This window comes from Anser brachyrhynchus (genome assembly GCF_964034855.1).
Source record: "Anser brachyrhynchus genome assembly, chromosome: 1".
Classification (NCBI taxonomy): domain Eukaryota; kingdom Metazoa; phylum Chordata; class Aves; order Anseriformes; family Anatidae; genus Anser; species Anser brachyrhynchus.
The window spans coordinates 100,205,197-100,266,144 of NC_137694.1; the positions used below are offsets into that span (position 1 = coordinate 100,205,197).

General features: G+C 46.9%; 4 protein-coding genes and 1 long non-coding RNA gene across 12 annotated transcripts in view; 2 read left to right on the forward strand and 3 right to left on the reverse strand.

Moving 5' to 3' along the window:
- CD58 (CD58 molecule) overlaps nt 1-14,269 on the reverse strand; it is a 25,188-nt gene extending 10,919 nt beyond the window's left edge. Inside the window, exons 1-6 of one of the 3 annotated variants that reach the window (XM_080572167.1) lie at nt 13,714-14,269; nt 5,370-5,672; nt 4,466-4,720; nt 2,868-2,969; nt 1,969-2,016; nt 1,724-1,756 (exon numbers count right to left, since the gene is read on the reverse strand). In XM_080572167.1, the coding sequence (XP_080428293.1) occupies nt 1,724-1,756; nt 1,969-2,016; nt 2,868-2,969; nt 4,466-4,720; nt 5,370-5,672; nt 13,714-14,221 (1,249 nt within the window). In that variant the 5' untranslated portion in view covers nt 14,222-14,269. The remainder of the gene's footprint in view (nt 1-1,723; nt 1,757-1,968; nt 2,017-2,867; nt 2,970-4,465; nt 4,721-5,369; nt 5,673-13,713) is intronic. The other 2 variants (XM_080572165.1, XM_080572166.1) reach the window with 2 other exon arrangements.
- Nucleotides 14,270-20,319: 6,050 nt separating this feature from the next.
- PLA1A (phospholipase A1 member A) lies at nt 20,320-37,606 on the forward strand. Of its 3 annotated transcripts, none has more exons than XM_080572290.1 (11): nt 20,320-20,604; nt 22,316-22,517; nt 24,197-24,374; nt 25,609-25,717; nt 29,214-29,315; nt 30,140-30,229; nt 31,071-31,256; nt 32,190-32,279; nt 32,704-32,812; nt 36,339-36,503; nt 37,466-37,606. In XM_080572290.1, exons 1-11 carry the CDS (start codon nt 20,526-20,528, stop codon nt 37,548-37,550), a joined length of 1,395 nt encoding a protein of 464 aa, XP_080428416.1. In that variant the 5' UTR covers nt 20,320-20,525; the 3' UTR covers nt 37,551-37,606. The 3 variants fall into 3 exon arrangements, with proteins under 3 accessions (XP_080428416.1, XP_080428417.1, XP_080428418.1); XM_080572291.1 differs by having other exon boundaries at nt 31,089-31,256; XM_080572292.1 differs by lacking the exon at nt 31,071-31,256.
- Nucleotides 35,695-51,274, reverse strand: POPDC2 (popeye domain cAMP effector 2). Of its 2 annotated transcripts, none has more exons than XM_080572338.1 (4): nt 49,524-51,274; nt 47,175-47,283; nt 44,429-44,810; nt 35,695-40,500 (listed from the first exon to the last, which is right to left on the reverse strand). In XM_080572338.1, exons 1-4 carry the CDS (start codon nt 50,012-50,014, stop codon nt 40,418-40,420), a joined length of 1,065 nt encoding a protein of 354 aa, XP_080428464.1. In that variant the 5' UTR covers nt 50,015-51,274; the 3' UTR covers nt 35,695-40,417. The 2 variants fall into 2 exon arrangements, with proteins under 2 accessions (XP_080428464.1, XP_080428463.1); XM_080572337.1 differs by having other exon boundaries at nt 44,291-44,810; nt 49,524-51,273.
- Nucleotides 51,275-55,924: 4,650 nt separating this feature from the next.
- COX17 (cytochrome c oxidase copper chaperone COX17) lies at nt 55,925-58,624 on the reverse strand. Of its 3 annotated transcripts, none has more exons than XM_080572374.1 (4): nt 58,470-58,623; nt 58,222-58,357; nt 56,633-56,743; nt 55,925-56,141 (listed from the first exon to the last, which is right to left on the reverse strand). In XM_080572374.1, exons 1-3 carry the CDS (start codon nt 58,579-58,581, stop codon nt 56,659-56,661), a joined length of 333 nt encoding a protein of 110 aa, XP_080428500.1. In that variant the 5' UTR covers nt 58,582-58,623; the 3' UTR covers nt 55,925-56,141; nt 56,633-56,658. The 3 variants fall into 3 exon arrangements, with proteins under 3 accessions (XP_080428500.1, XP_080428502.1, XP_080428501.1); XM_080572376.1 differs by having other exon boundaries at nt 56,062-56,429; nt 58,470-58,624; XM_080572375.1 differs by having other exon boundaries at nt 56,062-56,515; nt 58,470-58,624.
- A 140-nt stretch (nt 58,625-58,764) lies between these two features.
- On the forward strand, nt 58,765-59,697 carry LOC308184850. Its single transcript, XR_013942951.1, has 2 exons — nt 58,765-59,441; nt 59,551-59,697. It is a non-coding gene; the product is annotated as an uncharacterized lncRNA (long non-coding RNA).
- The last annotated feature ends 1,251 nt before the right edge of the window (nt 59,698-60,948 follow it).

A 60,948-nucleotide genomic window follows, 5' to 3' on the forward strand; every position in this document is an offset into this window, starting at 1 on the left:
GGTGACACGGTAGTTTACAACCCAAGAAACATCCTGCTTCAGCCTTGTATTAATTTCAGCACCTCATGTAAGATACCAGGCTGAGAATCCCACATGCAACCCCTGTTCATTCTACCCCAGAACACTCCAGAAGGGCACTGAACTCACATCTGATGGCTAGAAATTCCCCACTGAGAAAGATTTGGTCTGGTGGCCTCCGTGACAAAGGGTTTTTTAGTCTTCCCTTGTACACCCCGATCTGCTTGGGTGCTTAGGGGCTGATGATCTAGTCTGGTTCATAGGAACAGACCACAGTGGTCCCGGCACCAAGACACATATTGTGAAAGGAGAACAGACTGAAGGAGTTGTCCCCTTCCTTAGCTGATCACTGTACAGAGTTTCCCAACCCTCAATACACACACCCACAAACCAGGGAACTGAACAGTCTAATTGCTTGCTGTAAATTAAAGAAAAAAAAGGTAGAAAATGAAAAGCAGGATTAGAATGGACAGCAGGCACGTAAGTGAAGATCTGGACAGGAATACAGACAATGCTGAGAATCTGTACTTCCTGCAGAAGAGCATCATGTAAAGAAATCAGGGATGGACAGCAGACTGGTAACTAATGGAAAGATTTGAGAAGCTCCTTCACCTACTTTCTCCTTGCCTCATCTTGGCTGTTACAAGAAGACAGGCATGCAAAAAAATGAGTACAAGCGAATCAAAAGGCGCTGTTAACAGATTTTTTTTTTCTCCTGAAACAACTAGAAGGGATTAGAGAAAGAAAGAGAGACAATTGCAACTTGGCCCACAGGAGATAAGCACGCACCATAGTCTTTCCTTTAGCACAACAAAAGCAAGGATCAGGCAGTTCTGCACAACTGACTAGCAACATATATGTCTTCGCCAGTGCTTAGATAGGTTTTCAAGATATAACCAAGGTAAACTAACAGCAAACTCCAGCCAGTCTGGTGTGATAACACCAGTCATCATTATATTTACAGTCATCATTATAATTCGTGCTAAATGCACAGCAGCAACTTCCACCCCCTGGAAATACCAGCATTCCTAGTCAAATTCCATGCACAGAGAAAAAGGCTGGTGGCCCAAATTCCAAGACAAGCCAGCAAGACATTTCCATAGGGACATCACTTATTCCCAATGTATTACATTCACGCCTAGCCCTAAGCACTTGATATGAATACTGGGTTAAAAAAAAACAACAATCAAATTTCTGAAAGAAAAAGTGTATATAAAAGGGGCAGGCACATAAGATTAAAAGAGAAGAAAAACCATCCTCATTTCAGCACACAAGCCAGTTCTAATCAACCAGTCAAAAAGACTGCTTTATAGCGTGCAAGTTTCCATCCCTAATCCTGAGGCCGGTCCCCAGTCTCTGTTGTCAGAAACAGAATTCACCCCCAGAGAGAGCTGCTGATCAGGCAACGCTCAGGCCGCCTCCTGTCAGTAATTCTGCCAGCCCCACTAACACATGCACTAAGTGCAAAGCGATTATCTGCTACTGGCCCTCAACTGAGACTCTGAGGTTGAGTGTGCTCACACTGAAAATCACCTCAAAAACATACACATGGCAAAAAAGGAAGGAGCAGATCACACTCCTTGTTACAACCAACAGGTGATGTGAAAAAGTAAAAAAAAAAAAAGCAGCACTAAACCACAAAAGTATTTATAGGAAGAAATATTTGTGGACTGTTAATGGCAATGACCTGAAACAGGTTTCTTACCTGCGCTATGGTGTCCAAGTAGATGTTGATCTCCTATAATAAAATACATATATATATATATTGAATGTGTATTGATGACCTGTAAAAAACATCTATACTCTGTAAAACAGCTAAGGCCTATAAGAAAACTTATTTCTTTATCTGTCAAATGAAAGACTATATGCTACCAAAAAAAATGACAAGTTGGGACTAAATTAAAGCAGTAGTCTGATTTCCAAACATTTGTGACAGTCCAGCTCTCTTACCTGGAGTACTCCTCTGATCAGCTCCTCCTGTTCCAGATTTAGCTCTTTCTGTACCAAAAAAAAGGAAAATATCTGGAGATATCACACGGAATTAAAGTTTTGTGCTTTTGGACCACTAGCTGACAGCCTCCATCCCCCAAAACGAGGCACAGCAAGTTGATTTTCTAGAATTGTCAAGAGAAGTGTGGTCAAACCTTTGTTGTTTCAAGGGAAAAACAGTTGAACTGTTTCAAGTCTAACTGATGGCAGGTATGAGCGACATCCCCCATGGGTTGATATCAAGCATAATATTGTTTAACATCAACGACATGGACAAGGGCACAGAAGGCAGCCTAAGCAAATTTGCAGATGACATCAAACTGGGGAGAGCAGGAGATATGCTGGAGGGCAGGGCTGCCACTGAGAGGGATTTCAACAACCTGGAGGAACATGCTGGCCGAAAACACGTGATGTTCAACAAAAAGCAAACGTGTAGTTGTGCATCTGTTGCAATCACCCCATGGAAAAGTACCTCATTAGCTCTACCTGGCTAGAAAACATCTCTGCAGAAAAGAACCCAGACCTGCTGAATAACAGAGCTGAGCATCAGTCAGCAATGTGCATGTGCAACAAAAGTCTACCATAATACTGGTCTACCATATACTCGTCTGAGAAAAATATGCAAGTACAAACTAGTGTTTCCCAGTACACAAAGCCTAGCATCTGAGTGCAGAAAAGTTCAGTATATTAGCTCCCTCAAATTTACTAATCTTTGTCTAAGTTGTACTTGTTTCTACATTGTTTCTACATGTTTCTAATTACAATACATCCCATGGTCAGAAACTTTCATACGTTCTACAGAACTTTTATCAACATAATCTCAAAGCACGTTGAGCTCAACTAAGAAATGCCATACATACTTCTTTTGAACATGTATAATAGTAGCCCAGTTCCAACGAAGGCAGGACAAACAAGAAAAGCAGTAATAAGCCCAGGTCTGCTTCTTTTTTGATATCCGTATCCTTTAAAAAAGCAAAATAAATTACGATTGATTAGTTAAAATGCAACATTTTAAGGTGATACACATCTCAGTAGAAATAATATCCCATGTACATTTTATAGCTATTTAATTTTTAAAAAGTAAGCCCAAGAAATTAATGCTCCAGAGTTAGTTATTAGCAAAACCCTAAGCCAGCTCCAGAAGAGTCACACGGTAACTAACTCAGTTCAGTGAAGGCACATCATCACGTGGAAGGTGATGGCTCTTCCATTTTTTTGCCTATGAACAGCCAAGCCAGATCTCAGACAAATGAAATTTCAGCAAATCTGTCATTTCTAACAGGTTTCTAGCACACAACTCCAGTGAAGGAGGGAGAATTCCCTATTGTAAAACTAGGGAAATTACTTTTGCACAGAAGTGGAAAATTTTGTTGGTCAGGAACTGCCTTACACGCCCCACAAACCAGATGGTGCCAAACGTTCTCATTCCAGGTTAAAAATGGAAGCCTCCAGCTGACCTGCAGCTCAGCTGAGGCTGGCCCAAAGCAATAAGCTAAAGAAGGAAAATTCTCCCGTCTCCTTTCTATATCTGTCTGTGAAGGACAAAAAGAATCATGCTTGCTGACTAATGTGCATGGTAGATGAGAACTGACTTTGTCTAATGGCTGCTTGCTGACTCACTCGAAGCGACCGACTAGTTTCACAGCATGGAAAGCGGTACAAAAAACACCAGAGTCACCAGCGTTAATTACACAAAGCCAGAGTGTTCAGAAGAGAACTTTTAAGAGCACAGAAAACATTTCTCCTCTCGGGTGGTAGTAAGTGGAACAACATTTGGCTTGCAGATGGTCATCAGTGGTGTTCCGCAGGCCTCAGTTCTAGGGCCAGTTCTGTGGAGGCTGAGAGGTGACCCCACGGCTCTCTGCAACTCCCTGAGGAGGGGAAACGCAGAGGAGGTGCAGCCTCTGCTCCTGTCACCGATGATGGGATGCATGGGAAGGGCACAACGCTGCGCCAGGGGAGGGTCAGACTGGACGTCAGGGAAAATTTCTTTCCCATGAGGGTGCTCAAACCCTGGAGCAGGCTTCCTGGAGAGGTGGTTGATGCCCCATGGCTGTCAGTGTTCGAGAGGCATTTGGACAATGCCCTGTGTAATATGTTTTAACTTCTGGTTAGCCGTGAAAGGGTCAGGCAGTTGGACTAGATGATTTTTGTAGGTCCCTTCCAACTGAACTATTCTATTCTATTCTCCAGGCATCTCCCTCTATCACTCATTTCAAGTCCAAGCTGAAGGTTTTATTTTACTGAGATCCCTACAAGAAGTTTCTTTCCGGGAGATCAAACTATCAACATAGTACCTTTCATCAACCTTTAAACACACTTGTAGCAGACAAAAGGCTTCTGATGCTTTTTAGTCTTTCAATTCAGCTTTCTGAGAAGTCAACAGAAATCTTAGTCAAAATCCATGCTATTTTCCAATTCAGCCTCTTAGAATTGCACATACAACCCAACCCATTACCTTGATAAGTTGGAAAACACTGACTCAAAGCGATTTCGGAGCTCTTTTTCATTTCGAAGTATTCAATGAAACATGCAGCTTTTCCCCCAGTATCAACATCCCCTTTATGGATCACAACATCCTGGACAGAGAAAGTGGTTGCTATGCCAGTGATCTTCCAACTATAATTCAGAGGCTTCTGGAAATTTGCTGTACATGTTAGCATGACGTTGTCATCACTCAAGTTGCAACCTATTTGAGGTTCAGAAGGGGGAGCTGAAAGGAGAAAAAACATGCTGTATTACTTCGGTTGTACACTGCCTTGAGTTTTAGCACAGGACAAGGGTTGGAGCAATATTAGCAGAAGAAAAGCACATAGGTAAAAATGCTTTTTTTGGGTGGGGGGGGAAGCACACGTGTGTAAGAGGAACGTATTTCTAAAAGCGGCCCTGTTCCTGGTTCTTCAATGCCTAGGTTTGATACTCCTCATGGTTTGTTGTCAGTAGGTTTGATATACGCACTAGTCAATTATCTTTCCCAAAGACGACTAGTGAAGCTGCGCAGACCTGCACAGTACAATGTCACAAATATTTAAAGATACGACATGCCTGCAGAAGCATCTTTAGTAGAGGTATACTGCTTAGGGTAACTTGGTCAGCTTGCTCAAAGAGCTTGATTTTCTCTCTGAACCTACACAGCGTACCACTCACCCACATTCTGAACACCATGCCAAGGTGAGCAACAATGGGCACAACTTAGATGCCACCTTTGAAAATTTGTTTAAAGTGTCTCAGAGACTTAACAATGGAGACAAACAGTCCCCCACTCTTTGTTTGCTTCTCTGACAAATAAACACTCCCCTTCCTAGCCTTCTTAAAAGGGAATAAAGCGGTGCAAATTCTTTGTGCAATTCTTCCATACTTACCTAACACAGTGAGTCTAAAGGTTAAGAAATCACTTCTTCTATCATTAAAAATAAGTTCTAAAGTGTATGTTCCATTATCACTGTTCTTCAGTTTAAATATGGTCAAGTTCCCACTCTCCTTGTTAAGCAAGCTTCTACCCTGGAGAAAATTAAAATATGTTGGTTCGCCTTGCCCTTCCCATTCAGCCACTTTGTCTTTGTTTTTCGTCCAAATAGCTTCGTTTATTTTTTTGTCTGATTTTACTGGAAAAGTAAAATTTTCTCCTGAAATGCCAAACACTTCCTCTTCACAGTAGATGTGTGCTATAGGGAAAAAAAAAAAGGTTGCTTTAACATTTTTTTAATAAACTATTACTTGACCAATGCTGTATGCACTGTTACATTTCAGTTTATCATATAAATTCAAACGGAGGTTAAAAGCACATCACTGATGTTGCGAAGTATGTGTTAGTTAAGAATTACCCAAACCCAGCCTGTCTTCACAACCATGACAGGCATTAGAAATGGATCCAAATCCCACACCCTGATCTCAGGTATAGTCATTGTCCCAATCTTCTTCCTTATCCTAAGCTCCTGTATGTTTAGTACCTTCCATCTATTCATCTGAATTAAGCCTCCTGCCCACGGTCTGGTGAAACAGATAAAATGAAGATTTTGCTGGCGACAACAATTCTATCTCAGCATCTTGTTGCAGAAAGCTGCAGAAAACTGCAATTTTTCCAACACTTCGTAATTTAGCTGAATATTCACAGAGTAAAAAGCACACTTCTGACACAAAATTGCTGCTCCGTTCAAAGTGCCTGCTCTGAAATCAAGAAGATACTTCGGAATCCCTTTGAAAATGTCACTTAAGCCAGCTCATTTCACAGCCGACACATGCAAAATGGCAACCTGACCTCTGAGAGTCTAGCAGAGCTGCAAGCATAGAACGGGAGCTGTGCCGAGATCTCAGCTGCTGACTACCAGTTTTGAGTCAATCATAATCTGCTGCAAAAGTCTAGACATTCAATAGAAACGAACAAAAAGAAAAAAAAGATATGAGGGATAAGAGATTTTCCCCAACTTTTCTTAAAAAAAAAAAAAGAAAAAGGGTTACCTTTGTGAAAATCATCTACTGATCTAACAGACGAGACCAAATTTTGCGGTGGAAAAGGGATGCTTTAAGATTAGCTGCTAGCTACAACAGGATTAGAGACAGGGGAGGCAGGGAGCCCTCTGCAGGGCCTCTGTGCCCCTGCTTGTCTTCAGCAATCACCTCCTGCTCTCAAGTAGCTCTGAGTGGCTCTTAAAATCGCAAGACTATTGCCATGGCAGTAGCGTATGTCCATATAGATAAAAACAAGTCAACAGTCAGATCAAGCTACGCTTGCATTAAGGACTCAGATTCACGGCATGAATACTTAGTAGTGCTCATAAATCAACGCAGACACTACGGCTTTATTACATCAAAAGAGCAGATCTCTTCCCTTCACTGCGTAGGAGTCCAGAAAGCAAGCTGTGGCCCATCTTGCTCCGCATCTTATCTCATCTAATCTCGTGTCCAAACAAAAACAAACCAGGAGGTCAGCCAGGCCAGTCCTTAAGAAGACTGGGTTTCCAGCTGGTGAAGAGCAATGCTTACCAGTGTGTTATGTGTCCTGCTCCTCTGCCTGGAGCCACACCAGGGAATCAAAGACTTTCTCAGACAAGAGGTGGAAGGCAAGAAATGGGAAAGACATTTCTATGTGCCTGGGTAGAGAACTGCACACACAGGTCTTCTCCGTGCCTTTCTTCTCACGGACCACCCAATTTGTTTGCAATTCACCCATGAACATACTCTTCTCACGCTATTAGTTTATACTGCTTGTTATCTGCACCTGTGCTGTGGCCTTTTCCAAGCATGGGAACTGGAGAACTAGGCAGAGTAAAGAGGGCTCAGGTATCACTTCCACTCCTTTTTAACACAACCCACCTCTCTTTCTTTGTCTTCTGTCCCATTCAGGCCGATATAAACATCTCACTTGCTCCCACTGCTCCAGTATGAGCACTTCTATTCACCCACCTCAATTATCAACCTCCAGAAAAGAGAACCCAAGAGCTCCAACATTTGTGTATGGAGAGCACAAGAAGGTGGGATGTGGAAGCACTGCTGTGATCTGATGAAGCCTGGAGTCTTCTTCAAGACTCTTGTTTTATACAGACGATTTCGGCAATTGCATTTTCCTCAAGAAGTCCTCTCTCACTGCCTAGGGAGAAGAAGAAGTGGAGAAGTCCCTGCTCTAGCCACTGGGAAATTCTGCCTCTCAGTAACAGACACGACCAAGCTGTGGTGGCTCAATATTGCAGCACGCACAAGCCAAGGCACGGTGGCTGCTGCCAAGAGCAAGCTAACACAGCTCTCTTTTGGGAGCAAAGCAGCCGTTTGCTGGGGGCACGGGACGTGAGCAAGGACAGCCAGCACTGCTCAGCCAAACACCCACAGCTTCCTAAGCCCAGGTGCCGATGCAGGGCAGCTCTCCACATCTTTGCTGTCTTTCAGTTAGCTGTAAGAGCCAGGCTGGGGTTAGGAGGGTAAGATGTTTCTTCTTCAAGCCCAGAAATGAAACTGGAGGAATGCAGAGCTGAAAGGAAGACACATTCTCCCTCCACAAAGGCTGGACAGCACAGAGCCAGAGCTCCTGCCCAAGGACACCCAGGGCTCCCAGGAACAAGAGAGGGAAGAGCTTATTCTTACAGGAGAGCCTTCACCTCCTCCTGGCTAAAACCAGGGATCAGCCAACTTTACTTCCCTGCTCTAGCGAAAACATAAATCAACCTACCACTCAATCCTGCCAGCTTCCTTTTTACAAGGAACTCATACCTCACACCAGAGCACTGCGCAACGTCTCCACCACAGCTCTCAGAGCTTCTACAGAAAGCACGAGTCATCGTATGTTTTCTAAATCCCCCTCGTCTCTACTTCATGCAGCATGGGAACGGATGTCCCACTCCACTCCACTTAAGCCCTCGAGCAGGAGCAAGCTGGGAGAAGTAGCAGCCCGTCACTTTCTCGTTCACTCTCTTTTCGGAAGCCTAGAAGCACGAATGGTGTTTCTCTGCTTCCTCTCAACATGTTCTGTTCAGAAGGAATACGGAGAACTTAACATCCCATTTATCCGCAACAAATGCTTCGTTATTGTATTGGTCTACCTGGTTTCATTTTCTTCACTACTTTTCTCGGAACTATGTAAAGCTTAGATATTTCAGAGAACAGCCATAAGCCAATTTCTTTTTTTGTTGTTTAATTATTATTTTAATGCCATCGTTACAATCTTTCTGGTCTCAAGTACCTATCTGAAATGTACGTACGTGTATTTTAGGTCTCTATAAGCAGCAGCTATCAAGACCTCTGCACATGACTCAGAGAAGGACTAGGTGGATCCCAGCAGAGCTCAGGGACAAGCAAGATGGTGAAAAGCCTGGTGGTGCCAAGGACTAGTCAATCCTGGGTATTTCCACCAAAATAACCGGAGGAATGGGGAAGGCAGAGGGCTAAAATACCAGCTCTTCCAGAACAATGGTGCCACCAGCATCAGACACCAGCTCGGTCAGGCTGTTCAGGTTCACAGTTTAAGATTTGTGAATTGAGTGGAAGGTGATAATCTCTGACAACTTTTGTCATTTTATTTCAAAATACATACACATATTTTTATAATAGCAATACTTTTCAGTTCCTCTCCCCTCTTCCACTCGCACCTCGCAGATCCCTCAGCTCCCCCTCAGTTTCCTCCCCGTGCCTCTTCCACTCCCGTTGTCCTCTCATTATTTCTCCAGTCTTACTCCTCCTCCTCCCCATCGTGGTCACTGCTACCATGCACTCGCGTATTAGGTCTGCTTGGCACGGAGAGAACTTTCTTCACGGCAGCCCAAACGGTGCTGTATATTAGGTTTGGGACCAAAAGAGTGTTGATAACACACACCAATGTTTTAACTATTGCAAAGCAGCACTTGCACAACAACAAACCTCTCTTTCTCACTTTCTCTGCATCATTTGGGGTTTCTCTCCCCCCCTTTTATTTTTTCCTTCACTTACTAAATTGCCTTTATCTCATCTCATGCATCTTTCTTGCTTTTGCCCTTCTGGTTCTCTACCCCATACCACAGAGGGGGAGTGAGCAAGCAACTGCGTGGGGACTCCACCACTTTCAGATCCCTACCCATCTCTGACTCATCTCTGGCAAAGCAGCTGAAAACTTCAAGTTTTACCCCTGAATTAAGGACAGGATCCGACTAACCCAAAATCGTGCAGCCCAGGTCTGTTTCTTCAAAGATCTGAAACGGGAGCTCTGAGCCAAGTACTGTGCACATCTCAACAGGGATACTGATGGTGCACCTGTAGGAAGTTTTCCTCAACTTTAAAACTTTGGCTATTGATACAAAAGTAAGGAGATGCTTCTAAAACTTCTTTTTTTTTTTAGAAGTATCCTCGAGGCTACATTTCCAAGCTGGAAAGGCTATTCCTCTCTGTGAAGGTGTGGACTCTCACTTTCGTGGTAACTTTTCTTTTTGCCAAAGCATTACTTTAGCTTATTCCTACAGAAGTCTGTTCATTCCACACTAAACAAACCTATCAATAGAAATACTCCATTTCTACTCAGATGCCTTTAAACGGGCATCTTTAAGCAGACCGTCACCAGGGCCAATACAGCAGGTGTCAGCGAGAGAAAAACATCCACGAGGTCGCCAGCCCTTCAGGCAGTCTGGCATCTTGCAGCCGTGCGGTACAGTGGTTAACGCCGCGGTCAGTGCCTGCGCTCGCACCCCTCTCGCACTCGGTAACGTAACAGGGAGGGGAAAATCCTGGTGTAACGGCCTAGAAACACATGGCATTACTAGCAACCCTCGCCTACTCGCGGTTCTCACCGTCATCCTGGCTCACGCCGAGTTTTCACTTCTGCTAAGTGAAGTAACTCGCCGTGCTGCCTCTGGCTACCAGGCGCACAGGTAGTACCGCAGCCCCGGAGGCGACGATTTAACCAGAGCTTTTAAGCAGGGGTGGGGAAGTTTTGCATCTTTTTGGTCTTTGCAAGAAATTCAGAACTTCCTCTGTTTATTCGGGAGGAAGGTAACCGGAACTACGAGACCAGATGCCTGCTTCGCACAGGTGACTGGAAAATATTTTTCTGTTCCTACTATTGAAAACTGCTTAACATCTGTGCTAGCAATCTTCTGAAGTAAATACTTCCCAGAAACAACTTGAATTTGTCCACCCATTCATCCCAACACCTCGTGACTCCTCTCAGGGAATAGAAAGACGGAGCAAAAAAATACCAAGCAGTTACGGATTTTTTATGATCATAGAGCGTGTATTTGTGTGTGTGGAAAAAGAAAGGGAAGAAATTTTAAAGCTACAATAAGAAAAACTGGTCAAACTCCTTAAGGAGGAAGAAACAAAAAGCCACACTGAAGGTAAGCTTTTTTTTGGGGTCAGTTGCTTTTAGAGGAAGTAAAAAAATAAAATAAAAATTAGCATTGCTAATAAATATCTTTCTGTGAGCCCACGATCAACAGTGTACAAGGTAACTTCTGCTCTCATGCAAACCACACTGTCTCTCCTTAGCCCAATTTGCGTAAAAGAAGTTGGACTGGAAAATGAAGCATTAAAAGGAACCCAGCAAAACAGAGAATTCAAAAACAATCATGCTGCTTAAATAATATTTAATTAAAAATAATATTTAAGTTAATTAAAAATTAAGTTAATTAAAAAATAATATTAAATTAATTAAAATTTTTGAAAAATCAGTAATACTGAATTGATGCTCAGGGCACTGAAAGTTTCCCGGCTTTCAGAAGAGCCTCGGGGCAGGTATAAAATGCTTCTAACTCTTCTAGTTCACTCATCCAGTTCTTCACCATCATATCCTCTGCTTTTGGGGTGAAGTCCTGACCCTGCTAAAGTCAGCAGAGGCTTGGCTGCTGTCTGCAGCTCAGCGCAGCGTCCCCACTAGTGTGAGAGCATTTATCCAGTGTGTGAGCCATTTATCCACCTCACATAGGCAGGGTACAAAGATCTCTCTGTGGTTCCTGCAACAAGGTGCAGGGTTTGGGCCACAGTCACTACTACCACCTTTTTTTTCCTCCTTATACGCCCTCTCTGGGATTCCGCAACTGAACAGAGTTTGGGCTTGAACTTTCAATGACTGATTTTAGACCCATCAAAACCACTCTCCTCCAAAGTCCTTCATGGCCTCAACGTGATCTTTACTCTTGAAGCATCGTATTACACATCTGTGGCTTTATCAGACAAAAGCCCAACCTGGCAGGGACTTGTGAAAAGCAGCAATCCCTACATGTTGAGCAGGGAGTCTGAAGATGCCGAAGCCCAGCTGCATGTCACAGGCTGCCCACGGACAATGGAGGAGCAAGCCTTCAGGAAGGATTATGCTCTGTGCGTCTTCCTCCTTCCCTCTTCCGGATTATCTGGAGACATGAAACTAGAGGCGCAATACTTTGAACCTGGGCGGAGGGATGGAAGGGGTGGGATCCAGGAGACGAGGGTGGACGGGGGAAAAGGCGCCACAAATAGCATACTGGTGTGACGACTGTTTGCAAGACCAGAAACTTGTGTGCCAAGAGAAAGTGTGGCTACACAAAAACTTGCACGCCAAAGACTTAACTGCGTGCACTTGGGCACACTAGTCTGACTTTTGAAGTTTTGATTTTCTTATATGGGTATGGCAGGTTGTTTTACCTTTACAAAATCTGCGTGCAGCAGTAAAAACATTTACACATAGGCAACAACGATAACGTAATCATACAAGCAAAAAGAGGGTGTGAAATCTGGCCAAGTAATTTAGTCTCCACCAGCAGAGAGTTTCTATTTGTACTCCCAATCTCTTATACTAATCAACTAATACAGAATTATAGAGAGGAAAGAAAAACAGCTCGCTATGATTTTTTCCCCTCAAAGAAGCGTATTATTGTATTAGCAGCCACACTTACCCTCTCCTATTGCCTAATTAGCATCATCTCTTCTTTACACCTCCTCTTCTTTTAAACTATACATTGTTTGGGAATTTGGACTCTCATTTGCTCAGTAAGTCTACAGCACCTGGACCCCGATGCCCAGACTACCTGTGGCATGCCAACTTACTTTCTGTAAGATACCAATGCACCTTCACAAAGGAAAAAACAAAAAGATGTACAAATGTACAAGAAGATATTCTATTACTCATGCATTACTGACACTCATTTAGAATTTTATATTCAAAGTAGTTGTAGATCAGATGAATAACTTGGGAAATAGCGTTAAGGCTCAAATCCTGCCATCGCATGCAGAGAAAGTCCTGCAGGTGTACAGCATCTCAGCTTCTCCACTGGTCCCCTGCTCTCTGAAGGTCTTGGCTGCAGAACAGTATCGTGCAGTCGTAATTAAACAACAGAAGCTTCTTGAACTTCTGGAATAGCATGGGAGGAAATCTCAGGCACTTGTTCTGAACACTCAGTAACACAACCTACTGCTTAGACCCCCTTTTCTTAAAAAGGAGATGTAATACATTCTATTTTAGGCACATCCAGGAAACTCCCAGAGCAACAACAACAAAAAGCCACAGACTAGAGGAATGACAAAAAAAAAACAATAGAAATGGAACAGTCCGTGCTGCTTGGCGCAGATAGCATGAGCAGCTACTGTCGCTGATGGAACTTCGTAAATCCACCTTTAATTTCACAAATGGATGAGTTTTGATTGTAAGTTTCATGTTCACAGCTCTAGGCAAGTTCCCTGCTCCCCAGGCACACAGGTGCCATTTGGACTAAGAAGGCTTTCACTTAGTAATTCACCACAAGCGAGTATTAATAATTTACTTCACAAAATGGAATGGATGGAAAGGAATGGAAAGGAACGGACAAAGAAATTGGATGTTTTTTTCCTTGAGAAAGAAGACACACAATACAAAATACGCAGCAGTTTCGTAGGCAGGGATGACGAGAATATATATATATATACATAGCTGTGTGTGTGGATTTTTGTTCTTTAAACAAACGAGCCTATATTTCTGAACTGCTGAGCACCGCAGAACTGGGGACGAGCGCGGCGGCAGAGCCCAGCAGCTCGCCCCGAAACGCCTGCTTCGGAAGAAATTAACTCATCGCCGGCGGCTCTGCCCTCTTGCACCCTTCCCTCACCGTAACCTCCACGTTTACAGCAAGCCCGAGACCCCCAGGCACCCCGACGCCCACAAACGACGGCGTCAGGTGCCTGGCGACGGGGGGGGACCAGGCTTTGCCCACCGCTGTGAGGAAGGGGAGCAGCCAACGGGGCGGCGCCGCGCCTCCCGCCACCCCGGCCCCCCGGAGGGGTCCCGGCCGCCCCCTGACTACTCACCCAAGAGGGAGCAGACGACCAGCAGCTTCTCCAGCCCCCGCAGGGCCACCAGCTTCATCGCTGCTCTACCCCCCAGCAAAGGCGGAGAGCAAACGGAAATGTCTGCCACCACCGCCCGCCCAGGCCGCCCGCCTCCCGGCACGCCCCGGCGGCCCTGCCCTTCACCGCTGGGCCGCTGGGTAGTGGCGGCTCCTGGGGAAACGCCTGCCCCCAGGAAACGGGAGGGGGTGGCCCCTGGCCGGCTGGGGGCTGAGGAGACGGTGTGAACACGGTCTGGGGTGAGTGGGCTCAAGCTGAAGCCCACTGCCCTAAAATCCGAGCCCCGGTGAGGCTCCAGGCTGCGCGCCGTCACCTTAGCACTGCCCCAGGGGGGTGACCAGAGGTGGCCCTTGTTCCTGAGCTGAGGGAAAGCCAAAAAGTAAAAGAGAAACCAGCTTGGACTCCTAGGGGTTTCCTTGGCTGGCAGCTGCTCAAAAGCCCATTCAGAAAACTCAAACAAACTTAACATTCCCCTTCATTCGTGGCTGGCCTTTCACGCTACAACGTGTTAGTAAGGAAGAAAGGGAAAATACCACAACAGTTTGGGAAACCTAAGTAAGCATCGGCACGGAAAATTGTTGCTCCAGCAGCATCCATGCTCCAGCTCTCTTCCCACAGCTGTGAGCTGCTGTCAGAGTGCATATGTTAGCCTCCCTGCTGCTCTCACAGTGAATTACCTTATGATGAGGAAAACCCAGCAGCTGGCTGGTCCAGCCACACCTTTTGCAGCCTCGAGGCATGCTCAGTTTCCAGGAATTTTCTTCTAGGATTTTCTGCGAGCTCCCTTACCTCGTCACTGTGGCTGTAGCATGAGCTAGAGTGACACAGCAGGCTGGGCTGAGCAATGCTGTCTCAGTCCTTACAAAATAACAGAATAACATTGAGCCCCTCTCTGTAGATAGCTTGTACCAACATGCTTATCTGCATGGCACAGAAGTGGCTCCACGCGGAGTCAGACCCACTCCAGAAATTACTTTTGCTCAGGGACAGGAACCCACTGACTGCTCTTTCTGTCCCTCAGTCCTCGCTCCTATTCTCAACCTCTGTCAAGGGTCAAAAAGCAGCTCCCTGCAATGTAAAGGCTCCAAGTTGCAGTGTTTACACCAGAAATCTCATATGGCCATCTTTTTACTGGTCACCAAGCAGCTCCCTGCTGCTGACTACCCTTCCTGTCACGTAAAATGTCCTCCCAAAATGGCAGAGGCTTCGGGTGAAACCTTATTGCCTGGGAGGATGCTGCCTCCCACCTTGCACTACAGCATTCCTATAGGTTTTTGAGATCTTCTGGGCTAGGAGAGAGAAATCTGAAGGGGGAACAGACACTTTTACTTAGATAATTTTAGTCTGGAAGGAACCACAGGAGGTCACCCACACACACTGAAAGCAGGGCTGACTTCTTCCTGCTGAAGCCGCTCCACTTTGTAGAGAGCAATTAGGGCTTCATGGCACAGAGAAAGTGAGAGAGAAACTTCAGCCCAGTGGCTGGGACCCTCCCTTAGGCTCATCCAGTTTGGGGAGACAACAGGGATACGTGGCAAGGATGCAGTCTCCTCCCTTCTTGTGCATGCCTATGTAGTCATGCTAGGTAGAAGGTCTATAAAGCGCTCATTGAAGACTCATTTTTTTTCTCCTTTCCTGAGAATCCAGTCTGACTCATCCATGCTTTCCCTCCGGCACTTGCCAAGTCCATCTTCAACATCTTTCTCCTATTCTGTCATAGTCAGGACACTCTTCTGAAAGTCAGGAGTTTGAATCACTTCTTGCTGGGCTAACTCAACCCGGTTCCTCTGTCGCTCCGGGGAACAGTGCACAGGAGGAGTCTGGGTGCTTTATCCTGGAGCTATGGTGTCTGCCCCAGGGACAAAGGACAGAAAATACAGAAGTTGTGATACCACATATTCCAGCTGTGGAGTGGATCCAGCCGTAGCATACTACCGTGAGCTAAGCCATGCGAGTATTTCATTCCCTCCCTCGAATGCAGAGACTACAGTAACTGGTTTTAAATATTCATCATTTGCTTACATCCCACTTGGTTTCCCCTATGGTCACATTCTACTACCCAGGCTGCATTGTTTCCTTTACCAAGTAATAGCTCTCAAAACGAAGTGAATTTTCCCATGATCAGATTTCCTCTTGGCAGCTGGGGATATCACAGAGCTTGTATGTTGCTGCCAGCTGTTGCTTTGTAGGTGGGGAGTTGACATTTTCCACTTTTAGCATTTGCTTGAATGTGCAGACAGCACAGTTTTCAGATTTTTAATGAAAAGAATTTGTACATAAAATCACATTTGTTTGTTGACTGACTCAAGTGAATCACAACATGCTTCAATCTAGTGCGGACCGAAAGTCTTTCCATCAGTGTAGAAGTCCCCACTGCTATTATAACCACTGTCACTGGGAAGCAAAATAGGAAGTAACAACAGTACCTTTCTAAACTAATATTACTGTAGTTAATAGTAGTTAAGAATAATTAAGTTCACAAAATTAAAAAAATATATTAAAAAAATAAACACTTTATACTAAAATAGCTTTACTGGTAAAAGTATTTTAAGCAGAGAGGAACTGAGTGGTTTTCTATGTTTGCATGAGGGACCACTGCAGTATGCTGACACAATCAAAAGTTTCCTGAAATTACTAAATCTGAGATTACAGAGAAAAAAAAAAAAAAAGAAAAAGAAAAAAAAAGCAGCTGCTAAGGCAATAGAATTTTCAATTCTATGAAGATGTATTTTTTTAGCATACCAGGATGTTGTTTAACAACTCTGCAAATGCACGTAGTAGTGAAAAAAAATCAGATCTGCACATGACTGCAAGGTTTGCTTTACTCGAAGGCTGTAAAACCAATGCCTACTTTATGACACGTGGCTTTTCAAAATTGCCTTAGGGCTTGGCAAAGAGTAACAGTTACATCCTGCCACAAAGAGTAGAGCTTATTAGCCTGATTTTATATTAAAAAATAATAATTAAAAAAAAAAAAAGGAAGAAGTGTTAACAGATTTTCTTTAGGTGCTTCATTTTGGTTCTACTCTAAGGAATGTGTCAATTTCACTCTTATGCTGTTGCTCTGGAAGCTTGTATGGAAACGGCACTGCTTACAGGTATGATTTCACAAGCTTATTTCTTTTTTTCTTCATTAAGAAATGAATCAGATCAGTGGAATTTCTGCGTGTAATAGTAAAGGAGTGGGCCCGTTGCAGTCTAAAGTTAGCTTGTGTTTTACAGCGTGAGAATCTGCCTGACTGCACCAGGGTCAGAAGGACGAAGAGTGGGCTTTGAGTTTCAACACTAAATCTCAGAAATGTGGTTGGGCTGACAACCAATGGACACTAATTCAGTGGTGTATTTGAAGAAGCATTGAGAACCTGCTTCTCTGACAATAAGCCGGCATGATCATGGAGCCCAGCATTTCAGCGTCAGATAGTGTCTGTTAGGCACCTCGGGAAGACGCAGATGGGTCAAGGCTTCAGCAGACCTCAAGGCCAAGCAGCTGAGGCTGCCTAACTTACCTGCAAGAACTGGAGAAATTTCCCTCAGGAGTATCTTGGAAGTAAAAACAGATCTTATGCCTAAAACACCTGCTCTTCCCCACTGCCCTTGGATGGAGCAAACTGGGGTAAGGAAATGGCTTCTATTGCCACTAACTGTAGAAGAATGCCTGATGCTGTTGGAAAGGTGTTTGATTCATCTTTCTGGTCAGACCAAGTCAATTTCTTCATTTTGTAGTTCAAATAAAGCAGCTGTAGAATAAATAGTGCCTGAACAGGGAACCTGACAACCTTCTCTTGCTGCTGCTTGCCATTTAACACAAGGGCAAAGCTGCCTGTTCTGAAAGAAGGCCCAGCTTGCACCAGTGAGACTTGGAAGACACTGTGCCCTCACCTGAACATCTAGCACAGCCAGCAAGGTGGAACTGCCATCTCATCAACATGGAGAGACAGGATCCCTGTTCCACACTGTGTTGTATGCGTATATGTCTCCATCTTTTTATAGCCAAGCAGTGAAGTCTTTTGTTCAAAGATATGCTTGAAATATTTGCATGCTTATGATACTGGTGTGTAACTGAGATTATCCATCTATTTCCTGTAGTATCTGAAATGCAGTCCCTAAAGGAGAAGAGGAAATTGTCCCTGCTCTAAGAAATGTATAGTTTGAGCCTGCCACAGTGGTATGACCATTGGTTACATTTCAGCCTGTCTTTCCCTACACTTTTCAGAAGCAAAACGTTATTTCACCTTCTTCAGCTGTTACTGGAATTTAACCCGGCCATCAGCAAAGCACCGCACAGCCATTCGCTCACCCTCCCTCCTGCAGTGGGATGGGGGAGGGAATTGGAAAAAATAATTAAAAAAAAAAAAAGTAAAAGCTTGTGGGTTGAGATAAAAACAGTTTATTAGGACAGAAAAGGAAGGATAAGAATAAGAATGATACTAATAATAACGATGTGTGCGGAACAAGTGATGCCATTGCACAGCACCTTCTGAGCGATGCCCAGCCCAGCCCCGCAGCCGTTCCCCCCACCCTGGCCAGTGCAGTTGGCACCCAACAAATGTGTTCCTGTTCCTACCTGTTGGGACGCTCTGTTCATGAGCTCAGAAGAAGCAGTCCTTGAATGCTAACCAGCTATCTTGGTCCCCTTTTCCTTCAAGTGCCTTGTCCCGTGGGATTTCCCCTGGTAAATGCTTGAAAAGGCCAAAGTTGGCTCTACTGAAGTCCAGGGTTGCAATTCTGCTCGGTACTCTGTTCCTGCCACATGAGATCCTAAACTCCACCATCTCAGGGTTGCTGCAACCAAGGCTGCCCTCAGCCCTCACCACTTCAAACAGCCCCTCCTTTTTAGTGAGGACTCCTCTCCTAGTTGGCACGTCCACCATTTGCACCAGGAAGTTATCATCGATACACTGAAGGAACCTCCTGGACTGCGGATGGCTGGCTGAGTAGGCCTTCCAGCAAATGTCAGGGTAGTTAAAATCCCCCACAATAACCAGCGCCTGTGTTCACGAGGCTGCTATCAGCTGCCTGTAGAAGGCCTCATCAGCTTCCTCATCCTGATCTGGTGGCCTGTAATAGACACCCACAACAGTATGCCCCATGACAGCCTGCCCCTAAATTCTCACCCACAGACTCTCAACTCGCTCCTCATCCGCCCCTGGACAGTACTCAAAACAATGTAGATGCTGTTTCACGTAAAGAACAACTCCGCCACCTCACCTTGCTGGCCTGTCTTTCCTGAGCAGGACATACCCATCCATGACCACATTCCAGTCATGTGAGCTGTCCCATCATGTCTCTGTAATTGCCACTAGATCATAGTCTCCTGACTGAACACGAATTTCTAACTCCTCCTGCTTATTCCCCATGCTACGTGCATTGGTGTACAGGCACTTCATTGGTTTGTTATCGCAAAGTTTTTAGTTTTTGCAGAGCAGTGCTTACACAGAGCAAAGGACTTTTCTACTTCTCATGCTGCCTTGCCAGCGAGGAGGCTGGGGTGCCTAAGAAGCTGGGAGGGGACGCAGCCAGGACAGCCAACCCAGACTGACCAAAGAGATATTCCATACCATACGTCATCATGCTCAACAATAAAAGCTGGGGTAAAGAAGGAGGAACTGGGGGGGGGAAGCACTGAGTGTTGATGTTTGTCTTCCCAAGAAACCATTATACATGATGAGCCCTGCTTTCCTGGAAGTGGCTGACCACCTGCCAGCCCATGGGAAGTAGTGAATGAATTCCTTGTTTTACTTTGCTTCCATGAATGGCTTTTCCTTTACCTAATAAAATGTCTTTATCTTAGTCCATAAATTCTTACATTTTTACCTCTCTGATTCTGTCCCTCATCCCACCTGGGGTGAGTGAGTGAGCAGCTGTGTAGTGCTCAGCTGCCTGCTGGGGTTTAACTTCAACATCCAGGAGCTTTAGGCCCTTCTGTCCGCTGTCCCCATGCAGGGCTGCACCAGCTCTGATGCCTGTTCCCTCTGTTGCTTCCTCTGTGCTGGAGGAGAGGCTGGGGCAGCCGCCAGGCCCGCCCCAAGGCCAGCCACCCCGTATTAATTGCTCACCATGGCATACTACATTATGGAATATCTCTTTGGCCAGCTGGGGTCAGCTGTCCTGGTTCTGTCCCCTCCCGGCTCCTGCTGCACCCCCAACCTTCTCACTAGCAGGGTGGTGTGAGAAGCTGAAAAGTCTGTGGCTTAGTGTAAGCACTGCTCTGCAGCAATTAAACCATCAGTGTGTTATCAACATTATTCTCATCCTCAATCCAAAACACAGCACCAGACCAGCTCCTAGGAGGAAAATCAACTCTATCCTACCCAAAACCAGGACAACTGGAAAGAGACATCAATGCAATAGGAAAATATTCAGATGCAAGGCTCTGCTACAAGCCTTCCTGGCACTGGCATATTCTGAAGCCTTGTGACTAATCGGTGTCCCCACTGAGAGCCTAGGAGACAGGGCTAGGTGACAAGCATAAAGCTCTGTCTGTCGGTTGCTGCAACTAGTTTCACTAGCCGATTTCTGAGGCAATAATTTTGCCTTCAGGAAAGGGAAGTAGGAAGGAAAGGGGTGTCAGCGTCTTTTTAAACCAAAATATCAGTGAAGCCCTCTGCTGACACAGACTTTGTCTAATGGTCAAACAAGAGCAGAGGTGATTGCACCTACCCCTTTTTTCCCAAAAGAAACAGCCTAGTTGATCATTGACAGACGCAAGCTGATTGACCAGCCCACCACGTCTCTTTTTCTGTGTACAACCCTTGTACCTGTAGTGGACTAACATGAAGATGGTTGAGGATCTGAAGAGAAAACCCCTCTTCGTTCTTGCTGTCATCTTGCTGCTTAGTTCAGCACAAGCAGGTAAGAAAGACATGAGTGCTTAGCAAGGGATTTAAGGCTTTACATAGAAGGGCCTGATTTCAATTCTACCTAAAAAAAACAGTGTTTCAAGAGGTCCTTCCTATAATCTAGTTAGATACCACAAGAATGGGTCCTTTCTTTTCCCATGCTTTGATTGAAGCTATCTCACTGATTTCACTCCACTAACTTAATTTAAAAGAATGATCCACAATTACTCTGAAATGTAAGGAGGTGCAAAACAGACCACTTGACCTCTGGACATGGCACCTCCTTCTTTGCAAGCTGAGCAAGCGGAATATGCAGTAGCTGAAACAAAATAAACAGACGCCGCATGTCCATTTCTCTGTTTAGTTGTGATTTCTCTTTACTCACAATTCCCCCTCGTCTGACACCATTCTGGACACGCACCACACTTTCACTGAGTGCACCCTTTCTAGAGAAGCTGGCTCATGAGCAGCAGTATTTCTAAACTGATTTCAGAGAACAACTCTTTCTCTTTTCCCTTCAGTCCCCAGGAACACCGAAACAGACAGCAGGAGGGGACAGACACATCCCACAGGGGGGAATTTTGAGTGTTGAATTTCGTTTCTTTGCACTGAGCCTTAGGCCATGTTCCACCTAGCTGCTGTAGAATATCTTCTGTGGGAACAGGCAGTGGTTAGGAAGCTGATTGTTTGGGTTTTTATTTATTTATTTATTTATTTATTTATTACGTACAAATTCAAGGCTGTTCCACTTCCTCCAATCCAGAAAAGGGAAGGGGCATGCGTTGTCATTTCAGCACAAAGCAACTATGCCAGTTCATAGAGTAAACATTTTTAGATCAGAAGAGATCATTTAATCAATTGTTTGCCTTCCTGCTCATCATGGTTTAATAAGTTTCATCCCGTTAGCCCTTCAGTCATTCCAATATCTTGCATTCTACAACCCCTACAGAATAGCAGCCGGTCCTCTGAAATGCCAAATGATAGGCAATCCAGCTCTTCTGTGGGTAACTTGTGCTGCTGCCTAGCCATACATACTGCTCTGCATCTCCTTGCTTCATTTATAGTCAAAATTTGCCCAATTTTGTACTATCTACTGGTTTGAGGTGTTGTTATTTTGTCTTGTGGTTTTTTTTTTTCTGTCCAGATGAAAGTGCTGTCCAGCAGCTGCCTTCTCCTTCCCATAAAACATTTTCATCCTGTTAATTGATTGTCATTGACAGGTTTTGTCATCAGCATTCTCATATTTATTTCTGTCTTTTTGATACAAATGCCAGTTAGACTCATACCTTCTACCCAAGAAAAATCGGAAGAGAACTACCCATTCAGTGGGGGATTGGCAACCATTTTTATTATTATTATTATTATTTAAGATCTAATAGCCAGCTCACAAATGTACTTAGCTGCTGGTGGACACAGCTGATATGGAAAAAATATATAAATAATCTGTTGTTCATGTCTCAGTAAAACAATTCTCGGAAGTGAAAGTTATCATGACACCCACAGTTATCTTCCTGAGTCAATGCTCAAATTCCATCAAAGGGCAGAAAAAGATTCATGAGATCAGACATGTTTTCCAGACTGATTTTAATTTATGTTCTATCCTTTCACTCTTTATTAATAGAGACCAAATTGCTACCTTTATTTTCCTAGTGAATCAGAATAAGCTTTTTCTTCCATCACACAGACACAGGCCGAATAATGCTTCTCACCCCCTCCCATTGCAGGGAACGCAAACAGAACCTCATGGCATCAGTGTGCTGACTTCCAGACAGCAAATTTCCTACATGGCAGTAAACTTAATGTCCAGTTTCTTCTCTTCACCTCCTCGAACCCCAGCTGTGGGGAGTTGATTTTAGCTGATGATGATATTGAGGACACCAGCTTCAACAGCAGCCTGGAAACCAAGATCATAATCCATGGCTTCAGGTGGGAGAAAGGAGAGCATTGTGGTTAAGTTTATACTCATAAATTAAGTACCCAGTGGGCATTTCCAAGCATGGCATGGGGCTGGCAGAGAACCCCCCTGCCCATGTGATAATCTTAGTCTCCCCAACAGTGACTGCATGTGAAACACAAGTTAAGAGCAGAGCCTGGAATGCCCAGCAGCAAACCATACCTGAGAATTGCCTGGGAGACTGTTGGTGGGACAGGGCCAAGGGCATGGAAAATCCTGCCGACAATCCTCTTTCCAATGCAAACTTAAGTCCTTTAGTTTGTGATCAGCTGCCTATTTTTTGTGTGTGTTTCCCTTTTTTTTGGAGCCAGAAGAAGTTAGGAAATTATTTTCTTTCTCTTTTTCCTTCCTTCCTTCCTTCGTCCCTCCCTCCCTCCCTTCCTCCCTTCCTTTTATTTTATTTTGTTCTTTCATTGTTTTTCCCCCCTTCCCTTCCCTTCCCTTCCCTTCCCTTCCCTTCCCTTCCCTTCCCTTCCCTTCCCTTCCCTTCCCTTCCCTTCCCTTCCCTTCCCTTCCCTTCCCTTCCCTTCCCTTCCCTTCCCTTCCCTTCCCTTCCCTTCCCTTCCCTTCCCTTCCCTTCCCTTCCCTTCCCTTCCCTTCCCTTCCCTTCCCTTCCCTTCCCTTCCCTTCCCTTCCCTTCCCTTCCCTTCCCTTCCCTTCCCTTCCCTTCCCTTCCCTTCCCTTCCCTTCCCTTCCCTTCCCTTCCCTTCCCTTCCCTTCCCTTCCCTTCCCTTCCCTTCCTTCTTTCAACATTTCTTTTTAAGAAGAAGATCCTTTTAAGAAGAAGATTCTTTAAGATCCTTTTCCATTTAAATTGTCTCCTTGCAGCTCATGTCCCAGTTCTTCAACTCCCTGGATTACTCAGGCATTTAAGAGCCCTGCCAGGCACACAGTACTTCTAATGTTGAAAATGTAGGGATGTAAACCAGCGTTTTTTGATCTGTCACTGTACTGCCAGTTTATTTTACTGTGCCATTTTTCAGCCCACTGTGACCATATAGTGTTTTTTGGTTTGATGTGCAAAAGCCTGAAGGGAAAGTGCATAGATATCCAGGATGAGACCACATAAGGAATTGCAGGGTCTTTTCAGAAAACCAACTGTTGCCCTCATATGACAGCACACCCCCACCCCCAGTGGTATTAGGGGAAGTTGGTAGGATAGAGCCTCCTCAGTTTTCCTGGTATTCTTGGGTAGTTCTTGTTGTTGTTGTTTGGTTTTAAATCACCTACAGAGGAGGAATTGTAGCAGTGACAGAGTAAGTGATTTGACCAAGGACTTCCTGCCAGTTGGTAGCGGAGCAGGACCAGGTGTTCCCAGCCAGTTCTCTTACCCAAGGTGGGCTCTGTGGTGGCTAACTGAAGCATCACACCAAGACCAAGATCTCAGCCTGAGCCCTACAGATGTTTCTCTCCTTTTGTTCTTTACTGAATCAGCCCATTCTGAAAAATGTTTATTACATTGCAGCAAAGACATGCCAGGTATGTGTGTCTGGCACCAGGAAAAAAAAAAAAAACAACAACAAAAAAACTTTCAGCAACTGTCTGGCAGCCTACACCAGGACATGTGAAGCTCCAGCATCAGTGAACAACCAATTGGCACATGCCCTACTTTGGAAGACACCTAACATACCTGTTTCTGATGGCTCCGCAGGGCTTTGGGCACCAAACCTTCCTGGATTGAAGGGCTTGTCCGTGCCATACTGCACACAAGCCACGTGAACGTGATTGCGGTGGACTGGGTTCATGGGTCTACTGGAGCCTATCACTCTGCAGTGGATAACGTCACACAGCTGGCCCTCTCCATCTCACACTTCATCAGCAAACTCCTGGTAAGATCCTGTATTTCCCAGTGGGGGAAGCACGGTCACAGAATGTCACTCATGCAGACAATCTAGAGAGTTGCTCCCAGCCTGCTGTCCACAGGAGCTGGGCAAGTGAGCTCTTTATTCTGGAGTGAGCACTGTGTAGTGCTAAAGATTTTTTTCTTTTTATTTTTCCCCTCTTTCTCAGTGTAGCCTTGGGCATGCCACTGTTTTTCTTCTTTCTCTTGATTTTGAGATTTTATGGGAAAACTTCCTGGTTGTCAGCTGCCTCTCCAGCCCAGGGTGAGCCTGATGAATGCCTTGGGTTATCTCAGGTCTGTGCTTCACTGGGCAGTCTTCTTCTTCAGCCCATATTTTTTTTTTCCAGGAAGCTGAGGGTGTGGGATTTGAGCCTATTTTATATTTGTTTTGGGTTTCAGATACACTTCCTAGTAACTGGAAATCCCCAGCTGTGTCCTATTTTGCTCATGCACAGCACAGCTGAACAGCGCTTATGCAATGAGGATGTCACATCTTTATATTTCCCAGCCATGCATAAACTCTCTGCGTAACAATTTCACTGTAGACCCTGACCACAGAGCATGGGAGTTCCTGGGTAGGCACCACAGTGTGCAGTCACACTTTCCTATCCAGAAATACAGCAACTCTTTGAGCAGCGATCTATGATTCTGTGGTTCTGTGATCAGGAGGATGGAGATGAGGAGGGGAAAAGAGGAGGGGGAAGAGGTCTGTCACCCCTTTTACTGATTAGGTCACACAGTGAACAAGTGACTGGGCTGCAGCGTGATCCCCGCCATCTGTCCTGTGTCTGTGCTGAGCCCTAGCCCAGCTACTGAAGGACTTTTTCTGCCCAGCCCCTCCACCACAGAAGACAACATTTGGCTTCTCATAATCCTCAGTACTGCTGCAAGATGTAGCCACACATATCTCGAAGGCAGGATTGTTTGTCTCGTCCCCGTGGTCTCCTGCACCATGTGCAGTACCATTGTATGGTGCTGCATCATACACACCGGCCTCCAGCCAGCTGGGTTCCTTTGCATGGGGTCATCTCACATCATCTCTCAGTGGCCGTGCTTTACCTGCCAGTTCAGCCTATGGATTAGTCCTTTTTCTCTGAAAAAATACTCTTAATAATCAGGGTATGGGTACAGCCCATATGTTATGGAGTTGCTGAGCGGGCTGGGATGGGGTATTTCACCTACCTTTTGCAGAAATACTGATTTGTATGATCAATCTGCAGGCCCTGGGAGTCTCAGGGACATCCATCCACATCATTGGCGTGAGCCTCGGTGCGCATGTCGCGGGCCTGGTCGGGCACTTCCACAGCGGTCAGCTGGGACGGATAACAGGTATCGTAAAACTGAGTCTTGGACCTTCATTTCTTGTTCAGGGGAGAGAATGGAAGAGCAGGGAAGGGGAGTCATCTGCAGTGATCTTTTAATTGCATGAAGGCTCATTAAATCCAAGCTTATGGGGTTCTTCCTCACTTCAGAAGAGCCTGACAGTGCCTTTCCAGCCATCAGTCTCCTCCACACCACCACGGGAGTGCAAACATTTGAAAAAGGGTCCTTCTGCCTCTGCTCCACTCTTCAAACTGGTGGCAGCTGTCTTAGTTGTAAGGCCTTGTCACTAATGAAACAACATGACACCCACGTGCTTTGCTTCCACTTTGTAGCAGGTATGCCTCTGTGGTTCTTAGTTAAAGCCCACGATGCTTGTCATCGGTGGGGGGAGCAGCAAGAGTGAGCTTCTCTGCAGGAAAAGGTGAGGTGGGAGCCAAGCGTGACAGCAAGGGAGACGGGCAGCAACCTCACTGACAAGGGACATAGTCCTACTGTACCTGGACAAGAAGAGTAGAGCAGGTCCAGTGACAGGAACCAGCATCATCCACAATCCAGGCAAGTCTGCAGTGATGAGGCAAGTCCAAGACAAAGCCAGGAAGCCCAGTCGTCAAGACAAGGGTAGAATCAGCAAAGTACGGGACTGGGCATGGCATCCTTACAACACAGCTCAGGCAAGGAACAAAGACAAGAGCCTGAGACAAGGTGGGGACCCCCCAGATGAAACTTCTTGCTGTTCTTTCTCACAAGTCAGCTGTTTCCACAGGAGACTGGTCTAAGGTCACCCAGTGGTATACCAAATCAGAGCTGGCCTTGAACACAGAGAGACAAAATTCTGGATGTGAGGAAGAGGTTGCAGTGGGGGAATTACAGAGGAAGATGGTTAGAGGCTGATCGTGGCATGTAGACCTTTTTCATTCATGCAGGACCCTGCAGTCTTTTAGGTATGGGGCAGGAACAGAGTCACAGGATTATTTGGGTGAGAAGTGACCTTGGAAGGTCTCCAGTCCAACCTCCCACTCGAAGCAGGGCTGCCTTCTACATCAAATCGAGGGTCTGTCAAGTTTGGGGAAACTCCATGGTTGGAAATTCATTTTGGTAGGAGGGAAAACTCCACCAAAGAGGAACAGACATAGACAGAACATGGCTTCCAGTCTGCCTCAGCCCACACTGGGCTGTCTCACAGAGGTACCCTCAAGGTTAAATATAAACTTTGTAGGTTTATTTATTCAATTTATTTTTAGCTGTACTAGAAGACACTTTTTCTACACTTCTGATTGCTCTATGACTTCAAATGCACACTGGGCATTGCAGGCTCCACTCCAGATTTAAGAGCCTGAAGACAGGTGGAATTGGACCCAAGATGTGTCTGTTCTGATCTCATCTCCTGCCTCTTTCCACGCACACACACACACACGGAGCAATGTGGTTCCAGAGCCATAATCTGATAAAGTGTGTTCAGCCACCTAGAAGGAGCTGTGAAGCAAAACCAGAATGAATGTCTTAGATGTCAGAAGACAGACTATTTCTGTGCAGTGAGTTTCTTTAAGTCACGCCTATTCTTGTGGACATCTCCTTGTGCAAGAAAACAAATGCTACAGGAACTTGAATGAACTGCCTGTTTCCAAAATTGCTGAAGAGCAATTTGTTTCAGTTCTTTAAATGGAAAAGAGGAAGCCTGAGGGAATCTAGTTGCACACAGTACAGCTACAGTGAATAGTACAGGGTGTACATTAGGTGATGGTTGGACATGATGATCTTAAGGGTCTTTTCCAACCGAAGGGATTCAATGATTCTATGCTTGGAGGAAGCTGACATAGAGAACAGAGGGTAGAAAGGTGCTTGCCTTGGAGCTGAGCTAGAATTGGCTGCTATTCATATTAAGTGTTTCTCCCTGCTCAGGAAGAACTTTAAGCTGTACTTAATAACTCTTCTAAGCCTCTCTTAAAGCCTTTGACTAAAATTTGGTCTGTAGAAATGGGCAGGGAACCTCTCAGCTTTTTGTATTGGACAAGACCAAAAAAAAAAAAAAGGGAAGGAAAAAAAATAAAAGCAATCCATTCTTCTGAGCACTTGTCCCTTTGACAGCTTTTATTTTTAGATAGAATAGGAAATATTTTTTTTCTTCTTTCCATTCCCCTCCTCCCCTGTCCCACACACAAATGCAACATGTCAGTTTGTATTCTGTTGATACCATCTTCTCCATAGAGAATTAATGGGACTGAGACCAAGGCAGTGAAACTGGCCAACTCTGAGGATGAGAGCTGTGGTACATGGAGCAGAGCTGCTTCTTAAACTATTGTTGCTGCCTGGAGAGTGAAAGAAGTTTTGTTATTTTCCTAGGCAAAGTGAGCAGGATAAACCTCAGCCAGAACAAAACGTGATCTTTAACCTGTTCCGTGATACTGTCAAAGATAATTCTCAGTATTCCTTTGGCTTTTCAGAATTTGCTCTAGGAGCATCCACATTTTTTAGGCAAAACTATGGATGGCTGCTTGAGAACTTCACTTTGTTTGTGGAGAGAGGGCTCAGAAGTCTCTCTGTTTTAAGGAAGTTTGATAGTATTGAACCTTTTTAATGCTTGGATTGGTTAATGCCTAAGATACTGAATTCATCACCTAACTCAAGATCTCCAATGACATTGCTCAGACTGTAGCACTACTGCAGATGACGGTACAATTAGGAAAGGTGCTAAAAGTTTGATTCACTTTCACTGAAAATCCAAAAGACCCTCTGTAGCCACTCTATCAGAGGTATTTGAAGCTCAGTCATGGCTTTACAACCTAGAAACTTGAGGCTTTGTTGGCTATTTGGTACAGAACTGCTTCATGGGAATGGAGGTCTGGGAGCAGTGGAGGGCAAGCTAAAGAAGCTAAAGTGGAACTTAGTGGGGGCAGAAATCTTTCTGGACCATAATCAGTGTGATGTGGGAATAATTCATCACTTCTGCCTGGAAACGTTTTTAAAGTTTTGTATAAAATAACTGGTCCTGAAATAAGAGAGCGTCTGAGGAACACTTCTTGTTGTTGAGGTGTTTAGAATCACAGAATGGGAGGGACCTTAAAGACCACCCAGTTCCAACCCCCTGCCACGGGCGGGGACACCTCCCACCAGACCAAATCCCCCCCCAACCTGGCCTTGAACACCTCCAGGGATGGGGCATCCACAGCTTCTCTGGGCAGCCTGTGCCCGTGCCTCACCACCCTCTGAGTAAAGAATTTCCTCCTAACATCTAATCTAAATCTCCCCTCTTTTAGTTTAAAACCACTCACCCATGTCATATCATTATCTGCCTGGGCAAAAAGTTGCTCTGCATCTTTTTATAAGCCCCCTTTTAAGTACTGAAAGGCTGCAATGAGGTCTCCCTGGAGCCTTTTCTTCAGGCTGAAGAACCCCAACTCTCTCAGCCTTTCTTCACAGAAGAGGTTCTCCAGACCTCTGACCATATTTGTGGCCCTCCTCTGTATCCACTTTAACAGGTCCACATCCTTTGATTTCGTTGCAGGCCTGGATCCTGCAGGCCCAAAGTACACCAGAGCCAGCCTGGAGGAACGCTTGGACCCTGGGGATGCCCTCTTTGTGGAAGCCATTCATACGGATGCTGACAGTAAGCTGGCTTCCATCCTCTTCTGCACGTCTGTTCCTCCTGCCATCGTTATTGCTAAAGACCACATAGGTCATTGTCCCATTTACGCCAGATGACTATGAGTTCAGTCTGAGGATATTCCATGATTAGATAGGCTATCTAATATTTGCTGCCTATGTGAGAGCAAATATTTCTTCCTTAACCCTGCTACAGCAGAGTGAATTTCTGCAGCACAAGCTCAGTGTGGTTTTTACCACCTGGAAGGAATTTACATGTCTAGTCTCACTTTGCTTTTGCCCACGTGACATCAGAAAGGTGCCACTGCAGGCACCCGTGAATAAAGTAATGGAGTCAAACCCACAGCTGGTGCAACAACAGAGTACCATTTCCAAAGCACTTAGGGTCTGCTAGGTAGAACATGTGCAAAACAAATAATGTTGTGCCTTTCATTCATACCTTTTACCCGGAGATCACAAAAATCTCTACCAACATAACTCTCAGTCACACCTTATAATCCCCCATGAAGATTGTGGTCACAGGGCCAAGAATGTGAGGGACAGGGATAATGATGAAGTCAAAGTTGCCAGTCATTTTGGTGTCAGGTCCTGGAGCACTCTCTGGTCCGTGCAGGAAACCTGGTGATGACGTGAACTGCACAATGCAGGCATCTGGGAGGGAACAGGGAATGTGTCCTTGCTGTGTGGAGAGAAAAAGAGACATGGGGAAGCTGGGTCCAGCACTACTCATGTTCAACCAGTTATGGGGCTCTGTCAAACACACCATGTAGGGTACAGTTTACAGCAGAGCCAAACATAAGAGTGAAGTGGCCTTTCACCTGCTTTCAGACTTCGGGATCCGGATACCTGTAGGCCACATCGATTATTTCGTCAATGGAGGCAAAGATCAGCCAGGATGCCCTCGATTCATCTCTGCAGGTGAGAACACTCTTTGGCCAAGCAAAGAGCCCTTGTGGTCATTTAGCAGTCTGTGAAAATGCTGTTTGGCAACCAGCTCCTGCTACAGTCGGAGAAAATATCAAAGCAAGACAACACATAAAGACACATGGCAGCAGAGCTTCACAGCCCACGTCTCCTCTGAGCAGCACAGAAAGCAGCTGAAACTAAAATCACATGCAGGTCAAGTGTCTTGGCAGCACCTGCTGTCAAGAGATGTGATTTTGGTGACACTTCTGTATGAGCCCACACCACCTAACACCGGCAGAGCTTATATCAACAAAGAAAGCATTTTTGTTAGAAGGGCTCTTTGCTACTAGCAAAAGCTTCTTTTTCTTTTCATGCTGCAGGCTTAGACAGCTTGTACGATTATTGCCTTTTCCTTCTAGAGAGTTGGACTTCACACAGTAAATAGTGTGGATAAATATTCAAATACTTTCTGGATGAGCCAGCTCCATTGAGGGTCACGTTACAAGGAATGCCCAAGGCACCTCGATTCCCGTAGCAAGGGTCACAGTGCAGGTGGGAGTCAAAGCTACTGTACCCCCTTGCAGAGGGCTTGGGTCTTCATCGGTCACACACTGACAGAGGGCAGCCATATGCCCTGCTCTTCTGGGGGACTCAATGTGGGAGACACACCTCCAAGTTCCTGCGTGACTTCTATTTGCAGTGGGATCTGGGTTTGTAGTCACAGAGGTGCTCTACAAAATGTTATTCATGGAGAGGGGATGGCTGCATAATCAGTATTTCTTGATTTTCCATTCCTTAGGAAAATGCAGAAAGACCCAAACCAACTGAAAGGCTCATTGCTGCTTTTCTCTAGGTGACTTTCTTCTTACAGGCTACAAGTATCTGATCTGTGATCACATGAGGGCAGTACATCTCTATGTCAGTGCCTTGAAACACTCCTGTCCTATAATGGCATTCCCTTGCTCAAGTCATCAGGATTTTTTGAATGGCCGGTGCCTGGACTGTGATGATCCCTTCCTGTTCTCCTGTCCCAGAATAGGTACAGTACCAGCATGAGGCCTTCATGGAGCAGGGGACGATACATTCCTGACGGGTGTCAGTGCAGACCGCAGCACATGATTCAGATTTCTCTGAGCAGGGTTTGCTTGGGATCTCTCTGGGGATAGTGAGAAGCTGTTTCATTTTCAGGCTTCCATAGAGAAGCCAGAAGCTCATGTACTGTCAGAGTTAAAAAAAAATGGTGTCTTGAACATTTCTGATCTTTAAACATTTCACAGGGCCCACCAGTGTGTTAAAGGACAGTCTCCAGAATCATCTGCCTAACACATGGGCAATGAGCTCAAAAAGTGTCTTGTTCAGAGAAGCAGCTGGGAATTTTAGCCTAAGCATGAAGTCCCATTCACTGTGTCACTTCCTCTGGATAAATCCCTGCCATGGCCACACCGAAGATGGGCTGGCAGAAGGCAATATTTGCCTCTTTTAGGCTTCTGAAACTGGACTGTAGCAAGAGGAGAGGAAGCGTCCTCTGGTGCTATTTGGAGACTGGTAACAGAACAGTACAAAAAGGGGCTCTCAGATGAGCCGCTCCCTTCCCACCTCACCAAAACCACATCATCACCTCCTCAGTGGTGCAGGTCTTCTCAGCTGAGCCACAAATCCAATTTCCTAGTACCGTGTTTGCATTGTCCGAGCACCTTGTGTTTGTTTGCATCTGCACAAAACCACCAAGAGGTACTCTCCTGATGATTACCCAGGTTACTCAGGGGAGGTTTTCTGAGGGCCCGTTAACCTGTCAGACAGACGCCACAAACCTGTGTTTGCTCTGATTTGCACTGGTGTAAAGAAGGGGTCTGTCCTCCAAGATAACAAAGCTGGGAGGGGGGAGCAGAGGTGAATTGGAACTAATTAGATTTCCATTTGTGTTCTGGCTCCTTCATGGCTTTCCCTGCACTGGCTTCGTTTCCTCCTGCAGGCCTGCTGGAGCAGGCAGGTGTCAGCATGAGAAGGCTGCCCAAGGAAGTGATTGTTTACTTAATGACAAGTCCTTCAGCTCCGTTCTGTGGTAAGTAACAAAGAAAAAAACATGCCAGAAGGGGGTTGACCAAATGAGGCAGATTGTCTGTGGAGGCCAGGCAGTCACAGCCTGCCCCCCCATCAGAAGCAGCTGCTATGGCACAAGACACATAGCTGGAAATCAATTACTGTGCGTATCTCCCCTGCAAAGCCCTTTCTAATGGATTTATTAGTGTGGGCACAGCCCTGGATTAACACAGCCACATGGCTTCAGGACTGAAGTGAGGGGTCTGTTCACACCGCACTGTGCAGACTTGTCCACTGTGTGTTTCATACCGCAGAGACTATTTTCTTTCTTAAATCTGCTTAACCTTCTTTGCGCTGGTGGGAGCACGGGGTAAGAGCTAGAGATGACTTCTTTTGGCAGGCTAGGTACAACCCACTCACTCCCGCATACTTTCCCTCTTGCTCAGTCCACCACAGCCTGGTTGAGTTCCGACTGCAGAAGAAAAGAAATGTAGTCACCAGCATCGAGATCACTTTCTACAGCAACAGCACCAAGGACACTGCGAAGATCACCATGTGAGTGACAGTGCATGCTTCTGGCCTGCTTTTTTTCCATCTCCATGTGTAAGGATGTTTGTCCCAGTCCAGGAAAGGCACAAGGATAGTGCATCCCCTGAGTGCAGTCACTGTGTGATGAACCACAACCTTTCTTCTTGAATCCCTCCACATTTACCTTAAATGCTCTCAGGAATCAGGTATGTGTTCCCATTATTCGTTAACCCTGGCTAAGTCCACAAGTCCACAAAGCAGTAGGTGTGTTCCAGGATCCCCAGATTTGCCTACCTTTGTGTTGCTACAATAGCTCCTTTTGTACGCCATACCCTTGCCTGGTGCTGATTCAAATGACAGTCGCTGCCAGATAGTTATTAATCCTACTCTGCCAGACAGAGTTGTCTACACCAAGACCCTATCCACCACAGGTTCCAAACTGATGGACATCATGGCTCAGATGTTTCTCTTGATGCCCATTAGGACAGCAGCCACAGAGAGGAAACAAGTGCATCCCTGCACAGTCAGAAATGTGTTCAGTAGCTTGTCGTCTCTGCAGTAACGCAGCAAAGCTCCCATGCTCCCATTGTAGGGGAAGTGTTCAGTGAGCAGGGGACCAAGACCGCATCTGTAGACAGTAAGATTTCGCTTGACAACACTGTCCTCCAAACCATACCTGAATTAAAAGACGAGACTCAGAGCCCTGTTCCCCCAGCCCTTGCATCAGGGGGATCTCCCCACCACAGAGAAGTTCCCCAGAAAAAATTATTTGTCACTTCTTCCTACACCTTCCTACCCACTGTGGTTGTCTGGTAGGCACCATATGGGCATCCAGCTAATTGCTGCGTATGTTGCAGACAGCAAATATTGCTGGCTCCCTCAGGAAGCGGGAAAGCAGCCTGCTAAAGACCTCAGCAGGCTCTCCTTGGATCAGAAGGGGTCCCAGTACTGGATCCCACATAGACCTTATTAAGGCAAAAGATTGTGACCTGATGCTAACGGTGTTGCTTTGGTCGCGTGCACCAGGAGGTAGGGGTGAGAACTGGGGAAGGGAAAGCCTGCTGTAGGGTGCTCTCCAGCATGACACAGCTGCTTGATCGTGGATTTCCAGCCTAACACTGCAATTTGGAGTTCATACTCCAGATTGATGGAGCTCAGTCTGTCCAGCCCCTCCATGAAGCAAAGGCAGCCCTGGAAACTCGCAGGCCAAATCTGCCTTTACCAAAGTTGCAGAAGGGAGGGAATAACAACACCCAGATCAAGTCAGGGCCCGTGGGTTTTCTCAGGAAAACTTGCGGCACTTCCTTTTGCAGCTGTTGGATACAGTGCTTGATACGTGTCCAGCAGGAGGCATGTGAACACTGGAGAGAAAGGCTGCCCGGGGAAGTGACACAGGCAGGCGATCCCACGGCTTTACTGTACTCTCAGGTTTTAATGAGACAGAGTTACAGCTATCCAGGGACACCCTTGCCCTGGGAGGGCAGCAGCTGTGTTAATCACTTAAGTGCCCTCCAAAGAAGCAGGAGACTAAACCGAAAAATGCACTTACAGCAATAAACAGATTTGGGAGTGGAAGTGAAGATATCCTTTATAACTCACACTGTAGCAAAAAGCAAAGAAACTTCCCCCACCTCCAAGAAAAGCTCGACCCTCCAGTACAGTCAAGCTCAGAGAGTCAAACAGACATCTTTTGTAGGTTCTCACGCCGCAGTTCAGACACTGATTGGTCACTGAATATTTCAAGTGATCTGACCTGCGTGTCGTCCCGTGGTTCCCAGGAACCACACAGGGACCTGGGAGTGTCCGACCATTCCCATGCCTTCAGCGAGTGACTCATTCCTTGACTCACACTGACCTTCTCTCTCAATCAATTCTGATCTCACTCCTCAAGATGCCGTTACCCCACACACATGTTGCTCAGAGTGCCCTCGAGAGACGTGTCCCCAAGCCCCAATGCCGTGGGGCTGACAGAGTAAGGAACTTGTTACAGGGCACTTTTCCCAGCTGCACTGGCATTGCTTACACATCAGTGTAACATGCCATCATCCTCCATAGCCAAGGAAACATACTTCTGAAGTCAGCCAGAGTCCCACATGCATCCAAAGGTGGTGTGGGCTCTGACCAAATGTCAGTCCCAGCAGTGTATTTCTTCAGCTTACTTAACTGTGCTCCCCTGTCCCACAGCACAGCTGCATCCTGCCCATGCAAAATATGCAGTAAAGGGACAGCCTCCCCTCAGTTTTCCATTTGCCATCTATTATTCAACTTTATAGCTGCAATTTCATGACACTTCTCATTTTTTGGCAGCTTCATGCCAGCCACACAAAACCTCCAGTATCTACCGCTGTATTCTAAGAAAGGGACTGGGTGCACTGGTTTGGGCTGGGCACTCTGGCCTAGGAGGACATCGAGTCCAGCCATCAGCCCACTCCTAGGGGCAATTCTGGTTAGCAGAATTGTAGCCTCTCCCTGACCCTTTTGTCACCTGTCCCCTTTCCCTACTGTCACGTTTCTGAGCAGGCAGTCACCAGATGCTTCTAGGATTTCAATGAGTCAGCTCTGCACATTATTCAGTGGTGCAAGGGAGTAGATGCTCCCCAGGCTCCCAGAGGTGCCAAGTAGGCCAGGCGTAAGAAGGCCCAGAGGACAGACTCCATGGAAGGGGAGCAGCCCACGTATGTAAAATGGCTGGGCAGCACCACTTCGTAGCACACAGTCTGCCACTGGGCTCTGACCATTAGCTCTTTACCCAGCCTCTGGCTTTCCTCAGTTCATGTTACCTGGCAAAGAACATAGGCACACACAAAGGTCCATCTATCCAAGCACCCCAACTTCAACATGGTCAAAAGCAAATACCTAGAGAAGAGCATAAAAAGGCATGCAGCAGCACTTTGCCAAGGTAGTTTCCCTATTTCCCAATTTCTAGTTTATCGCATCTCAGGGACCTTCAGAGCCAAAGAAGAGTTCTTTGTCTTTATTACCTCCCAACACTTTTGTGTTCCATGAACTTATCCAGACCCCTCCTATGATTTGTGCAGTCATATAAACTTCCTAGCATCCACAACATCCCACAGCAAGGATTTTAACAGCTTGAACAGAACGGTATTTTGTGCACTGAGCAGTCATTTAAAGCCTACCACCTGTTCACTTTATTTGATGACCTCTAGTTCCTGTACTGGCATAAAAGGTGAATAATCAATTCCAAACTGTGCCATCCACGATTTCATAGATGTTCATCTTATCTACCACTTACCTCTCTGTAGCAATATGGGTAGTATTTCAATCTATACACAATAGTGGGAACAGTTTTTGCAATTGTGTGATGGAAGGAAGCATTTTTATACAGAAGTGTTCCTGACTACAGAGATGAAGCATGGAGAGAAGGCCAGTAAGAATATGTTCAGTTGCAGACTCTCATGTAATGCCCTATTTTGACAGATGAGTCTTTTATTTATGTGAAGGTTTCATGTTAATACCCCAGGTTCCTCCAGTGTTTCGATGCATCCTCAGGTTGACTGAACACTCTCCCTCACCTCTTCTCCCTGCGTTGCAGACCTCAGCAGGAGGAGGTGGGCAAGCGGCTGCTGGCTCACAAGGTTCCCCTCTGCGAGATAAACATTGTGATGCTCAAGTATCTCCCCAAGAACCGATTTTGGAGGAAGGATGAGTCGCACATTGTCGGCAAGTTCTGTGCAGCCCCACTGCCTCTCAATAAGAAGTAAGTCACAGGAATACCTTTCAGGGATCCACTGAGCCTGGGGATGCAGCTTGTAGTTTATACCAATGCATTCTCTCTTCATCTCTGATAAGTGTGTAAAGAGGTCTCTCCCACCCCTCTGTGTCCCTATGCATATAATAAGAATATACCTTCAGCCGTAACTACCTTCTTCAGAGTTGAAGCAGCCAAGTCCTTCTCATCCTGAGAGAGAAAATGACCTTCTCCATAATACAACATTCTCACCAGGTCTGTTGCAGATCCAAAGTTCTCATAGGCAGGGCAAAATAGCAGGGTCTATACTGACGCATTAAACCCTTCCTATATTGCTTCTGAGCTGACTCTTATGCTGCCTCCTGGCTGAAGCAAGCTGGTATGCACTCCAAAGCAGGGAAACCCAGAAGCAGAAGGGACACTGGCTCACATTCAGATTCTGTTCTGATGGGCTATAAGGAGAGTCAGGCACAAGGCAGCAAAATATATCACAGGCCCAGATAGGGATAGTCATTCCTATGTAAAAAAACACTTGAGCATAAGGACTATGCCTCATTATCATCCCAAAATTGGGATGGACAGGCAGAATACATGGCTTTTTGGCACTTATAAATGGGACAACATGACATGTTGCCTCGAAGGTGTGCTAACCTACACCCCTGGAAGCACTGGACTTGGCTGCGATGTGGGTGGGAAGCTGCAGAGTTGCACAGGATCACAACTGCCCTCATCACAAAACCGGGAGCACTCCGAGAAGCAAGGGTTCTTCCAGGAGGGGGTGGCAGAAAGGTGCAAGGCACAGCCCAATAGACCACCCTCCAGTTGATTCAGCCCAACCAAGGCTTAGCACCGTGTCCACCATACCCTTGCAAAGCAGCATGAGGTCCATCAGCAGCTTGTTTGCCCGTGTGTCAGGATAGTGACCCCTGCCTGCTAAAACACAGCCTGACTTCCCCCTGCTCTTCCCACAGCAGGACCATGTTCTGCCTGCCCTGGAACATCACTCTTTACGGCAACACGGACGCCTCTTACCAGCTGTCTGCTGCATGTGCCTAGCATGGCTTTCAGAGTATGGATGCATACCCAAAACTGGGAAGAAGTCCTAAACCTACTGCTTCTCTCTGCTCACGGATGATACTTTCATCAAAGAACCACGTGGGTTTTTTACTTCCTGCATTCAGGAGAGGATGTCAAGGAAAAGTAGCATGCAGTACATCAGTGAGTACAAGATTTAGCAGTTGCAGCAAGACTTCCCAGTTAAAAGACTGAATTAGGACTTTTATCTCACAGATTCTGTACCAAGCTCTGAAAGAGACAGGCAAGTCATTTAATCACAAGATTTCAATCTCTGTGAAAGGAGAAGATGATATCACTCTTTCTACACAGGGAGTACTGGGATGATTCATTTGTGTTTTATTAAAGTGTCCTGAGGTTTTCATAGTAAAGGTGTGAAGTATTACTTCTCCTCAGCAAGGGGAGTTTAGTTTTGGTTTAGCCTTGGAACTGGGAGGTGCTATAGAATCATAGAATCATTTAGGTTGGAAAAGACCCTTAAGATCATCAAGCCCAACCATCACCTAGACTAACTACCAAGTCCACCACTAAACCACATCCCTAGTTGCTTAGGCAACTTCCTTAGCGGAGAACTCACTTGCACCACCTGCAAGATGCTTTCAGAGTGAGAACCTATCAATTTCATGTTATCAGAGTGGATCTCCATCTCATGACAGCACTGGTGCAGCTCTTCAGGCTGTTGGCTTGTTCTCTTTGAAGCTCACGTGAAGTGAAGCAGACACCAGAAGCTCAGAGTGCTCTTCCATGCAATTTTGCACTGCCTTGAACAACTGTCCAGAAGAGAAGGTAACAGGAGGACATCAGAGTATTGTAGCTATAGGACCACCTAAAACAAATTAGTCCCAGGAACTCAGCACAGCCCTTCAGACATGGAAAAGTAGGAAATGTCTGGAAAAGCACTGGTAGAAGACTAAAATATCAAGGAGACACATACAGAAGCAGCCCTTACCCATCCTACCTGTTTTCCACCACCTTGATGCATCTGCAAATTAAAGAGGCGACAAGTCTTGCATCACTTTTGCCCCCAGCTACACACCCTGTAGACCACTCTCACTCGTTCCCTGGACTGGCTTTACTGGGTAACACAAAAGTGCACCAGGAACAGTATGGTCAAGAGAAAGGGACATGCTAAAAGCATTTCTGCCTTGAGGAGAGCTCTGTCACTCTGCATGAGCTGTCACTCCACTAGGCATTGTCACTGCAGAGTTACCTCCTGCCCTCAGCTCACATCCCAACTTTTGGACCCTGCCACGTGGCTGCTTGGAAGGCTAATTAACAAATGATCTCTAGTGTCCACTCAGGAGAGGGCTAGAGCCAGACTGACAACCTGGCAGAGATCCCAATTAGATTGTGCCATGACTGAAGGGTTTCCAGGAGCTTCTTGTTGAAGACTGGAGTACAACCAAGAGAGTGCAGTGACTGGCCGTGGTGACAGCCATTAGCAGGATGATCCTGAGGCCTGTGCAGCCCCGTTGTCCCATCCTGGGATGAAAGCAAAGGCGAGCAGAGTGAGAAGCAGCATATGCAGTGATGATGACTGTGGATCCCACATACCCAGCACTCCACAGGCCTCTCCAGACCTCAGCAAGTACCAGATCCCGAGGGCTCAGATCTCACTTGGAGGAGATCTGCAAGCCACATCAAACTACCTCCAGGCCACAGCCCTTGTGTGAGCAGCACCAGGCAGGCAGGGCTGCCTGTAACAGCCCAAGCCTGACAAAAACCCAGCCCAGCACATGGGGTGTCTGTGCCCCTGTGTGTCTGTGCCAAGAGATGCTGAAGATCACCCTGCCCTGTGCATGCTGCTGGGGGGCCTAACGCTCCTTGCTCCACCCCTCAATATCTGCTGTGAAGAGGCTCCCACCCTCACCGCCAAGCTGGGTTGTGCCAGGAGCTGTAGGACAGGGAAATTCTCCATGGGTATCTCCATCTCTGTGACTCCCTAAAAGAGGAAATGGTGGGGGAAGCCCACCAGCCAAACCTCATTGCAGCTGAACATGGAAGAGGCTTTCCAATTTCACACTTCCATCTAAGACTGCACTTTCTTCTCCCTACCAGTGACTGCTCTCCCCAGAGACCTTTTGCACTCACTCATTTCTTCACTGTGTGTGTGCCCCACAGGGCACAAAAAAAAAAAAAAAAAAAAGCCATCTCAGGGTCTCCCTCTCACCTGAGTCACAGCTCCCTGCCTTTCTTGTTCCAAAAGAATCAACTCAAACAGCCTCTTCACCAGAAGCTGGTAACTTCTTCACTAAGTGGTGCTTGCCATTAGTGAGAAAACTAGTTCCTGGAAAGGGAATTTCTGGTCTTACTAGAGTGGATGCCCAGTGAGATGCATCACATCAAATCTCCATATAATGCTCTCTATCCTATGCCCATTACCAAAGCCACCAGGCAGACCATTTTCCACTGTCCTTTTTCCCATGCTTTGAGACCACCTCACATCCTTCAGACAACGTTATCTCCCTAGCCAAATCCTCAAACACCAACAGTTTCATCTCTGTCTTTAATGGGAATCATTAAACGAAAGGGAACACAGATCCTGTGAGCAGGCTCGTGTCGCTTGCAGCCGTATCGGTGTGCTGTGGTATCGGAGCTGCCGACACACTTCGGAATAAAAACCAAGCCAGGGAAGCTCCCTGGGGCCGGCAGCTCCAGGCGAACATCGTGGGGTGGGAGGTGCTGGAGTGCCACTGCAGTCCCACGCGCGTGCTTCACGTGCTCCTGAGTGTACGTGTCTGTGCGGGCAGACGTTTCGGTGCGTGTCAAAGAGTGTCTATCTGGTCAGAAACGTGAGTGAGCAGACGTGCCCTCGGAGGGGCTTTGGGATCCAAACAGCCTGTTGTTCCCTAGAGCTCGGGGGTCTGAGTGGGAGCCAGGGGGGCTCGTCCTTTGCAGAGAGGGTTGGGGTAGCTCTGGAGGTTTCCAGAGGCTGCAGAAGGAAAGCAGTGGAGGGGGAAGGAAAATGGGAGGGAGGAGAGAGAGAGACAAAAAAAGAAAGCACCATTATTATCACAGGAATAACTCTTGTCTTCCAAACTTTTCCAACACACAAACCTCAGGGAGCCCACCATTACCTTTCCTTCTCCCCTCTCCTCTGAAATTAGCATGCAAAACTGTGCAATTCCTCCACACATGGTAAATCAGTAAATGAGGTTACCCACCCACCTGAGGCAACAAAAACGAAGCTCTTCAAAGCACATCCTCTGATACCGGTGAAACAAAGCCCACAGCAACTTTAGTTTTACTCATGAAGCAGGTGTAAAACAGTTCCTAACTCACTCAGATACTGAGATACAGGTCAACAAGCACCCATCCGTCTCACCCACCAGACAGAAGCCAGCCCGCAGATGCAACTGCACAGAACTAAGTAGCAGCAGCTCTGCATATTGCAAGCATTGCAAAGCAACAGGCTAGGGCAAATGTGTCATGAAAGGGGGAAAAGGCAGGTGGCTTTTGGTTGTTTGAAGATGCGTATGAGGAATAAAGCTTAGTTTGCAAAGGAGCACTGAGCTATATATACAGCAGTACGCTGTTGAAGCAAGTTTTGAACAGAATCTCTGAACCTGTCTCAAACAGGCAAGTTACTGAAATATCTGTCCTCTTCAGAAAGAACGTGCTCATCATAGCACAGTCTGTCTTATTCATAAGCAGTCTAGAAACTCTTTCAAGAACTAGGTAAGTATAGCAGGTCACTACATCTCACATGAAAATTTCATATGAAACAACCTCAAGATGCAGCAGGGGAGGTTTAGGTTGGACATTAGGAAGAATTTCTTCAGAGAGAGGGTGATCAAGCATTGGAAAAGGCTGCCCGGGGAACTGGTGGAGTCCCCATCTGTGGAGGTATTTGAGAGACACCTGGACATGGCACTAAGGGACATGGCTTAGTGATGGGACTTGGTAGGTCAGGTTGATGATTGGACTTGATGATCTTGTAGGCCTTTTCCAACCTAGATGATTCTGTGACCTTCACAGCACTGTGGTGATTCAAAAGTTGTTTTCTGCACTGTGGCACAGCAAGGTGGCTATTGCAACAGTGATAAGGAAGGTGGTACGCAGAAGCACTTCTGCAAGGGGAATTTAGAGAGCCAGAAGGTAATTACCCAGGCTGGAAGCTGCTGGGGAGCCGGATGAGAGCTCAAAACAGGGGAAAGCCCCGGGGGAGCTCTGACTGCCGGGATCGTGGCTATAGTGTACTTCAAACAATGACACTGCAGGGAATATCCCTGTTTACTATTAATGTTTTCACCACTTCTAAAGCATATGTTATGAAAGTGCTTTCCCTTGGCCACGACAGGCCTGCTCAGATAATCTGTTGGGCTGTGGTTAGTGCCTGGCCAGGAGAGGACCGCCGCTCCTCTCTGTCACCAAGTTTTGCTGTTTGTTTTGCACTCAAGTCATGGAGGAACAGAGTTCTGATGTGACAACTGCTGGTGTGCTGCTGGGATGGTGATGCAATTGGGATACAACTGGGATACTAAGACATGAGCAGAATAACAAGGATGTCCCCTTCCAATGTGATGGGCTCACTACACTGAGTTTGCATTTCTTCATCTAATTACCTTAGAAATAAAAATGCCATGCTGGTTGTTGCCTTCAGACTGACAGACAAGAAAGACCATCCTCATTTTATCACAGCTCTCTACTCCAAGTATTAGCCCACATCGATATTGCCTCATTCATAAGATCTGGAAAGAGGAAAGCTCCCAGCATATTTTAAAAGGAAACTGAAAGAAAGCGTAGCCTTGTGTTGTGTCCCACAAGCTTTTCCTAATGCACCCAACCACCTCTTGCATGCATGATCACAGTATTATCTCATGACAAAAAAAAAAAAGCCAAAAAAAAAAAAGCTGCGGTGTTCCTTGCCCCCTTCCCTCCACTCTTTTTTTTTTTTTTTTTTGCATTTGAAAATTTGGTTTATACTGAGCTTAATCAACCAGGAGAACTTTGCCAATGACCTGAGAATGGACATCCTTGTGCTGAGAAGACAACATCCAAGCAAAGCATATAAAGTGACTTTACCCCCTTTACGACACTAACTGCACTTATTTTTGATTGCGTCCGCTCAACAGAAATGCCTGACAGTTAAGAAGATGGCTGTCTCATAAATGATTCACGTTCCTGCCTCTCCAAGTAAGGACTGAAAAAGTTGCAAGTTCATATCACCAGCAGTCTACCAGGGACTGTCACATTAATAGAACTTCGCAGACAGAAAACAAGTGAAGATTTTATTTTTCTCCTCTCTGCCTTCTGGCTTTTTTTTTTTTAATAAAGATAAATTAAGCAAAGCTCTTGCTCATTTTTTATCCAATTCGAGGAAAGCCAGACATGCTTGTTCCTTTCCTGGCCAGTTCTGCCATGTCCGAGATTTCAAGTCTGGAGGCATGGAAGCAGTACAGGAACAGGAATATGACTCAACTCATGGCAGAATTGTACAAAACCAGGGAGATCTTCCAGTTCCACTACTTTCAAAAACTATATTCAACTTCCTTGCTGCCACGCAGACAGGGTTCATGCAATGGTCTCTTCTAGGACAGAAATCCCAATCCCGGGCTTAGTGTCTGGCAACTGGATGTCAGAAAGCAGCTCTTATTCGGCGGGGGCAGGAATGCACATTTGGAGGCTGCAGCTGGCGTGCAGCAGCTGGCTAAAAGTAGCTCAGCATGGAATTTATCCCTCGGCCATTTGGATCTGAATTTCAAGCACAAGCCACCCTACCATCTATTTCTGTTCACCTGCGTTGCTCCTCTGCTCCAACATCCCCCAGGCCTAGGGATTTTCCCCCATGCAGAGTAAGGAGCTGGCATTTTGGAGGAAAGCATCTTATTCCCACTCACCAAAAAGCAGAGTCTGGGGGCATGTTAAAACAATGCTTAGCCTGCCAGCCCCCCAGGCTCATTGCAGACCTTGAACAATGATGCACAGTGCTCCCCACTATCAACCCACGGTGAGCCCTGGAGGTGGTTTAACCTATGCCTGGTTGTCTGCTCTCTCAGCTGCAGATACCCTCCTCAGTTCAACACTGGAGTGTCTCCAGGCTCAGCTGTACCTTGTAGTGAGCAGGTTGGGTCTGTGCTGTCCCTGTGGGCAACTCATGTACCTCCTGCCCGCTCGGACACCATTACAGTGCCTCTACCTCCCTGGGGAGATGCACAGAGGACAGGGCAGAGAAGAGCTTCCTATGGCCAGGTTATCGGTCCTTCCACCTCACTGTGCAACTGATGCCTGGAATAAAGCCTTTACCCTCCTTTTGCTTAAAATCACACAGATCAAGGACAAGTCCTGGGGTTCTCCGTGGCAGCCGGTGAAAAATGCTGCAGAGCGCAGCAGACCTCACAGCAGTGTCACAGACCTTTCTGGTGCCATTAAGACCAAATAGGTGCACCTGGCAATCAAGGGGCATTTTGGGTGATCAATCAATGCATTTTGGGTGATTTCCTTGGAGAAAAAAAGGGATGTGTGGTGGGTGTTCATACCTGCTTGTACACTTGCCTCCATGTCAGCAGAGAAGCGTCCTGTGCTGGTGGCCACCAGCCTTTGCTCTGCTCTGGGGTCTGCCAAACCCCAACCCCTGGAGACCCCAGGAGAGCCGTGGGGTCTGCCCCTGGGGACCCCAGGAGAGCCACCTGCACTCCTCCCCAGCTCTGCGCAGGAGCAAGCCCGCGGCAAGCAGAGGCGAGAGGCCGGGGAACGACTCGCTGCCGCCGGCGGGTACTTACGCAGGGATGCCACATGGGGTGACGCGTGCCCGTGCCGGGTGCGCCCTCACTTCATATACTCCCCTTCGCTCACATAGTCCATAAAAGACCCCGGCAACTCAGCAAAATCTTCCAAGACAAGACTGGTGGAGTCCTCACCCAGCAGGTCACTCTCGGGCCGGGAGGCCCGGGGGCGCGGAGCCGGCGGCGGTGGTGGTGGCGGAGGCTGCGGAGGGGCCTCGGAGGCACCAGCGGGTCCGTGGGCAGGCGGCGGCGTGGGCTGCAGCTCCTCAGCCTCCTCTGGTTCCCCCTCGGAGGAGGCCGGCCCCAGGACGTGGTAGAGGCTGGGCAAACGGATGTCGAAGCGGAGGCCGAACTTGGCGAAGAGCTTCTCGTTGAGGGAGTAGAGCTTCTCCGAGATGTCGTAGCCCAGGTGGGAGGAGAAGAGGCGGGCGACGTAGCGGTCCTTCCTCAGGAGGAGGTAGAGCCGCCGCCTCGGCCAGGTCACGTAGCTGCAGTCGGTCTCGGCTGTCAGCGTGACCTGCAGGGCAGGGAGGGAGCAGAGTGAGCCCCAGCACCCCGGGGTCACCCACACCTCTCCTCGGGGGTGGTGGGGCTGGAGAACCACTTCAGATACGACCTCACCCACTGCTGATTTCCTTTCCCCAAGGAAACAATTTTGGTTGGTTTTTAGAGAACATTTGTTTTGCTTTGGGTTTTGCCAACGTGATTACAGCCATTTATTCTGCTAGCTATAAGATCAGGCTAACAATAATAAACATTTATATACACACCACAAGACTGTATATTGCAATAAATATAATAATAAAACAAACACACAAAGGGTCAAACACTCCTGGGCTAAAGAAGAACATCCGAGTGTAATGGAGACACCGGCATGCGAACAAGTGTCGGAACAGAAATATCCTGGGGGCTCCCTTTCGCTCTATACCCAGGGGTCTCCTTGGCCTGCCACCATGGCAGAGGGCCACTGGGAAGCTGAACACAGCTTGGTTGCAAGTGCGTGTCCTTGGGATTGATATCCAACGCCACTGCCATGCAAGCAGCTGCTGTATGAAAGAAATACAGGAGCTAAAACCCGAGAACTTCCCCAGGCCAAGGTGAGCAGGATCAAGGGTCACACAGAAACCGCAATGAGCAGAATGTCCTTTTCCTAACCAGCTTCTGGTGCAGCAATCGAAACCCTCTGCTTCCCGCAAGGGATTAGGTGAGCTGTGATCACAGAAGCTGTCTCCTAACCAGGGCAGCAGGACAGGATTCGCTCATGAACACCTCCAGCACCATCAGAGCTCCTGGAGGAACGTGCCAGCCACGAAACCTGACTCCTGCGGGCACTGGGAGCCAGCAGCTCTGTGGGAAGAAGATGTGGCCAAAGCAGAAAGCATGAGGAAACCAGCTCTCCTCATGGAGTGAGTCAAGCTTCTGCCACTTTTCAGTGGGCCCGGAACTGAAACTGCTCGATCCAGGTGACCGTGAGGAAAATCTGGATGAGAGAAGCCTTCCATACCTTCCTCCAGCAAAGCCCCAGAATCAAATGTCCCTTTTTTTTTGTTTTTTAACCCAGATGATTGTGATGCTGGGGATAAGGTTGAGATGAGCCACAGAGTCTTATTAACTACTCGGGTAAGAGTGACTAGTGTGTCTGCCAAAGGTAGCACGTCACCATGGCCAACCGCGGGTGTCAAGAGAAACGTCCTGCCAGGAACAAGGACCTGTCAAAGTCTCACCTGCTGAATGCTGGTCTCACACAGCCTGGTACTTCTTCATGCTCCTCAGTAAGCAGACAAGGTTTTAGGCATTTTTGGCACACTGCTGCAGCCTTTCCCCACCTAGGACAGCACCTCCCCACCCCAGTGTCTGACGCAACTGACCTCCCCAACCAGCCACATCTTGCAGAGCAGGAGCTCCCCAGCTATCTCACACACCACAGATAAGGATGCTCAGGAGCTCTGGGAACAGTCAGTTCCACAGAAATTAGCTCAGAGGGCAATACAGATGTCTTCTCAGGTTGCACGCCATCCAGCTGCCTGTTTCCCACCCTAGAAGGAGAATTTCCCCTCTAGGAGCACCGGGTATCATTCTCCCTGCTCGACTCTTACGCAAACACCATCCAGGAGCCAGCAACAATCTGCTGCTGGGTTGAAGCCTGGAGCAGAACACAGCTGTGCTGTTGTTGCCCTCACCTACCCCATTATCTTGGCCTGATATCTCAATTTCTGCTCAGGACCTGCCGCCCTGTGCCACTGTCACACGGCCAGCCTCCGACTGCCACCGTTACTCTTGCAAGACCGTGATCAGTGGTGGCAGCAGAGCTTTCAGGACCAGCCATCATGAGCCCCCTCACACAGTACACAGGCCGAATTCAGAGCCAAGGAAAGCAGATTTGGGGAGCTGCCCCGGCTTAGCCAAGTCTGAACTTGGCTGTTCTTGTAAGAAAGCATCATCATTCCCTCATGGCTGTCCCACGCTCCCAAGGGATTAGAAAAGTCCCTCCCCGTATGCCCTAACTGGCACACTCAGGACTGACATCCTGATAGGGATCAGCCTGTCCTGGCTTGTGAGTTAGAGGCAGAGAGATGTGGGCTTGAGTAATCTCCTCCAGAAGGAAAGCCAAGCAAATACGTTGGTGTTGACAGCAAGAGCAAAACCCTCTCAGTTGCTGCAAATAAGAATTGGTCTGGCCTCTCAGCAAGGGATTCCTGTGCTCAGAAAGGACCATATTCAGGCGTGAATCAGCCTTTCTGCTTCTCCACGCCGAACACATCACCATCAGAAAGGGGATATTTATGGATTTACATCACTGCCGCGTTTTGCCACGCTTATGCAGGGAGGCACGGCCGGCCAGCTGCACGTTGGGGTGAACGTGTTGGTGTCAGGGGCTTACCTGGAAAGTCCCTTCCTCAGAGGGTCGCAGTGATTCCCACTCTGGAGAGTCCAGGAACTGGTAGGGGAAGACATAATGGAGAAACTGCCCGTCCTGGCTCACTCGGACCCTGCAGAGAGGACAGGAGAGATAGGCAGGCTTAGACCACAGAGCAGGCACCCCATGAACGTGATCACACCGTGTGCAGGAGCCAGTCCCACCAGCAAGGAGAGGCTTTCTCCCTGCCACACACGTCCCCGGTCCCCTCTGGGACAGCTGAAAGTGCTCCAGTTTCTGGGACTCAACCCCTTTGCTCCACGGAAATGAGATTCACTGCCCTGTAATCTGCCTGGTTTGTTGCTTGCTACGCAGCCAGCCCCCACAGGTGCGATGCTTGGTCCTGAACCAGGACTCCTCAGCCTGCGAGGCTGCTGCTTTTCAAGTACCTCTCAGCCTAATTGCGCCTCTTTCCACTTGCATTTTCCTCCTTTCCTCAGAGCTGTATGAGGGCAATCCCCACCTCTAGGCCGGGATGCCATGGAACCCTTCCCCCAAATCCCGCTGGCCGTCGTTCCTGCACACCACGCTGCAAGCCCATAATTTGCTGCACATTATCATTCAACCTCTCCTGGCCTCTTTGCCTTCTAAGCATGACTTTCTCCTATTTTTGCTACAACCGCCTAACAATGCCAAGATCGAACCACCCAGCCCCACTGCATAGCAGAGGGGAACTGCACAGCCCCGGGCAGCGGCAGGGCACATTGAAGCTCTATTCTTAGCTCTGTGCCACCACATCGCTGCATGATTTGGGGCCTCTTCCCTCCTGTCACCACGTTCCCCAGTTGCACGATGCTCACAGGCAATTCCAGCTTTCAGGAGGCACAGGGCTTGGGTCACTGGTGACTGCCAACCAGCTAGATGTGCTGCCCGGACAGGTCAGGGACTGCAAGACTTTGTGATTCAGGCACGTCCTGCCCTCCCAAGCCCACCTTACCTTGCTATTGCTCAGCTCAAGAGCAACAAAGCTCTGCAGGGTCAGCAAGGGCCTCACAAGGAAACAGAGTGGGTACCAAGAAATGCAAATCCAATCCCATCTCCATGGATTTTATTTACAGACTTGGTGCGCTTCAGTGCAGGCTGCTCAGCAGGGGGGTTTGGTAAAGGGAAAGGCAAGTAAAGGAAATACACGTACCCAATTTCCTCCCAGTGCTTTGACATTCAGCACTGGTCAGTGTTACCAGGATAGTCTTAACACATCCCAAAAAAAAGGACAAACACCGAAAGAGCAAGTGCAACTTTTTTCTTCATGCACCCCCTCACCTCATACCAGAGAGGACGGACCACTGCAATAAACTATGAGCTCCAGGTGATGCTGGGCTCGTCTTCCCAAAGGAAAATCCTTGTGAGACACTCACAGCTCAGCACTGCTCCCACCTGCAGGTCTCTTTCCCTTCCCACGCTCACCTGACATTAATGCCACATGCCTGACAGCAGCTGGGAAGATAATATTGCTACTATATTCTGCATTTGGATTTTGCAAGCTGGAAAAGAGGCATAGAGGCATGCCACAGGCTCTCAGGTGAACGAATGCCAGTACTTCATCAGCACAGTTCAGTCAATAACCAAAAAGAATCAAAAGGATGTGACTTGCAGGCAGTCGGCTGCAACCATCCCCAGGTCCCTGTGGTCCTCCTTGATGGTCTGGGGGAAGGAATAGCATGAAAGCGTAAGAGTCAAGGAAGGAATGAAGCCTGATGAGGCAGTGTCCAGTAGAGGGGTGTACTCACTCTTTGATGAAATGGCCTCAAAGTGAAAAAATTCTGAGCCCTGAGGGTTCAGGCGTTGGGAACACGGAGCAGAGCCTCTCCCTTAGTGCTGCTGGCCAGGGCGAGCAGGTGAACCAAAGACTGCTGCTCAGTGTATTTGGCCACCCACATCACAGAGGTGTGTCTGGTACCCACAGAGGCCACAGGTTCAGACATCTCCTTCCTGCCCTCAGAAACACTCTCTCTCAGCCTTTAGGCTCCAGGTCTGCTCCCGTTAGAAATAAAATCACAGAGTAAGAGGTGAGGACCCCCCCAGCATTATCGCAAGTGAGGCTGAGCTGGCAGCTCCACCACATATTGTTTGATGCTGCAAACCATTCCCTGAAATATTTTAATTTATATTAGGGAAAAAAAAATAAAAGCCAAACCCCAAAAGCAAATTAAAAACAAGCAAACAACAAAAGCAACAGACAGATGCATACTGCAGGGCCCTTTCAGAGGAAGGGAAGGATCACCACCTTAATTTCTGCAGAGGGGCAAAACCACAAGAGGAAGCCACAGCACTTTTCTGCCAGACTTTGCTCAGAAACGTGAGGGTCCTTACCTGCCAGAGAGCAGCAGCGAGAGGCGATCAATGGGCGTCTTGCCCTCCACCGCGTAGTTCTGGTCTCGGGCTAGCGGCTGCACTTGCTCCTCACAGCATTTCACAATTTCCCTGTAGACCTCCAGGGGCACCTGCAAGGGCAGGTACATGGTCTTGTAGAGGAGGTCAAACTCTTCGGGGATGGTGTCCTTGCGGAGCCGGTAAGCCAGGTGAGCCAGCTGCAGCAGGCAGACGAAGACGAGCAGCATGTTCCAGACGAAGACGTCCAGCCCGCAGGCGCTCAGCCAGCCCCACAGGGCATAGCAGAAGTAGCCTGGGGCCAGGAGGCCGAAGATGTAGAGGGACCCAAAGATGCCGCTGCCCCCCATGTAGCCCAGGAGGACGATGCAGCTGGCCAGCTGGTAGGCTGCTCCCTCCATGTGCTCCTTCCAGGCATCGCACGCAGGAGGCTGGAGGACAGCCTGGTCCCAAGAGGGGCTGCTGGCGCTCATCCTGCCCCGCTGCCCACCCTCCCTGGCCGCCCGGCGTTAAAAAACTATTGTCATACGCAAAGAGGTCTGAAACCAGAGCTGCTGGGAGGCTGTTCCTCCTCCTCCTCAGTGCCGGCGGGTCCCACGGCAGCACGCCTCAGAGCAACATGCTAAAGCACTGCCGGACGTTTTCGCGCCTAGAAAATCCCAGAAGTGTTTGTTTTTCCCTCTTCGTGGCTCACAGATCAGGCCGGCCCCCTCCCTAGCCGCACCAGAGGGAAACGGAGCTGGCAAATAGGAGGCCGAAAGAGTTCAGTCGAAGAGAAAGCAGAGGCCATTAGCTGGAATACTCCAGGACCGGACCGGACGGAGATCTGGTTGCACTGCCCCTCTCGCCAGCCCTCTGGCAGTGAAAATAGAGCCCGTGAGAGCTGCGGGGAGGGGAGCGTAGGGCGCCCGGGTTGGATTCGGTATGTCTATCTCTTGGCAGCCGCGAGGAGAGGGACCCCAGAGGGATAACCATGTTTGGAATTGAAATCCAAGGAGCAAAAGCAGCGAGGGGAACGGAGAGCAGGCACGCACCCGCCACTTAACATAACTCAGGCACCCAGATAAGCCGGGCAGTGCGAGGAGAGGGAAAACAACCAGCTTTATCACTGCAAACTCCAGCCGCACGCGGGGCTCAGCGCTGCTCTGCACTCTCCTGGAAGGGATTGACAGTCACGCAGCACAAAAAAGGAGAAAGGCCGTCTCCTTCTCCCGCTGCAACCGGTAGCGATGGCAGGAACTTAGCAAGAGAAGAGAGAGTCGGGTCAGTGGGAAGGATTTCCCCACAACAGGCTCTGCAGCACAGCCTCCCCACGGAGATGGGGCAGCTCCATCCGGCAGGGCATTTCAGACCACGGGGATTGAGGTAAAGCACAGAAGCACATTTGTGAGTGCAAGGGGCAGAGTTAAAGTAAATGGGACCCAGCTTTATCTATCACGACGAGGAGACCGTGCTGCCTAGAAGTTTTGGAGCGTAACGCTGGGAAGCGTGCTTTGCGGGGACATCCCAGCTGAGGGAGGACTCTCACCCCACAGATAACAGGCTCTCAAGCTGCATTTTCATCTCATATATGGCAGAAAGGATGCTTTTGAGCAGGTCTCCTATTTTCATCCCCACTAAAACAAGTAGCACAGATGCTGGCAGAAGGTAAGCTCCTGGGGAAGTATCTCCCATAGTAATTCTTTACAGTCATTCATAACTCCCCTGGGGCTTCATTCACCACGAGGAGGAAACACAAACCCTTTCAGCTCAGGTGGCCTAGGACACAGGTACAAGGGGGACCTGCTGAGTTCAGTTCTCCACGGTCAGCCATAGAAAAGATGCGTAAATGCAACTTTTCCCCTGCTTCAAGTACCGTGCTATCAGTCATACAGGCAGGGTCCCCCCACTGCGAGGAAGCAGTTACATTTCAGGCATTGACGCAACCGGCACGGTCAGTCAACAGTATGAAGTCAGCTTGCATGGGTCAGTGGAGTAGAGATTGGGTTTCAAGGGTGGTTGTGTTTCAGGACGAGCTCGCAGCTGCCCTGCCTAACATGCCATTCTCATTGGCACCATCCACTTAAAGACACACAATCAGTTCTTCCACTAATAGCGCTCTGGAATAACGTTATCGACTGGGTGAGGCTCAAGCAATGCTTTACAGCAGCCTTGAAGAATTCATCATGGTCTTGGATAGTACGATTTATCTCTACAATGCCTAGGCCACGTGCAACATGGAGCACTAAAGCTCCTAAGAGCAGCAAAGCTTAACCAGTTGCCATGTGGTAAGGAAATAGCACAAATTAAGCTTTGCACATGGGTAAGTACGATCCACCCAGAAACATGCTTCTGTTAAGGGTGAAGTGAAACAGGAAAAATTGTCTCCAGTGGTCCCTTATTTAAGAGAAGGGATAAATCCTGCTGACTGAAGCAGAATGAGGCAAGAGGTATGGAGAAGTGAAAAAACTTCTTTCTCTTGGCCTTTCTGCAGAGAGGCAAGAACGATCTTACAGCCAAAGCACTACAGCACAAGTATTGGTTCTGGTTTTCCTACCATTGTCATGTACTTGCTAGGTTGTCCCAATAATAACTCGTCTATCCTTAGGTCTCTGCAAAATCAGTATTATATGGGGCCCTCTTTCCAAGACAGGCTGACATTTGATATAACAGAGAGTTGGGATATCAAGACTGGGAACATTTAAGAGAAAGATGCATAAGATATTTGAGACAAAAATGAACTGCTGTGAATAGCAATGCTGAACTACATTAGAAGAAGCATTTTGAGAAGCAAAGTTGCAGTAAGATTACCACCAGACCTGCCCCACCTGAATAAGGACTCAACTTCACAGCCCAGCCTCAGCACAGTATGTTAAACACCTTCCCGCTCTTCCTTTGCTTTCTGGTAGTTCCCATTCCTGCATGTAGCTCCAGGTCATAATTTTTGCCTTTTGGTACTACCAAAAAACTCCTGTAGCAACATCAAAGAAAGTGACAAAAAAAAAGTTACTAGTTTCACTCCTCAGCTGGGTAAATTCTTGTGCTAGGAGACAGTCTGGAACACAAAATTAACAACTCCTCAGGACAAAGAAAGTGTTTCCCCTGCCATCTTCCAAAACATGTCTCACCTAGAAAAGAACAGTAATGTCAGTGCAGCCTTCAGCATCTCCCAGAGTGGGGCTTCCTTTATAGCACTGGCACTTTCAGTTGGGGTCAAGCATGTGCTCTCTGCCTCTTGATACTAGCACTGCAGCTCTCACGGTTGAAAACCTGTACCACTGAGGATGCAGAATGGAAAGCCCCAAACAGCAGCATGCAGGAGCGCCTAAGCTGCTGGAGTTGCTTCAAGTGTGTCTGTATGAGTGCTGCTGGAGGTGTCCAGCGAGAAGTGACTGCTCAGGGGCAGGAGCTGTCGCACTGCTGAAGAACTCCTGGAGCACCTTTGGGTGACCTTGGCAGCCACCCAGCCGCTGTGGCAGGATTAGAAAGATCAGCAAGCTGTTCGTTAGCAAGTAGACCAAAGAAAGGATCTGCAGAAAGGTGGCACACAGCTGGCCAGGGAGGCACACCAGCCAGTTTACAGCATATAAAAAGGCTCTGCATGGTCTACTGACAACTTTTAGGTATGCTGAATACTTCCTTCACTGGGGAAGGCAGACAAAGCTTTAATCTCGCAGCAATAATAGCACAAAGCTCTCATTATAAACTATAAAACTTTCCTGCTGGGGCTGAACGCAGTGATGGAGTGAGAATAGTACAGCTTTTTTAAAAGGTAGATCTTCGAGCACCCCATAGAGATTAGGCCTTTTCAGGCCCACTTTTTTGATAGAAAGGTTTGTAAAATGGTTAAACCACCAAGTCTGTAGTCTTACTTTCTCCCTTGAGAGCACAGTGGCCACACAGACCATCTTCACAGCCTGTCCATTTTTCCATCCAGCGAGAATTCAAAGAGCTGCCTTAGTTTTCTGATGAGACATTTTGTTTTCATGCCTTGCCTAGAATTAGAATACATGCCTTCCCATCTAGGGATGCTGGGGTTCATCTGAGTTGAGCATACTTCAGTCGATACTGACTCCAGGAGAAAAGCTAAACAAAAAATAAAAGGGGGACACCAAGCCCAAAGCCATTTGGAATCAAGAGAGCAAAGACGCATGAAATATTTGAGCAGCATTAAAACTCTTTGCTTGAAGAAGGCACGTAGGCATTACGACAAAATGAGTCTGTGAAGAAGACAAATAGACATCAACCTTTTCAGCTTTGAAATTGGCAGTGTGTAAACAGTTATTCTGCTGATGACCCGCATATAACGAACTCATCCAGTAGCACTTAACGCTCAGTCACACGTGATGATGCAACTCAGGTGCAGCCTGCACTATTTTTGGCAAGTAGAACTGTGTACTCGGCATTATCCTCTATCCTTGAGAGCAGCTCTTTATTGAGAGATTATCAGTACAGCAGCTATGTGACTGGTTATTTTCCTCAGGAAGTCTACACGTTCACTGTTGATCCTATAAACCAAGTTCAATCACCTGCATTGAGGACCTTGATGGCTTGAAGTCTGAGAGGGCATAACTAAACATGTCCTTTTTGATTTATTACATAACGCATTACTGACATTAGATTGCCAAACTTATCTACACAGTAATAAAACCTGTAGCTCCAGAATATCCACCTGGTGTTTCAAGTCACATTGGATTTACAACACTGCTCCAGACAAGCTCATGGTAAATTGCAAGTGGAAAAAGATGCATACTGTATTTAGTTGAACTAGTACTCTACAGTTTAGTCACATTTCCTGCTACTGCTGCATTTTGTGTCCTTGTAGTAACTGAACACCCTGTGCAGAACAGGGTCTGGCATCAGCCCCCCATTCAGGCCTTGAATCCACCCTGTAGGATTCCAGTATCTTTGCAGTACTGGTTACACACTGGTATTGCAGCATCCTACTCATCATCTTCCAAAAAAATTCAAGAACATCTACCATGCATTTACCTTTATGCAGATACAGGTGTCCCTAGAATTTGTTTATGGAACCCTTTTTTTTTTTCCCCCCCTTTTCTGAGTCATATTTAAATAGCACTCCATTCTCCCCTGCCTGGATCTTTACTCCGTGTCATCATTTCCAGACAAGACATGCAACTACAAAACTGGTGCTGATCCACCTTGGAACAATGAATGCCACGAGGAGCACTAGGTGCCACAGGAGACTTTAACACTTTTTGCCAGAGCTACACCTGTGTCCCTTCCCTTAGGCTGAGAGCCAACACGGGCACAACAGCTATCTGAGGAAAGTAAGCAAGCAACGCAGAGCTAACTTTAACAGTCCAGCTTGTCCCTTGCAAGCATTTTCGAGTACATATCCTGACTTTAGGACGTTTGTGAAACATTCTAGAAAACAGTCTGAACTCCTCTCACGCAAATTTTAAGTGTCACATAATAACATTCGCAGTCTCATCACTGCTAGCTCAGAATATGGGATCTCCAGCAGGCAGAGAAAAGATCACTACTGCAGCCATACCAGCAAAAGAATCAAAGCACAGCGGACAAGCAAGACAAAACACAGATTTCATATCTTCAGTTTTTGAAAAGAAAGCTCTGCAGGAACAGGAGAAAAAAACAGTGATACTACCTTACAGCCAACAGCCCAAAGGAAGAACACATTTAGGACTACACAGAGATATAATATGAAACAAAAAGGGTCCCACGTGTGACAAACTTCAACTATACTTTTTTACTCAGGATTGTAAGAAGGCATCAAGAGGCCACAATCACCTTCCCAGTGCTATGTCACCCAGGTGAGGAAAAAGCCAGAAAACAAAAACCCATATGCACCCTAGCACAAGACCAACCTAACAAAACTTAGGCATAAACAGTCCTTCTTATTTCAGGCAAGTGATCTGTATGTATATCTGCAGTCCTCTGCTTCCCTTCCCTCAGAGAACTACTAGCTCAAGAATTTGAGATGGATATAGGAAGTTCTTAATTCTTCATTATAAAGAATAACACTTGAGTCCTACGGTAAAACAATTCTAGTAACACAGCTTTAACTTTTGAGTACGGGAAAGCAAATTCAGTTTTGACTCTAAGGAAAGTTGCTTTCCTGAGACTGGTTGTCTTTGTACAAATATAGTTATAGCTAGTCACAAGCAGACTACAAGCAGCACTACAAGCTTCAGCACGACTTTGCTGAAAGCAGTAACATAACAGTGTTGTTAGCATGATTTCTCAATTTGCATCAGAGGAAAAACCCCACTGAAGACCCATCTGTTCATCCACAAAACAGAAGAAATTCATGTTCTCATTTCAATTAAAGCTTTTCTCATTCTCCCCATTACAACAGCACACTGTTTTGAATGACCATTGTCACTTTCTATTCAAAAAGAAACAGAAGTCAGGAACACTGGTCATTTTAGACTTTTAATAAGAGGGGAAAAATATACTTTTTCTATAACAGCAATAAAGAGCTAACAGTGGAAAAGCTGCAGATGTATACACCATGACTAGTCTACTATTAAAGACTCTTATAAATAGATACTTTGTTCATATTTGTCCTTTGAAGTAACTTGCAGAAATAGTTTATTTTTCAGCCTTCCAGTCCACCACTCACACAATAGGCATCATCTGGAAGAGAGAAGAAAAATGTGTAAAACACAGATTTCCACTGGATATTAAGGGATAATTTAAGTCTCTAGTCACTAATGAGTGTTGCATACAAATAGCCACAGTCTGCTCTTAAACTGGTTTCCAGAACTTCTTTCTGAGCTCCAGGAATATATCACGGTTAAGAATGTACCTTTCTAATGAGGATGAAACAAGAAAAGATTTTCCTCCCTCCTTTGTTTGACTTTTGTATTGGAAGGGACAGGAGGACAATATCCTACCATTAGAAATCTGAATTGAAGTTTAGATCTGTTGAAAGAGAACAGACGCAGAGAGGCAGAACCACCAGCCTCACAAGAACAGCAGTTATCACCGAGGCTTACTTTGTCTTCCCTCTCTTAGGGAAGATTTGCCCTTTGTCATCTCAGACAGTACTCTGCACTTTCCAGTGGCACCAATGGAGATGCACGAGCACTTCAGAGGTAGAGAATGTTCCTGAAGGCTATACTCACCACACTCGCAGTCCTGCTCATCTCACTCATATCTTGAAGCCCAGAGCTCTCATACACTCTTTGTGGGCTTCAATTAGGTGCCCACAATTTTCTTCCCCCTTCTCAATGATGCTGAAAAACAAAAAGATTTCCAAGGTTCAACAAGAAAACGTTATCTTACTATTAGCCAAATCCACAGAGCTGACGAGCTGTTGGGAACAATCAAGAAACCCTGCTGGCTCCGGAGATCTTTTTGACTACCCTGTCCAGGGTAGCACTGTTTTGGAAAATATAATGCTATTGCAAAAAGCTGCCCAAGCGTGGAGTGGTGCGCTTAAACTCTGATGAGCTGCGTAACAATTTCCTAAACAGACCAATGCTACACTGGGCAAGTCTAGACTGGAATTTTGTTATATAACACAAGGCTGTCACCTCACTTTATCGAGTACGCTCGTCTTGACAAGAAAGAACGTTTCAAATTATTCAGTACAGAAATAAACTTTCTATAATATAAGACAGATAGAGACTAGCTTGACCAGTAAATGACAATTTAAGTCAGCTTTAGGTAGTATTTAGGGATTCTGACACACACACACACAGAGTCTAATTACTCTTAAAAAAAAAAAAAGGCATTACCACAAACAGTAACTTTCGGTATTACTCATCCATCCAAGTATCTAATACATTATCAAATAGCGGTAAAAGCCTATCATCATTGGTGTATAGCATACACCACAAAAACAGTTCAGACTTGCTTTCTGGTGACTTGCAGAGCATTCCTGTCTTCAGGGCTGGGGGTTCCACCACCCCGCACAGTGCAGGTCACAGATCTGGTCAACCCCAATCTACCAAACACAGTATGCTATTTTTACTGACAAAGAGAGAAATTAGTCAGTTGTGAGTAACTAAAATGTCTAAATTACATTTTAGTTACTAAAATGTAACTAAAACTTCATCTCCCAGTATTTAAGCTTTGTTACAGATTAAATTGCACCACAATTGCCCAGGGTAACTCCATTTGCTGCATGACTTATATCCTACCACCCTTTTCTCAGATGGCCACGGACACACCTTTAATTTATCACGTAATCAGACTCACATGCCTAACTTTGGCAAAAACACCCTGTTGGTATTATTCCATCTGCTGAAAGACACTTCTACAACCTTTTGGGTTAGAAAAAAAAAATAAAAGCAGTTTAGTCTCCAGACCAACTTACTGTCACAGACAAGGGACCAGTGTTTTGGGGGTACATTTCATGGTACTACATAGTGATAGCGACTAAGCCTGTAGAGACAAATGCAGTCAAACACGTCAATGTCAACATTTGCACCTCTGTGAGGACTGCAAGCAAACAGAAAGCATTGCTTTATTAGAAAAACAGCGTTCAGAAGAAGGTAATAGAAGCATTACTAAGGTCTGGCACTCTTCTTTAGCCAACCAACAGCAGTGAAGGCTTATTAGGAGCTTTAAAGCCTCCTCTGGGAGCCTGCCTTTAGGTCGAGCCATTAAACGTGGATCTCCTTACTCCCAGCGATGCCACGAGGCGCCCACCCCGCCTGCGCACCCCGGGCTGCCCGAGGGGAAGCCCCACAGCCCGGGGGGCACTCACCAGGCGTCCCTCGCCTTCTTGGTGTCGGGGCAGGCACAGCAGGGCTTCAGCGGCTGCTTCTGCCCCTTCGCCTCCCCGCCGCCCTTGGTCTCGCAGCTGGCGGCTGCAACCGACGACATGGCGGCACCCGCGCGGCCTGGGTGGGGAAGGGGGGGGGGGGGAAGAGGGAGAAGGGGGCGTCAGCAACCGAGCCGAGGCGAGCCCAACCGAGCCGGGACGAGCCTCCCGGTGCCGGTACCCGCCCTTGCCTGCCCGGGAAGCAAACGGAGAGGCCTGGAAGGCGCCCCGGTTCCGGGTGAGGCTCCGCGGCTGGGCGGGCGGCCCGCGGCCCGCCGGGAGTTGTAGTGTGGCGGGCGCCATGGCGCCGCCCCGCCGCTGGGCAGAGCCGGCTCGCTGCGGCGGCCCTAAAGCACGTAAAGTACTCTCTGCTCCAAGAAAACTCAGGAACGGAGAAATATATGCTAGGGATTTAATCGGTCCCGTCAGATAAAAGGTGGAGAAGCAGCCTGCCCTGTAAGGGGCGTGAAATACCAAGCAACCCCTTTGTTTTCAGGATGCCTGGGCCAGGGAGAGCATGATTTTGTTATTTTCTCTATTCTCTTTTTCAATAAGCCAGGCCAGAAGTGAGACTAGTGTCTGATGAGAAATTTTGCTCTTCCGTTTCTCTGGATCACCGAGGTGAATGCCAACACCACTGAGTTGCTGCCTGAATGAGTTAATGACAGGAAAGGATTCTTCTTGGATCCCATCATTCGTACAAAGACAGAGATGAGGAGTACAATTCAGCTCTTTCCAAATGTCCAAAGCTCCTCATTTTCATCACATGGACAGCTGAGGCTTTCTATTTTCACCACCAAGACACCTCTGTGGCACCCTGTCAATGCATCTCCTTGAAATACAGGCTCCTAAGGGGGCTGCCAATGCATTGCTATCCTACCTCTGAAATGGTGCCCTTTATCACTCTCACCTAATCAGCCACCTGTTTAATTACCCATCAACCTCAGCTCAGCGGCCTGTCCCCAACTATCTCTTTTGGCTAGTAAGGCTGTTCAGGCTGACCCATTCCCACCCAGCTTCTGGGTTCAGCACATGTGCACTGTGAGGCCATGCCCTTGGGCATGATGACCTGGAAGATGCACGATGGTGACTAAGATACGCTTTTCCCAAATATATGCAAACATGCTGCAAGGAGGAGCTAATAGCGAAACTCCTTTTGAAAGGTTGCATCCACTGTCTAAACCAGTGTCTTGCTATTGCTTCGTGTGTGTTTATTTAACATATAAAGCATGTTTTGCTTTCTAATTAACTAGTTTTGTCTTTTCTTTCTAGAGCTTTATCTACTGGCCCCTATCCAAAGGCCTGGAGTTGGTGGTAGCAACACAAACTCTGAAGGAAAGTGTGTGGTAAAAACCTCAAAGAGGTTTTTCGAAGTCTGCAAGTGAACAGTGTCTTTTATTCAACGATATCTTCCCCTCATTTCATACTCTAGCTGGAGGTACATAATACCGAGGGTAGTGGGGGTGAAAATGTAGTCATCTTCATGCTCTGCGCTAAGGTACAGCCTGCGGGGACTAAACACCTCTGCGAGCAGCACTCCATTTCAACTTCAGCAGCTTTCCAAATAGATTAAGGAGTAGCACTGCTATTTTGGCCACGCTGCCTGTGTGGTAATGGTTTGTAACAGACCACCCTGTAAGAAGGGACCTCTTCGTGGTGGGATGAGGGGGTAGGAGCTGGGAGGGAGGAGAAGGAAGAGAATTACCATTCCACAACATGAAACACAGCCAACACATGTTCATACTGCTTGCACCAACTTGGAGTACAGTGCAGAGGGGAGATCACAGCCTTATCTCTTCTGACATTACATTGTATGTAAGCATGGATGGTTAACGGTGCTTTTTGTTACCCATTTGTCGTCTGCCTGCTGACAGTAGCAGGTAAATTGTACTAAGGAGTATGTGTCAGAATGAAGAAATTCATCAGCAAGTCAAAAAGGATCGTTTGAGGGCAGTCTACTGAGCTGAGACTGCTGGAAAATTGTCAGATCCAGTACCCAGGAGGTAATTCCAAGGAGGTTCAGTGAAAATCTCTGAGGCTCTGAAAGAGGTAATTAAAAAAAGAGGTTCCTCAATCTACCATATCATTTGGCAGCCTGGTGCAACATGTGGGAGTAAAAGGAATACAGATACCACTGAACATTTACAGCTCTGGGTTTAGAGGACTAATTAGTGAATTGGGGGAGATTGCTCAGTTTCCATGGGAATAAAAATTATTTTCCCTGTGTGGACTTTTATCAGAATTAAAGAACATGTAGTCACAACACACAATGTGTGAGCCTCACAGTAGCACTGCAGTCTATGTATGTACAGCTTCTTTTAACTTCAACCTCAGACAACTGAAAAAATGGTTGTCTAAAAAAAGAAGTAGTTGTCTGTTAGAGAGACTGAAGTGGGCAGACTTTTCAAGGAACCTCAAAAATATATTTATGTTCATTGTTATGTAGGGTAAGCCCCTATTCAATATCAGTTGAAAGCAGCAGCCTGGGGTAGTCTGGGGTTTTCCAGATTTCTCACACTTCTGATATATGTGACATAAAGATGAATTTAGATGTGGAAAATCTGTGTGGTGAAACAGAGCCGAAGGTATTTTGATATCTTCCCCATAGTGTCTATTTTAGGAACCATTAACCCTTTACTACCTTGAAGAAAAAAAAAAAAAAGATGCCTG

Excerpts from the sequence above, each read along its gene's own strand:
- PLA1A (XM_080572290.1), top strand. The coding sequence starts at position 20,526 with ATGAAGATGGTTGAGGATCTGAAGAGAAAACCCCTCTTCGTTCTTGCT. Across the intron at positions 31,257-32,189 it reads GTTCTCCTGTCCCAGAATAG|GCCTGCTGGAGCAGGCAGGT; the intron begins GTACAGTACCAG and ends TTCCTCCTGCAG. Across the intron at positions 32,280-32,703 it reads TCCTTCAGCTCCGTTCTGTG|TCCACCACAGCCTGGTTGAG; the intron begins GTAAGTAACAAA and ends CCTCTTGCTCAG.
- POPDC2 (XM_080572337.1), bottom strand. The coding sequence starts at position 50,014 with ATGAGCGCCAGCAGCCCCTCTTGGGACCAGGCTGTCCTCCAGCCTCCT. Across the intron at positions 47,284-49,523 it reads TCGCTGCTGCTCTCTGGCAG|GGTCCGAGTGAGCCAGGACG; the intron begins GTAAGGACCCTC and ends TCCTCTCTGCAG. Across the intron at positions 44,811-47,174 it reads CTGAGGAAGGGACTTTCCAG|GTCACGCTGACAGCCGAGAC; the intron begins GTAAGCCCCTGA and ends CCTGCCCTGCAG.
- COX17 (XM_080572374.1), bottom strand. The coding sequence starts at position 58,581 with ATGGCGCCCGCCACACTACAACTCCCGGCGGGCCGCGGGCCGCCCGCC. Across the intron at positions 58,358-58,469 it reads TCCGTTTGCTTCCCGGGCAG|GCCGCGCGGGTGCCGCCATG; the intron begins GCAAGGGCGGGT and ends TTCCCCACCCAG. Across the intron at positions 56,744-58,221 it reads AAGAAGGCGAGGGACGCCTG|CATCATTGAGAAGGGGGAAG; the intron begins GTGAGTGCCCCC and ends TTTGTTTTTCAG.